Source organism: Simochromis diagramma, unplaced genomic scaffold, assembly GCF_900408965.1.
Source record: "Simochromis diagramma unplaced genomic scaffold, fSimDia1.1 OVJJ01000461.1, whole genome shotgun sequence".
In the NCBI taxonomy this organism is placed as follows: domain Eukaryota; kingdom Metazoa; phylum Chordata; class Actinopteri; order Cichliformes; family Cichlidae; genus Simochromis; species Simochromis diagramma.
In genome coordinates, this window is record NW_024387281.1 from 1 (window position 1) to 55,990 (window position 55,990).

The 55,990-nt window shown below is 42.6% G+C and overlaps 1 protein-coding gene and 1 long non-coding RNA gene across 2 annotated transcripts; one reads left to right on the forward strand and one right to left on the reverse strand.

The window, feature by feature from the left end:
* Positions 1-1,889: 1,889 nt before the first annotated feature.
* On the reverse strand, positions 1,890-2,179 carry LOC120716063. The gene is made up of 2 exons (XR_005691794.1): positions 2,132-2,179; positions 1,890-2,045 (listed from the first exon to the last, which is right to left on the reverse strand). It is a non-coding gene; the product is annotated as an uncharacterized LOC120716063 (long non-coding RNA).
* Positions 2,180-2,950: 771 nt separating this feature from the next.
* LOC120716064 lies at positions 2,951-32,049 on the forward strand. The gene is made up of 6 exons (XM_040003405.1): positions 2,951-3,095; positions 10,547-10,654; positions 11,498-11,824; positions 12,230-12,565; positions 31,428-31,789; positions 31,966-32,049. The coding sequence occupies exons 1-6, from the start codon at positions 2,951-2,953 to the stop codon at positions 32,047-32,049; spliced, it is 1,362 nt and encodes a 453-aa protein (XP_039859339.1).
* The last annotated feature ends 23,941 nt before the right edge of the window (positions 32,050-55,990 follow it).

The following is a 55,990-nucleotide window of genomic DNA, read 5'->3' on the forward strand; positions in this document are numbered from 1 at the left end:
TACCCCCTTTACTCAAAAAGCATCTCTAGACCCAGCAGTCTTAGCTAATTATAGGCCAATCTCCAACCTTCCTTTCATATCAAACATCCTTGAAAGAGTAGTTGTCAAACAGCTAACAGATCATCTGCAGAGCAATGGTTTATTTGAAGAGTTTCAGTCAGGTTTCAGAGCTCATCACAGCACAGAAACAGCTTTAGTGAAGGTTACAAATGATCTTCTTATGGCCTCTGACAGTGGACTCATCTCTGTGCTTGTCCTGCTAGACCTCAGTGCAGCGTTCGATACTGTCGACCATAATATCCTATTAGAGCGATTAGAACATGCTGTAGGTATTACAGGTACTGTGCTGCAGTGGTTTGTATCATATCTATCTAATATACTCCAATTGGTGATAATGGATATGACCTATCCATGGAGTTTTAAGTCTTTTATGACTTAATGACTTTATCACTTTTATGACTTCATGAAAAGCTACATCTGCACTGAGATGTTTTAAGTGACTGAGATCTCTTTACTGGACCGTTCAAGCCTTTCACATATCAAGACAAGATAGTACTAATAGTACTATTTTTAGTGCTATAAACAACCATATATATGTTTTACTGAAATCTGGTTTATGACAAGATGACCGTACATGGGAGGGTGGAAAAAACAAAAACACAAAAAAAAACAAAAAAAAAACAAAAAAAACCCCCAAAAAATCCCAAAAAAACCAAAAAGACAAAAAGGAAGAAGAAAAGCAATAAAACAAAAAGACAAAGCCCCCCACAAAAACACACACACAACCAAAGCAAATGAACACAGGAACAATAACGCAAGGTGTAACAACCACATCTGTGGGCCATAGTTCCCCCCAAACCACCCACCACTTGGTCCCATTTTTGAACTAAGATGACCGCAGTATATCCTTAACATCTTCAACCTTGTAGCCCAAACTCCTGCTTCATGGAAACTCCATACAACCTTAACTTCGGAGTATTAAGTATATATCTCAGTATAAATGAAACCTTCTAGGGATCAGTGAACGTTTATTCAAAATAAAAAAAAAACCAAAGAAAAAAACCAAAGAAACCTAAAAACCAGGTGTTAAAACAGTGACAACAAGTATACCATAAAATAACAGAAATATACTGTGCTTGCCTGCCTTCTCTGAAATCGTCCAATTGCCAGTAAGTCAGCAAAGTCACTTTACTCGCAGCTGACAGTCACTGTGGCCTTTAAGCTTCAGCTTTGTTCCTCAAGCCTTGCATGAACTTATCGGCTTCTGAACCAGACGTAAGCAACTTTTTCTCCCCTGTGGGCAGTATGATGCGCAGTTTAGCCGGGAAGAGGAGCGCAGGTTTAAATCCCCCGCTTATAAAGACATTTCATCTTTAAACTCAGCTCGGTTCTTCACCACCTCAGCGCTGTAGCCGGATCCTATGGCTGTTGTAGCTGAGCTCGCCTTTCTTACAAGCTTTAAGGGTTACCAGGTCTTTTATTTGATACCGGTGAAATCGCAGAATAACCAGCTGTGGTTTAGTCGATTTCGGAACTGGAAGTAGGTTCGCCAGGTAAATCCTGAACCGTGTAGCAGAGCAGACCTAAAACACATCTACTCAGTAAAGTCCCCACATCCCTGTTTCGTCCTTTTAAAAAGGAGTTTTTCTTTCCCACGATTGCCAAAGTGCTTACTTATGTGAGGTCTTATGATTGTTGGGTCTTGTCTGTATGTATTATTATAGGGGCTACGTTACAGTACATAGTTAATTGAGGTGACTGTTGTTGTGATTTGGCGCTGTATAAATAAAATTGAATAGAATTAAATTCCTTTTTTACTCTTGCAGTGTCACAGTCTGGCTGGCAGACCGTGGGGATGTGTGGGGAAGGAGGACCCAGGCGCGGTGCTCAATGTACAAACAGTGAATTTATTTACAGAGTGGTAGAAAGTAACAATAAACCCCAGTGTATTCCCCAGACTCCCGTGTCGTGTCTTCCTCGTGCTCTCTGCTCCCGTGTCAGCACCCCCCGGTGCTCGCTGCTCTCCCAAGCCTTCCACGCTCCTCCTGTGGGAAACAATAGCGGCAGCTGTCAGGACACTCAGTAATGGCAGGCATACACTTTAAGACCAAACCTAGACAGGGTGACTAACGTGGAGTCTCAAGCAATGATCCCGCGTCGGTGGGAGCTCCAAGACTCTCTTAAGTAGCTCCCCCGACGAGGCTTGATCAGCAGCAGGTGTGTGGCTTCGGGTGTGGCCAGTCCCCTTGCAGGGCCACACCCTCCAGGCCTGACGCCGCCTATAAACAAGTGCTCAGCCACCCACACACACACACACATATACACAAGCACAGAGAAGGGGAAGCAACACCAAAATACACAACAATAACACAGGTCCATGACTGCCCAGGGGTCCTGGGTCGCCCAGTCCCAGGACCCTGACATGCAGAGCACTCAAAGCACTTTATACAGGATACATCATACAAGCACTTTTTTCTATGCTGAAGTGTTTTCTATCTAACATTCACACACATTCATACTCCAGTGGATACATCAGAGAGAAACTCAGGATTAGTATCTTGCCCAAGGATATTTGGCATACAGACTGGAGCAGCGAGCCAGCTCTAAACACCAACCTTCCAATTAGCAGATGACCTGGTATACCTCTTGGGAGAGTGGGTTGTCCATCTCCAATCCACATAACCCTGGACAAGATACTGAAAATACTGATCTGAGTGAACCACTGGGGATTGAAGTCAAGTTTGTGATATTATTGTGGTTTCTTATTCTCTCAGGTTACCAAGCCGAGGTGGGAATGGAGTCTGTCCAGCTGCCCTGCAAAACCACTGTTCACCTTTCCGAAGATGCTAAAGTGCAGTGGATAGACAGTCATGTGAATAATGTTCATGTGTATATAAATGGCTTTGACCAACCTGAAGAACAGTATGAGGATTACAGAAATCGAACAAAGATGAATGAGGACCTGCTGAACACTGGAGACCTCAGTCTGACCCTGAAATACCCCACAGAGAGAGACCAAGACACCTACACCTGCATCATCAGTAGTGACGGAAAGATACTGATGGAGAAACACGTAGCGCTGACAATAGTTAAAGGTCAGAGGCCATTCTATTTATACAGGAGATGGTCCCTCACATCATCTCTGCTTAAAACAATATAAGTGTTGGGGTGCCTGGGTCGTAGACCCAGAGTTCTGAGTGTTCATTATTATTGTAGTTTGATTTTGGCCTTTATTTATCATTTAGAGGCTGTGTCCCAATTCAGAGACCGCACGCTTGAAGTACGCATTTTAAGTGTGATTACATCACCGCCACGCGACGACGGCTGTCCCAATCCAAATGCATACTCCAAATGCGCCGTCAATTTCCCCAAATATCAAGCGTGGTCCGGTGCACGCTTCGCGGTCCCATATATCCCACAATTCATAGCGCGGCGGTGGGTGTGGATAATTTTGCAGCAAAATACGGCAGAAGGGAGCGGCCGAAGAGTGAACTGTCAAAAGTAAGTACTGAATATGATGTCACTTATTTATGTGCGAATGTTTAATAACGAAGAACATTCAAACATTACTGTTGGCCACATGTCGGCAAAGTTGTGTGACATTGTTGATGTTTGTACTTTCAGCGTTAACTTGGTTGTAAAGCCTTTACACACACACACACACACACACACACATAAAACACCCAGCACGCCCCTGCGGGCGGTTTATCCTTCAAGCTCGGGTCCTCTACCAGAGGCCTGGGAGCTTGAGGGTCCTGCGCAGTATCTTAGCTGTTCCCAGGACTGCGCTCTTCTGGACAGAGATCTCCGATGTTATTCCCGGGATCTGCTGGAGCCACTCGCCTAGCTTGGGAGTCACCGCACCTAGTGCTCCGATTACCACGGGGACCACCGTTACCTTCACCCTCCACATCCTCTCGAGCTCTTCTCTGAGCCCTTGGTATTTCTCCAGCTTCTCGTGTTCCTTCTTCCTGATATTGCTGTCATTCGGAACCGCTACATCGATCACTACGGCCGTCTTCTTCTGTTTGTCTACCACCACTATGTCCGGTTGGTTAGCCACCACCATTTTGTCCGTCTGTATCTGGAAGTCCCACAGGATCTTAGCTCGGTCATTCTCCACCACCCTTGGGGGCATCTCCCATTTTGACCTCGGGACTTCCAGGTTATACTCGGCACAGATGTTCCTGTACACTATGCCGGCCACTTGGTTATGGCGTTCCATGTATGCCTTGCCTGCTAGCATCTTGCACCCTGCTGTTATGTGCTGGATTGTCTCTGGGGCATCTTTACACAGCCTGCACCTGGGGTCTTGCCTGGTGTGATAGACCCCAGCCTCTATGGCTCTTGTACTCAGAGCTTGTTCTTGTGCTGCCATGATTAGTGCCTCTGTGCTGTCTTTCAGTCCAGCTTTGTCCAGCCACTGGTAGGATTTCTGGATATCAGCCACCTCCTCTATCTGCCGGTGGTACATACCGTGCAGGGGCCTGTCCTTCCATGATGGTTCCTCGTCTCCCTCCTCTTTCTTGGGTTTCTGCTGCCTGAGGTATTCACTGAGCACTCGGTCAGTTGGGGCCATCTTCCCAATGTATTCTTGGATGTTCGTTGTCTCATCCTGGACTGTGGTGCTGACACTCACCAGTCCCCGGCCCCCTTCCTTCCGCTTAGCGTACAGCCTCAGGGTGCTGGACTTGGGGTGAAACCCTCCATGCATGGTAAGGAGCTTTCTTGTCTTTATGTCAGTGGCTTCTATCTCCTCCTTTGGCCAGCCTATTACCCCAGCAGGGTACCTGATCACGGGCAGGGCGTACGTGTTGATGGCCCGGATCTTGTTCTTACCATTCAGCTGACTCCTCAGGACTTGCCTGACCCTCTGCAGGTACTTGGTGGTTGCAGCCTTTCTAGCGGCCTCTTCATGGTTCCCATTTGCCTGCGGGATCCCCAGGTACTTGTAACTGTCCTCTATGTCTGCAATGTTGCCTTCTGGTAGTTCAATCCCCTCAGTTCTGACTACCTTCCCTCTCTTTGTTACCATCCGACTACACTTCTCCAGTCCGAACGACATTCCAATGTCATTGCTGTATAGCCTGGTAGTGTGGATCAGTGAATCGATGTCTCGTTCACTCTTGGCATACAGCTTGATGTCATCCATGTACAGGAGGTGGCTGACAACTGCTCCGTTCCGTAGTCGGTATCCGTAGCCAGTCTTGTTAATGATCTCACTGAGGGGGTTCAGGCCTATGCAGAACAGCAGTGGGGACAGAGCATCTCCTTGGTAGATCCCGCACTTGATGGTGACTTGTGCTATGGGCTTGGAGTTGGCCTCTAGTGTTGTACGCCACATCCCCATTGAGTTCCTGATGAAGGCTCTTAGGGTCCCATTGATCTTGTACAATTCTAGGCATTCCAGTATCCAGCTGTGGGGCATTGAGTCCTAGGCCTTCTTGTAATCAATCCAGGCAGTGCACAGGTTGGTCAGTCTGGTCTTGCAGTCTCGGCTGACTGTTCTGTCTACCAGTAGCTGGTGTTTTGCGCCTCTGGTATTCTTGCCAATTCCTTTCTGTGTCCCGCTCATGTATTGACCCATGTGCCTATTCATCTTAGCCGATATGATGCCTGACAGGAGCTTCCATGTAGTACTGAGGCAGGTTATTGGTCGGTAGTTGGAGGGGACCGGTCCCTTCTTGGGGTCCTTGGGGATCAGGACCGTCCGACCTTCGGTTAGCCATTCCGGGTGTCTCTCGTTAACTAGCAGCTGGTTCATTTGTGCTGCCAGACGCTCGTGGAGTGCAGTCAGCTTCTTTAGCCAGTAGGCGTGAACCATGTCGGGCCCTGGTGCTGTCCAACTCTTCATACTGGAGACCCTTTCTTGGATATCTGCCACTGTGATGGTTACTGGACCCTGTTCAGGGTCTGCCCTCAGATCCACTAGCCACTGAGCATTGCCTTTATGGGTTGCGTCCTTCTCCCATATGCTCTTCCAGTATTGCTCCGTCTCCAGCCTTGGTGGTGCTGTTCTCTTATTGTTCCCTTGCCACTGAGAGTACACCTTTGCTGGTTCTGTGGAGAACAGCTGGTTTATTCTCCTGCCTTCTATCTCTCTGGTGTACCTCCTCAAGCGGCTGGCCAAGGCTGTGAGTCTTTGCTTGGCAGTTTCCAAGGCCTCAGGTATGGACAGCTTGCTGTATTTCTTATGCACCTTCTTTGTCGCACCTTTCTGCAACTCCGTTAGTTGGCTAACCTCCCTCCGTGCTACTTTGATCTTGCCCTCTAGCCTCCTTCTCCATGGAGGGTACTGCCCCTTGTGGCTGTTCAACTTGTAGCCAAGCATCTCACTGATCACTGCTGCCGTATTGTAGATCAGCTTGTTAGTGTCGGTAATCGTGGTTGTAGGTATTGTCCGTAGTACTGCATTAACATCATCTAGCAGACCTTCTGAGGGTACTTCACGTAATCTTGGTAACCGACTACGGGGGATCCAGGTGTCAAGCTTGGCCATTATCCTATTTTTCAGGTCAGTTCCTCTCGCACTCAACGATCCTTCTCCTATCGCACTTGGGGCTATGTACCCAATCTCGGGTGGGGGTGATGATATCTCCCCCCTGACCTGGCGTCCTGACTCCTCCTTGCCGTAGCATTTGTGTTGTACCTCGTCAATCTCTAGCTGTGAGAGCAGTCCCTTCTTTCGAATGTTGGAACACTGAGCTACTAGTTGTTTCGCCGTCATTGTGGATGTTGGGTATCGAAGAATCCATAGGTCCCTCATCCTATTCATGTAGCCCCTTCCGCCGGGGTTACTTGCGTAGTAGCATTCCAACAACGCCCTGTTTTCGTCTCTTGCCCACCGATGCCTTCTTGTCCTTCTTTTGGTATATATATATATATATATATATATATATATATATATATATATATATATATATATATATATCATAATAATCTGACAATACTATAATATTGGCCATATTATATTTACATTACCACAGTGAGATGGCTTTAGTCTCATGAACAACATCAGCTAATTGTTATTTACTAACTAATCTTAAATGACAGTTCAGCACAGAAATGAAGCCCAACAATCATGTTATACAGTCCTGTGGTCTCAGCCTCAGATACTCAACTAATCAAAGTGATGTCATGACAAAAATGAATGACCAACAAAACATTTTTCTCCTTCATTTCTGTCAAACAAAGCTGTATGTAACATGTCTCGCGGTTAGTATCATGGTTGCTAGGCAACCTGAACAGCCCGACAAAGGCTAGACCGTCCCATTTCACAAGCCTCTCACTTCCGCACTTCTTGTACTTATAGTACGCACCGTACGTAGTACGCGTAGTGCGCGTACTTCAAGCGTGCAGACCCTGAATTGGGACACAGCCCTAGTCTTTTGGTTTCTTTGTCAGAGTTGTGCTTTCTGGTTTCTGTTCTGTTCCATAGTTGCTGTATCGCTGTGTCAGTCTATGTCTCTGTTCCCTCTGTTGCAGTGCCTGCCTGTGAGTCCGTGTTATGTTTCCTGTTTTACTTTGAAAGTCCCTGTCTCATGTTAATGTGTCTGGTTGTGCTTCCTTTGTCTCGTAACTCAGGCAACTCAGGCAACTCGCCTGAGTTGCCCCGGCTGTGTTTCCCTCTTGTTACCCATTCCCTGATTGCTCCCTCTGTGTGTATTTAAGCCCTGTGTTTCTCTGTAGTGATGGGCAGATGAAGCTTCATGAAGCACTGAAGCGGTTCATCAATTTTGTTCATCCCAGCGCAAAGCTTCTTGAAGCTTCATTTGCTCTAGCAGGACACCTACTGGACATAAAAATATTAGTTGGCATGAATTTGAAGAGTGTGGCCTTTTGCACACAGCCTGTAAATGTCAACAACAAAACGAGTGTGTAAAACATGTATATTGTAGTGATGGCAGTATACTGTGTATATTTATACTGGCAGTATGGAAAATGATTATTTGGAAATCCTTAAAATGGAAATGATCATTTACTGTGAGGTGAGGTGTGGCTGGGGTGTGGACAGTGGTTGTGCTTTTGTAACGCTGAGGTATGGACAGCTACACACTGAGGCTTTGAGCCTCAGTCCTGCCCACATTTTATTCTGTAAAAACTACATTTTCACTGCTTTTATGACCTTTTTAGTGGGGAGAACATAGCTAGGATTTAATGATTTAACAAATCTTTTAAATCCTTTGTCCTCCACAATGCTAAATGGCTGGGAGTCCTCAATCACCATGCTGACCAGGTCTTCATCTATTTCAGATTGTTCTCCTGAGGAAAGACAATAAAGACAAAGCACAAATATAAATATCACACACGTTACGTCCATCCCTTTAACGTTATCTAGTAATGACTTCATGAACTTCTACACAAATAAAATTTTTATCATCAGAGAAAAAAATTACCAATAATCATCCCACAGATGTAATATTATCTACAGCTACTCTTAGTACCATTGATGTTAAGTTAGACTCTTTTTCTCTAATTGATCTTTCTGAGTTATCTTCAATAATTACTTCCTCCAAACCATCAACGTGTCTTTTAGACCCCATTCCTACAAAACTTCTCAAAGAAGTCCTGCCATTAATTAATTCTTCGATCTTAAATATGATCAACCTATCTCTAATGATCGGCTATGTACCACAGGCCTTCAAGCTGGCTGTAGTTAAACCTTTACTCAAAAAGCCATCTCTAGACCCAGCAGTCTTAGCTAATTATAGGCCAATCTCCAACCTTCCTTTCATATCAAACATCCTTGAAAGAGTAGTTGTCAAACAGCTAACAGATCATCTGCAGAGGAATGGTTTATTTGAAGAGTTTCAGTCAGGTTTCAGAGCTCAGCACAGCACAGAAACAGCTTTAGTGAAGGTTACAAAGGATCTAGTGCAGGTTACAAAGGCTCTCCAAAAGGTAGCGTAGCATTTTGTGGGAGAAACGTTTCGTCAATTATCCAAGTGACGTCTTCAGTGTTAGCTGCCTGCAGGATTCTCCAATGTTATAAATGGTACATTTGCATAATGACAAACCAGCCCACTGAAGGAACAATGGGCCTTAATCTTAATCAGTTCCTTAATCGAAATTATTCAAATTCTCATGACCATTGATCAACAACCACTCATCAAATCTCATTGATCAAAGACCACTGACCAATGGCCATGAGTACCATTCACAGAGAGTTGGAGAATGGCTGCAATTGTAAGTTGGCGAAAGATATATCCTTAAACCCCTCCTCGATTCAGAGATGATCTGTCCCTTTTCACTTAAATGGCCTCCTTGACTCCGCGCTCAAACCAGTGTTCCTCCCTGTTCAAGATGTGTACATCCTCATCCTTGAAAGAGTGTCCACTGGCCTGTAGGTGTAAATAGACTGCAGAGTCCTGGCCTGACGAAGTAGCTCTTCTGTGTTGTGCCATCCGCTTCGCCAGAGGTTATTTGGTTTCCCTGATGTATAAATCCTGGCAATCCTCCTGGCACTTAACAGCGTACACTATGTTACTCTGTTTGTGTCGGGGGACCCAATCCTTGGTGGACCAATTTTTGGCACAGCGTGTTTTGAGGTTTAAAGCAGTTGTCCTCCTCTCTTGGATCGGTGCCCTCCCTGGGCACTGTGTCAGTCGGGATGGTGTTTGCTCTGTATTGTAGCGTTCCAACGACACCCAGTTGGTGCTCCAGTGGATAATGGGAGTCAAACCTTAAATACTGATCCGTATGTGTAGGTTTACGGTACATGTCAGCTTTATATGTCCCCCATTATTGATGGAAATCTTACAGTCTAAGAAGGCTAAACTGCCACTTTTCATATCCTCCCTGGTGAATCTGATGTGTCCACCGAGTTAATGTGATTCGTGAAATGTGGTACGACCTGAGATTTGATTTTCACCCAGGTGTCATCCACATATCTGAACCAATGGCTTGGTGGTGTTCCAGGATAGGATGCCAATGCCCTCGTTTGTACAAATTGGCCACGATGGGTGAAACTGGGGAGTGCATGGCACACGCATGTTTCTGCCTGTAGAACTGACCCTTGTATGTGACGTAGGTTAAATGAAGATCCAAAAGGTCCAAAAGAAAACACTCTTGGTCGATGTTGAGTGGTCCTGTTGCTGAGGTTGGGGTTATCCTGTAATCTCTTACGGACTACCTCCAACGCTTCCGTGATTGGGATGCAAGTGAAGATGGATGTAACGTCGTACGAGACCATGGTTTCATCTGGGAGGGTGCCCGCTCTGACTGGTCATAAAGTGCTAATATAACTCTAAAACATGTGGTAGCAGTAATGGGAAAGTATTTTTCATTAACAGCAGTTTCATGTTCAGAACACCCACTTTCCTTTTTCTCAGCATACAGTGGAAGAATTTATTAAAAGTAAACTGCCATCTCCCAGTCAGCCTTAAAGACATTCATCTGAGTCACTACATTTAGCACCAACTCTACTCACTGCATTGTCAGAGATCAGTAGTATAGATTCAAGTGTGAGGACAGTAATACAGACAAACCAGTATGTTACTAATTCTTTATGTTGATGTTACTTTTTTCTTTTGTTTGTTTTTCACAGAATATACATCCACCGTCTTTCCAATGACTTTACTCGTGCATTGCATGTTTTTCTTCCTTTATGCCATTAAGGACTGTTGTAGATGTGCAACAATAAATAAGAGAGAAGGTATGTGTGTTCTATTACTGTGTGTAACTGTATTCATATTTAAGAAATGTTTATCACAAAGTTCTAGGACTCGAACAATAAAAAGCTAAAACCATACATATTTTAAATTCAAATCATCTCCTTCTCGTCTTCATCACTGCTAGGCCATCTAGAAATACAGAGATTTAAAAGCACTTTAATTAAAAAAAAAAAAAGTCCAGGAGGGGCAGAACCAGAATCTGTCCCTTTGATCTCCAATATGATTGTGATTAATAGAAACTGTTGGCAGGGGTATGAAAATGCGCAGGAAAATCTGACGTGCATGGCAAACTTCACCGACAATATTTAGGGAGGAATAAACACACATCAGCCTTCGGCCATTTTGATGAACGCATACGCCCCCTACAGCGCACTAACTTTATTAACAGTCACACAAATGTAAACCACACATTAAACATAAATGAACCATTTGACTGTCTCCATAATTGAGAGCATTTTCTCTTCTTATGTCAACAGAAACATTCACTGGAGTCTATGGTTGCAATGTAATTTTCACTATTTTCTCGGGAAGGTTTCAAAACTTGGTGAAGTGAGGCTAAAGCATCAACAATTGTTAGAACCAGTCATATTCTCTAAATAATAAAGAAACTTTTAAGCTTGCTTTACTTCAATGAGCAGATGATACACATCATTATCAGAGGAGAGGAGATGATTAGACTGAATTTAAAAACTGTGGGGAAACAAGCAATTCTATTATTATCAGAGTCAGATACAATCACAATAACATCATTTTCTCAGCACAAGAAATTCATACAATCAGCGCTGACTGACTGATTGTTCTGCTCTCACATCTCATGCTTTCAGTGGCAGAGACAGTGGAGGTCACTGAGGGAAAGAATTCTGTCCTGCTCCCCTTTAAATCTAAAGTTCACCTGCCTGAAGATGTCACAGTGGAGTGGAGACGCTCAGGTTCCATAAACTTGCTGGTCCACAAATCCCAGAATGGTCAACACCAGCAAGACCAGATTTATCAAGGCCGGACAGAGATGAATGAAGATGCACTGAGAACTTGTAACCTGAGTCTGACCCTGAAAGACATCCAACTGAATGACCAGGGTGTCTACACCTGTGTCGTCTACAGGAATGATGGAGAAATCCTGACACAAAAAGTAGTGACACTCCGGGTTAAAGGTCAGTGTAAAAGCTGCTTTTCCAGAGTTTAGATCCATCATAAAACAACTACGCATGCATAATGAGAGTGTGACATATGCATAACATACAAAACAAATGTTTTTGTTTGTTTTGTTCAATTCTATTCATTCAAACACAGGGAAAGATGTGTATGGTATTTGAAATTTCTTTAGTGGTTTGGGTGATTAATTCTGAAATTTCTGTACTGAGAACACAGTTAATGTCCTGGTAACATTATTTCAGCCTCTTACTTTGTATAACTAATGTTCCCTTATCAGTGTAAATCTGATGCTCACTCTGAGGACAGAATGATGCATTTACATCCTAGACCACTGATGGGTGACCTTATACTGACTGAAATGTGTCTGTGTCGACACTTCATGACGTACTCTGTTCTCCTCTTAGCTTTCCAGAGAGAGTTAGTGATTGTCACAGAGGACGATGAATCTGTCCTACTGCCTTTTAAAACTGCAGCCCACCTGCCTGAGGACGTCACAGTGGAGTGGAGACGCTCTGACTTCCAAAACACGATGGTCCATGTTTATCAAAATGGCCAAAACCAGCCAGACAAACAGGACAAAGTTTACAGAGGTCACACTGAGATGAAGGAAGATCCACTGAGAACTGGAGACCTCAGTCTGATCCTGAAAAACCTCCTCCTCACTGACAGTATCTACACCTGCACTGTCAGGGAGGACACAGGCATCCTGTTACAGAAAGTAGTGAAACTCCGTGTCATTGGTGAGTACAAAAACTGTTCATTCACAGTCCAATTTTACTGCAAATCACATTAACTTCAAAACGTTGATTATGCAACCTACAGTATGCAGATGAACTCCACTGTCCAAACGGAGCTTGAAGTGTGTTTTACAGGCATTGTAGCTCTGATACTCAATAAAAAAAAAGATATGATAAAGAAGCTGTTTTTGCAGCATCACAGATCAACACACACCCAGTTTGACTGCAAGTCAGATTTAACAGATCAGCAGTCTGAAGGTTAGGTTAGCTCTCAGAGAGGTTTGACTCTCCTTGCTCTACACAAAACCATGCCCTGAAGTTGATATTATGACTAAATAAAGGTGTTGCACCAGTGCAGTGAAGGTTTCATCCAATGTGGGAAAAATAGCTTGTTACTCTATTTAATAAAACTGCACTGAGGATGTAACACTTGTAAAAAAAAAAAAAAAGAAAAGAAAAGAAAAGCTGTGGGATTAAAGTTTGGGTAGCTTCATTGAGTTGGCACATAGCAATTAAAAGAATATCAGTGGAGAAATTTGGAGCAGAAATGTCTCCAGCTTTTTACAGGCAGGTGGTAAAATTTGCAACAAAGACATTTGAGCAGATAGTCCAGTTCATACTGATTTAATAAAAGGACTAGATTTTACAATCCCTGATAATGCATTCCTTCAAATTGAGAAAATTTGACTACTATGATGAAAAGCAGCCCGGAAAGTTTACCAGCAGGACACATCATCAGTTGTGCCTCAACTTCAAAGGTTGTTTTGGTCTTTAATCACAAGCTATTCTGCCATTATCAGTCTCTTTTTATAAATCTGCCTAGATTATAAGGTTCCATCTATCTATCCATCCAGTCATATTGTAAAATATTTTTAAGCAGATAATCCTTTTTTTTCCTCCTCGTCTTTTCCTCATGTTGTGCATTTTCCATTGTTATAACTCTCTGACCTGTCAACCCCATGTGATCTTTGTGTAATGTATGTATGGTCGGAAGGGTAAGATGGCGCTGCCACAGCGGGCAGCCTTAACCCAATTTCCCTCGGGATGAATAAGTATTATTTATCTATCTAGTCTTCCTGCTGCTCAATCTGTGACTTTCTCTTGTTTTGTTCCTCTAGACCAGGGGTCAGCAACCTTTCTGATGACGAGCACCATCTAAAATTTCCTCAGAAGTCAGTGTGCCATATGATTGCATTAGCAATAAATTGAATAACGCTCTATATTAACAGTTACACGCTATATAGAACCACTTCAGAGAATTATATTTGTTAGCAGATGTTGGCAGACATCGGTGAATAGTTAGCTTTTTTGAAACGGAAAAAAAGACACTTTTTATCCATAAAAGCAAATGAACTGTACAACCTAAAATGCAAATGCTATTTATGGTCTTCTCACAACAATGATAAGAAAAATAAACTAAGCTAATATGGCATGTTTGTTAATACAGACATACAAATGTTAATCTGATCTCTGGTCCAGCATTCAGACGGCTACCTGAGGACACTCTTCATGTGAAAGAAAATGTGCTCACAATCTACTGTCAATAAGGCCTCTGCAATTTTCTGAAGACAGTTAAACTTGTCAGGTAGTGATGTACAGCAGGTGAAAATGCAAGCTCCATGAACATGCACAGCTGTGGATTCAAACTGCTTCGATGTTGCATTAACTGATATTAACTCAGCCAGTTAATGCAAGACAAATCTAGCTGCTCATAAAACCTTTCTGGTTTGATCAGAAAATAAAACATTGGTCTATACGCCCGAAAGTCCCAAAAACACATTGCGAATTTTGTCTCGAGTCTATGGATGTATCTGTGTATTTCACAAAGTGCTGATGCTGGGCTGAGCGGAAAGCTCCTGAAGCTTTTGAAGTGTTGGAATGTGGAAGGCTAACAACGTCCCTGTCACCGGTAGCTAATTAGCTAAGATACTGTCATTAAGAAGCAGCACAACTAATGTGTCTATTAAAGCTAATTTGCGATGTGCGCCGGTGGCGCGGCCATTTATTTTTTCTTTTTTTTCTTTTTTTCTTTTTCTTTTTTAAATTCTTTATTTCTAAAATATTACTTCACGAAGGTGATTACAGGCATTAATCAACACAATTTACAAGGGAAAAACAAAGCAAAACAAAAGAGAAAGAAAAAAAGAGTAAAAAAAAAAGAAAAAGAAAAAGAAAAAACAGTCGGGAGTGACCAGTTAGCTAGGTTGGTGGTTTCAAGCTTTGAAAAGAAAATTCGGTTTATGGGTATTGGCATACAGGACCCACTTATCCCAACACAAATGGAACCAACCCACCCTGTCATTGACATGAGCTGTTACTTCCTCCATCCTATAAATCTCTAGCGTAATTTCCCACCATAATGACAAGATCGGTGTATCTGGCAAGGACCATTTCTTAGTTATACTTTTCTTACTTGCAACAAGTAAAGCTCTTAACAGACATGTATCATTTTTAGACCAGTTCTGCGGTATACAACCAAAAAAGATTGTCTTCATGTCCAAAGAGAATGTACAGTCAAAAATGCCTTGTAATGTACCATGAATGTCTTTCCAGTAAGTCCGTAGCGCAGGACAGTCCCACATAATGTGGGTGTGATGTGCTCGTTGGTGTCCACAGTTTCTCCAACACACAGGAGGATTCCCATCATAATGAGCCTTTTGACACGGAGTAATAAAGAACCTTATCAAAGACTTCCATCCGAATTCCCTCCAGCTGTCGGAGGAAGTACTCCTCCATTGCCGTTCCCACATCTGAGTCCATTCATCCCTTGAAATACACATCCCTCCCTCCTTTTCCCATAACATCTTCACATAATCAGTTGAGTGGGGAAGCTTATTTATAAGAAAATTATACCAAAAGGAAATGAGTCTTGTATCGACATCCCCACTGTACGCCTGTCTAAACAAAGTTACCAGTTCCGCATTAGTGTTTGACATCATACCGATTGTTGTCTTTATATAATGTCTTATTTGCAGGTATCGATAAAAATCCTGTTTTTCTAGATTGTATTTCTGTTTCAGTGTGTCAAAACTAATGAAGTTCCCAACCTTAATCAAACTATCTTTATTTTTTCTTTTAATGCGCCTTCTCAGATTAATTCACTGTGTGTTGTCAGGGCTGGACTGGGACAAAAAATTGGCCAGGGCATTTTGAGTAGAGATCGGCCCACCAGGTATTAAAGCCATAAAGCCTTTGAAAGGAAGAATAAAAGAGCATTTCTGTGTGCCCCCCTGTCCCTGTTAATGCCCTACCTGCCCCCCTGGCAAAACTTTGCTATACCCGCCCCTGCACAGTTACCAGCTGTCAGTTACATAGACAAGGATCCTGGTGTTATTTGTCTCTCAGGAACAGTTTATAACTTCACTTCAACTCATTCATGTCACCTAAAAGGTAAACCTGTTTCTCCATCACCTGCTCAGCTCTGATGATTCAGTAAGGGCATCACCTGGTTTCATCTTCATGTTTCCCTCTCACCACATATCCAAACCAATATCATGACCAGCAGCTTTTGCAGCTGTGGCTCCAGCAAACATCAGCTGATACTAGAAATTAATATTAAATAAACTCTAACAACAGCTGATCAAGCTTAAAGGTGCTGCTGTTGTTTAGCGTGACCTCTGCCTGTTTCCTCTTTCTGGCGCAAAATAGGCAATAAACAAACAAGAGAGAAAAGCTGATCAGCTGATCATTGATCAGTTTCATGATTGAAGTACAACAGGAGAGGGAGGGGGGAGAATGAGAGAAGAGGCAGCTGTGCAGCGTAAAGATGCAGATAAACTCCAGCTTTGTGTCTTTTTCCATTCTAGCTGAAGTCCTGGACAAACTGTGTTCCTTTTCAGCTCAATACGAAATACGTAATATTTTCTCAGAATATGGGACGATCGGCATGTCTACTAACTAACCTTATGAATAAAATAAAGTTTACAATCAGTAACATCATAGCACCCACCCAGCTGTATAGAAACGCTGTCATGCTAGCTAGTACACAGTACGAGTTATTGTAACTGACGGAAAAGGTTAGCACAACGAAAATAAACTACACCTAAACTTGGTTTATATCTGACTAGGGATGGGTATTGATAAGATTTTCACGATTCCGATTCAATTTTCGATTCTGTTTAACCGCGCCCCACTCTTTGGGAAGGTCTGAGTTAACCCATCGCATGCCAGCTGTGGCACATGTGGCTAGGGTTTCCGACCCCTGCTCTAGACTGTACATATGTCTTGAATTTGCTGTTTATGACTGCTGTTCGACTATATATATATGTATATATATATAAATAAATTCCCTCTGGTATTCTTGCCCATCCCTTTCTGTGCCCCGCTCATGTATTGACCCATGAGCTTTTTCATCTTAGCCCCTATGATGCCTGACAGGAGCTTCTACGTGGTGCTTGGAAGTTGTTGGAGGTAGTTGGAGGGGACCGGCCCCTTCTGGGGGTCCTTGAGGATCAGGACCGTCCGGCCTTCGGTTAGGCATTCCAGGTGTCTCTCGTCAACTAGCAGCTGGTTCATTTGTGCTGCCAGGCACTTGTGGAGTGCAGTCAGCTTCTTCAGCCAGTAGGCATGAACCATGTCAGGGCTAGTGCTGTCCAACTCTTCATATTGGAGACCCTTTCTTGGATATCTGCCACTGTGATGGTTACTGGACCCTGTTCGGGGAAGTCGCTGTGGTCTGCCCTCAGATCCACTAGCCACTGAGCATTGCCGTTATGGGTTGCATCCTTTTCCCATATGCTCTTCCAGTATAGCCTTGGTGGTGCTGTTCTCATATTGTTCCCCTGCCACTGAGAGTACACCTTGGCTGGTTCCGTGGAGAACAGCTGGTTTATTCTCTTGCCTTCTATCTCTCTGGTGTACCCCCTCAAGCGGCTGGCGAAGGCTGTGAGTCTTTGCTTGGCAGTTTCCAAGGCCTCAGGTATGGACAGCTTCCTGTACTTCTTAGGCACCTTCCTCATCGCGCCTTTCTGCAACTCCAATAGTTGGCTAACCTCCCTCCGTGCTACCTTGATCTTAGCCTCTAGCCTCCTTCTCCATGGAGGGTACTACCCCTTGTTGCTGTTCAACTTGTAGCCAAGCATCTCACTGATCACTGCTGCCATATTGTAGATCAGCTTGTTAGTGTCTGTAATCGTGGCTGTAGGTATCGTCCGTAGTGCTGCATTAACATCCTCTGGCAGACCTTCTGAGGGTACTTCACGTAATCTTGGTAACCGGCTACGGGGGGACCATGATCCTATCTTCAGGTCAGTTCCTCTCGCACTCAACGATCCTTCTCCTATCGAGAAGGACATAAATGCTACGGCTCCCCCTTGTTTCGGAATGGTACTGCTAGCTTCTCCCCAGCTTTTATAAATGTTACCTCGTTCTTAAGTGGGCAGGTGCTCTTATTATGACTGATCCCGCTGCTGATCGACTCCGCTACGGCTTTCAGGACTTGGTCATGTCGCCATCGGTATCGCCCTTGGACCAGGGCTTTTGGGCAGCAACTTAAAATGTGCTCCAGGGTTCCTCTCTTCTGACAGAGAAGACAGCCTGGTGTCTCCACCTTCCCCCAAGTGAAGAGATTCGATGGACTTGGTAGCACATCATATACTGCCCGAATCCGGAATTTTATCCGCTGGGGTTCTGCTTCCCACAGTTCATTCCATGTGACCTTGCGCTCTACAGCTTGCTCCCATCTTGTCCAAGCCCCCTGCTGCCTCAATTGCACGATTTTGCTGGATTGCTTCTCCTCGACTCCTGCTTGCACCTCCTCAAGGATCAGCAACCGCTTCTCCTTCCCCTGTGCCTTGTTGTAGTTCGGTGTTCTACTGCTACCGAAGCCCGCTCTTCCCTGAGACACTGTACCCACTATCACCCTTTGCTGCAGCCTTGATACTGCAATGTCTACATCCTCAGCAGCCCTCCACTTCCGCCCGGTCCTAACCTAACCCAGCCAGGGCAACCCGGGGGTCACTGGACTCCCGGAGCTTCAGTTTGTTGTTATGACCATACAGAGCGATGCTGCTCAGGCTTCATGGCAGACCCAACCACCTGCTCAGAAACCTGCTGATCCTCATCTCGAATCCTTCCACTGTTGAGATGGGAACTTCATAGACTAAGAGGGGCCATAAACTCCGGAGTAGAATTCCATGCTGATAAATCCAGGCTTTAAACTTGCCAGGAAGACCAGATTTATCCACTGATGAGAGCCAGGTCTCCAGGTCTTCGTTGGTCGCTTGTATAGAGGCTGCATCTTTCAGGCTGCAGTTAAATACCTTACCTAGACTCTTCATGGGCGCCTCAGTAAGTGATGGTATTTTGCTGGTGCCTAGTGAAAACAAATATTTCTCAGTGACCTTTCCTTTCTTCAGCACAAGCGACCTCGACTTGGTAGGCTTGAACCTCATGCGTGCCCAAGAAATCATCTCATCAAGACCCTTCAGTATCCACCTACACCCTGGAACAGTTGTAGTTGTCACTGTCAGGTCATCCATGAAAGCTCTGATGGGTGGCTGTCTGACTCCAGACTTGGTGAGTGGCCCTTACACTGGACTTCTGAAGATTTGACCAACATGTTCATAGCAAGAGCAAAAAGGATGGGCGAGATTGTGCATCCAGTGATGATCCCCTTCTCAAGCTTCTGCCAGTCGGAAGTTGTTGTTCCAGAAGAGACTCTCAGGTGGAAGTCGGCATAGTAATCCAGGATAAGATTCATGAACTTTTCTGGGATGTAATACCGGTTCAATGCCTGTTCTACCAGATTGTGGGGTATAGATCTGTAGGCATTTGCGAGATCAAGCCATAGTACTGCCAGGTCCCCTCTATTCTCCCTCGCTTCCCTAATGAGCTGTGTGACCACGCCCGTGTGCTCCAGGCACCCTGGAACCTTCGGGATCCCTCCTTTCTGGACTGAGGTATCGATGTAAGAGTTTTTCAGAAGATACTCTGTCAGTCGCTTAGCGACGATGCTAAAGAAAATCTTCCCTTCAACCCTCAGCAAAGAGATGGTTCGGAACTGCTCGATGTTCTTGGACTTCTCCTCCTTTGGAATCCACACCCCCTCCGCTCGTCTCCACTGGTTTGCTACCTTACCCCTCCTCCAGATCACCCTCATGATTCTCCAGAGTCTAGTGCGTAGCCTCGGGCAGTTCTTATAAACTTTGTAAGGTACTCCACTGGGCCCCGGAGCATAGCTTGCTTTTGCTCTCTTTACCGCCTCCTGGATCTCCTTCCAGCTGGGCTCCTCCCCATCGAATTCCTGCTCTGGTGCAGATGGGTTGATCAGGGCTTGACAAGGACCAAGATCTTGCTCTCTACTTTCATCACTGTAGGTCTCCTTGAGGTAGTGGTCGACCTCTGCTTTGGAGCGGACAAGATGCCCACTGCACTTTTCTCCTAGCAGCTGTTTTGTAAACCCAAAGGGATTTGCTAGGAAGGCGGCTCGCCTCCTGGTCCTCTCCCTCCTTCTCCTCCTGTGCCACTCGGCTCTCCTTAAGGTCATTAACCTCTTGCTAATTATGCTGTGTAATTCTGCAAGGGGTCCCAGTAGTTGCTTGCAGGATGGTATCAACATCTTCGTCGAACTGGAGCCACTCCTTCTCCTTGCTAGCTTGAGTTCATTTCACCCGACGATGTTCTGATGACTTGTGAGCTTCGGGGACCTGCATCACCTGGAGGCTCTGGGCACTGTGGGGTGACTCCGGGCTTGGTTCCTCCTTCGTCTCACCAGGTGTGCTTCCTGCGCGCTGTGATGCCAACACCTTCTGCTCACACTTCATTTTGGCCCGGTGGATCCGCAGGCCACGTCGGTTCTTGCATATCTTCCCGCATATGCATTCTGCGGTCGTTGTCATATTGCCATTGCCAAGAGTCGTATTTCTTTGATCCATCCTGTGGGATTCTCTTCCATCCCCCCTCTCGGGAATCCCTGAGGGTATCTCTCTCTCTATATATATACAGTGGGGCAAAAAAGTATTTAGTCAGCCACCGATTGTGCAAGTTCCCCCACTTAAAATGATGACAGAGGTCAGTAATTTGCACCAGAGGTACACTTCAACTGTGAGAGACAGAATGTGAAAAAAAAATCCATGAATTCACATGGTAGGATTTGTAAAGAATTTATTCGTAAATTAGGGTGGAAAATAAGTATTTGGTCACCTCAAACATGGAAAATCTCTGGCTCTCACAGACCTGTAACGTCTTCTGTAAGACGCTTTTCTGTCCCCCACTCGTTACCTGTATGAATGGCACCTGTTTGAACTCATCATCTGTATAAAAGACACCTGTCCACAGCCTCAAACAGTCAGACTCCAAACTCCGCCATGGCCAAGACCAAAGAGCTTTCGAAGGACACCAGGAAAAGTATTGTAGACCTGCACCAGACTGGGAAGAGTGAATCTACAATAGGCAAGCAGCTTGGTGTGAAAAAATCAACTGTGGGAGCAATCATCAGAAAATGGAAGACATACAAGACCACTGATAATCTCCCTCGATCTGGGGCTCCACGCAAGATCTCATCCCGTGGGGTCAAAATGATCATGAGAACGGTGAGCAAAGATCCCAGAACCACACGGGGGGACCTGGTGAATGGCCTGCAGAGAGCTGGGACCAAAGTAACAAAGGTCACCATCAGTAACACACTACAACGGCAGGGAATCAAATCCCGCAGTGCCAGACGTGTTCCGCTGCTGAAGCCAGTGCATGTCCAGGCCCGTCTGAAGTTTGCCAGAGAGCACATGGATGATACAGCAGAGGATTGGGAGAATGTCATGTGGTCAGATGAAACCAAAGTAGAACTTTTTGGTATAAACTCAACTCGTCGTGTTTGGAGGAAGAAGAATACTGAGTTGCATCCCAAGAACACCATACCTACTGTGAAGCATGGGGGTGGAAACATCATGCTATGGGGCTGTTTTTCTGCCAAGGGGACAGGACGACTGATCCGTGTTAAGGACAGAATGAATGGGGCCATGTATCGTGAGATTTTGAGCCAAAACCTCCTCCCATCAGTGAGAACTTTGAAGATGAAACGAAGCTGAGTCTTCCAACATGACAATGATCCAAAACACACCGCCCGGGCAACAAAGGAGTGGCTCCGTAAGAAGCATTTGAAAGTCCTGGAGTGGCCTAGCCAGTCTCCAGACCTCAACCCCATAGAAAATCTGTGGCGGGAGTTGAAAGTCCGTGTTGCTCGGCGACAGCCCCAAAACATCACTGCTCTCGAGAAGATCTGCATGGAGGAATGGGCCAAAATACCAGCTACTGTGTGTGCAAACCTGGTAAAGACCTATAGTAAACGTTTGACCTCTGTTATTGCCAACAAAGGTTATGTTACAAAGTATTGAGTTGTATTTTTGTTATTGACCAAATACTTATTTTCCACCCTGATTTACGAATAAATTCTTTACAAATCCTACCATGTGGATTCATGGATTTTTTTTTCACATTCTGTCTCTCACAGTTGAAGTGTACCTCTGGTGCAAATTACTGACCTCTGTCATCATTTTAGGTGGGGGAACTTGCACAATCGGTGGCTGACTAAATACTTTTTTGCCCCACTGTATATATATATATATATATATATCATCTGGATAGCGTAGTGTTTAGACTACACGCCTATGTCCGATTGGTTAGCCACCACCATTTTGGATCTTAGCTCGGTCGTTCTCCATCACTCTTGGGGGCATCTCAAATTTTGACCTCGGGACTTCCAGGTTATACGCGGCACAGATGTTCTTCTACACTATGCCTCATGTATGCCTTGCCTGCTAGCATCTTGCACCCTGCTGTTATGTGCTGGATTGTCTCTGGGGCATCTTTACACAGCCTGTTCTTGCCTGGTGTGATAGACCCCGGCCTCTATCAATCTTGTGCTCAGTGCTTGTTCCTGTGCTGCCATGATTAGTGCCTCCATGCTGTTCAGCTTTGTCCAGCCACTGGTAGGATTTCTGGGTATCAGCCACCTCCGCTATCTGCCGGTGGTACATATCATGCAGGGGCCTGTCCTTCCATGATGGTTCCTCGCCATCATCGTAAAAATGTATGTGTATATATATATCTATATATATATATTTTACTCGTGCACTCCTGTATAATGATAATAACGGGATAGTTTATTGTCTCAGTCCAGCTACCAACCACAACCACATTCAGTTCCTATTACAAACATAAGCTCTTCACAGTAAAACATGTAAAATTGAACCATATATTGTTAAGGTACGGAGTCTATTTGCTCAGTGTTTGTGTTTATTAATATTCCTTTATTTAGTTTGTTCTTTCTTAGTTCTTCGTTCTAATCCTGTGCCATACATTAGTGTTTTGAGTTTTTCTTCCCCTTTGTCTTGTCAGGTCTAATTAGGTCCAGCTGTGTCTCCCTCCTGCCGTTTTCTCATTTCCCTCTGTGTGTATATTATAGTGAGTGATTGTTAAAGCTGGGTATCGTCACTGATTTCTAGAATCGATTCGATTCCGATTCACAATGTCCCAAATCGATTCGATACACGATTCGATTCAATTTGATTTGATTCAATTTGATTTGAATCTGGGAAATTTTGACAGTCAGAAATATTATAATTCAGATCAGTACATTTACATATTTTTGTATCTATAAAAAGGAAGCTGACACACGCAAGACTTTATCAAAGGTGTAAGCATCACAGCAGATGCCTTTGTGTCAATGTAGCTGAAGATAAAACACAGAAAAACATGATGGTGGTTTTCCTGGCCTGGGATTTTATAAAAATATTCTGCAGTACATCAAAAAACGAAACAAAACCATTAATCAACATATGAACGTTACCTCTGACGTTACAGCGGTTTTATTACGGCTAAGCGTTTTGCATTTTGCATAATTTAAAAAAGGTTCAAATTTGTTCGGTATTGAACGGAAGAAAGGTTTTCTTATCGGAAGTATGTAAAAGAAAAAAAAAACAGCGGCCGATAGCCTGTAAACAACGGTAGACTTGCGTGAAACAAGCAAGCGAATAATGCAGAAAACAGATCTTTAGACGGGAAACTGTTCTTGAAGTACAGAAAGAGAGAGCGAGAGAGAGAGTTGTGCATGAAGTGTAATTTTATTGTGGTGGAAGCAAAACAGGAAAAGTCAGAGGAAATTCATGACGATGTTTATGTGAAGCGTAGTTTGGATCTTCTTTTGCTGCTGGTTCGGTCAATATTGTTTGGAGAGACATCAAACTAACAGCTTTAGAATCAGCGCAAAAAGGGCGTGAACACAAAGCGCGGACCCGCCGAAACATCAGAATCAGCGAGCTGTCGGCTTTCAGCCCCGACCGTGTCCTTGCCGTCAGGTGAGAAAGGCGACATCTCACAGATTCTGATCCGCGGGTCCGCGCTGTGTGTTTATGTCTATGTGCAGAATCCTTGTTCCTGCTCTCATTTACTGTTTTAGCTGTTTGGTGGTTGTTGAAATTTAAAGAGTTTTCACCTGAGATTCTGGCATTTCGGACAAAATAAATTTATATTAAAAAATTGATTCAGGATTTTAATGATTCACATTATCCAAGCCAGAATCGATTTTAATCGATAAATCGATTATAAAAACCCACCCCTAGTGATTGTCTTTGTTCCTCATTGGATTGTCTGCATGTTCCACTGCTTTGCTTCCTCTTGTCATCCTCTGCGTTTCCCCTGCATTTCCTCTGTTTCATGTCCAGAATTGGGCAGTAACGCGTTATCCGATTACTTTTTTCAGGTAAAAAGTAAGATTACTATTGCAAACAAAATAATTAGATTAGTGTTACTTTCCCATAAGCACGTTGCATTACGGTGTTATTAAACCATGATTTTTATTTGCGAGAGTGTCTCACGACAATGACATAAGCGAGTGCGACGTTCGTGACAACTGCTGTGTGCAGATTTTTTTTAAAGGGAAAAAAACCCTCAACTTCCGAGGAAGCACCGAGTACGCAGCTACGGGAATGTGAAATTCACAGAGAAACTCCCGGATCCTTCCACTGACATGACCGCTGTAGCACACCTGCACCATGGCAAACCTTCTCCTGCCACATTCCTGCTAAACAGGTGAAAATAGAGCTACAAGACCGCTGAGTCTTTGATTTAATTAATTTTCTGCTGTGTTTTACTTGCATCTATTTGAAAGAATGAGTGTAAAAACAAATAAATTTTATTTTATATGCTGGAATGTGCAAAAATGGGTTTAAATGTTAAACAAATTTCTTTCAATCAGAGAATGTTGAATAAAACTTAATTTTTGCTTGATGCATAAAGTTAAAAGATTTAAACTAATAAAAATGTAAATTGACTGTATTTGTATAGCGTTTTACTAGTCCCTAAGGACCCGTTTTACACATTTAGCCATCCACCCGTTCACACAGAAATTCACACACTGGTGATGGTAAGCTACATTGTAGCCAAAGCCACCCTGGGGTGCACTGACAGAGGCGCCACCGGGCCCTCTGACCACCAACAGTAGGCAACAGGTGAAGTGCCTTGCCCAAGGACACAACGACTGAGACTGTCTGAGCCGCGTCTCGAACTGGCAACCTTCAGATTAGAGGACAAACTGCCAAATCTTGAGTTACGATTGCCTTAAACAAGAAAACAAGTTTTAAAAGGAGACTTTTTCATTTGATTACATTTCATAAGATGGATTATGTAGAATTGGGCTAAAAGATGTATTCCATTATTACCGATTCAGGTTGTAAATCATTTTTTAAAAGTAACTAGGTAATTAAGTAAATAATAGATTTCGATCGTGGCTCAAAGAGTTGGCAGTTTGTCTTGTAATCGGAAGGTTGCTGGTTCGAGCCCCAGCTCGGACAGTCTCGGTCGTTGTGTCCTTGGGCAAGACACTTCACTGATGATTGCCAGAGGGGCCGATGGCGCAATAATGCAGCCTCGCTTCTGTCAGTCTTCCCCAGGGCAGCTGTGGCTACAACTGTAGCTGCCTCCACCAGTGTGTGAGTGTGAGAGTGAATGAATAGTGGAATTGTACAGCGCTTTGAGGGCCCCGAAAAGCGCTATATAAATGCAATCCATTATTATTATTATTAATTGTTATTGAAAATTAGTAATCAGTAAAGTAACGGGATTAATTTGGGTGGAAGTAATCAGTAATTAGTTACTGATTACTTTTTAAAGTAACTTAATCAACACTATTAATTCCCAGTTTCAGGTTTTAGTTATGTTCCCTTTGTTCCTCATGTTCTTATGTGTAGCGAGATGCAGACCATAGAACCAAAACACCATGAAACACAGACAAGCCAAGTAAGAGCACAGACCGACACCCACTATATATTCACAAACAAGGAGACAAGTTAATGACACACAGGTGGGAAGAACAGTTGATTCTAATACACAAGACGACCTGAGGATACAAGCTGAACACAGTGACAACAGATACAGACCTTCAAAGTAAAACAGGAAATCCACAACACAAACTCTGGGACACAAACAGGGCACAAGGGGAGGACACAGAATATCAAAATCAGAATAAACTAGAACAGAAGACAATATTCATAGTAAACACAAAATGCTGGGTCAACGACCCAGCACCATGGTAGATTAATTGAAATAAATCAACCAGCTAAAAGTAAAAAAAAAAACAGGAAAAAAACAACAATGAGTTACTTTAATGAATAAATCAATAGGCTAACGCATAATGCATTTTGTTTGTTTATAAACAACCTATATTGAAATCTGTCATGTTGATATTTGTAAATAAAAAAACAAAATCAAACAGTAAATTTATTATCCATTTATGCATTTATCCATCCATCCATCGTCTTCCGCTTATCCGAGGGTGGGTCGCGGGGGCAGCAACCCAAGCAGAGAAGGCCAGACTTCCCTCTCCCCAGCCACCTTCTTCAGCTTATCCGGGAGAACACCAAGGCGTACCCAGGCCAGCCGATAGAGATAATCTCTCCAGCTTGTCCTGGGTCTCTCCCGGGGCCTCCTCCCTGTGGGACATGCCTGGAAAACTTCGCCCAAGGGCCATTCTTGTCAGAGGCCCGAAGCACCTCAACTGACACCTACTTGGTAGGTGCTCTACTCTGAGCCCCTACCAAATGGCCGAATTTCTCACCCTATCTCAAAGGGAGAGGCCGGCCACCCTTCGGAGGAAACCTATTTGCGCTCCCTTCTCCCATCACTCGTGAACAAGACCCCAAGATACTTAAACTCCTCCACTTGGGGCAGGGTCTCGTCCCTGACCCGGAGTGGGCACTCAAACCTTTTCCGGCTGAGGACCATGGCCTCAGGTTTGGAGATGCTGATTCTCATTCCCACCACTTCACACTGGGCTGCAAACCATTCCAAGGCGAGCTGGAGGCCAGCACCTTATGAGGTCATCAACTGTTTAGGAGGGAGATGGTGAGGGGAAAGAAACTGTTCCTGTGTCGGGTGGTTCTGGTCTGCAGGCTTCTATACAGTCTGCCAGAGGGCAGCAGGTCAAAAGGTTTATGTCAAGGGTGTGAGGGGTCTGTGATGATTTTCCCTGCCTGTTTCCTGGTTCTTGAGAGGTGCAGGTCCTGGGTGGAGGGCAGGGGTGTACTGATGATCTTCTCTGCTGCATGCACAGTACACTGTAGTCTGCTCTTGTACTGTTTAGTGGCTTAAACCATACCAGACTGTAATTCAATTCAATTCAATTTTATTTATATATCACCAAATCACAACAAAAGTTGCCTAAAGGCGCTTCATAGGTACAGAGAAAAACCCAACTATCATATGACCCCCTATGAGCAGCACTTTGGTGACAGTGGGAAGGAAAAACTCCCTTTTAACAGGAAGAAACCTCTTGCAGAACCAGGCTCATGGAGGGGCGGGGCCATCTGCTGTGATTGGTTGGGGTGAGAAAAGGAAAACAGGATAAAGACATGCTGTGGAAGAGAGACAGAGATTAACCCTTTAAGACCTATGTTACGTCCCCTGGTTAGTCTAGGGGATTGAAGGGATGAACATAAATGTGGATAGAGAAGGAGGAGCCAAGATACTAATTTTAGAAGGTTTATTTAATGGTTTATTTAATGGTGATGATTAACTGGATAACTGGAAAATAACTCAAAATGTTAGAAATATTCCAGTGTTAGAAAATCAGCACTGCTCAGTGTTAGCCATTGTTAGTCTTCAAAACTGACTAGGTTACTTTTAAACATATAACACTGTCAAAAGTGTTAATTTAACACCTCAACAGTGTTGTGTTTAACACTCAGAGGTGTGGACCCATATAGACACTCTCCAGTGTTAATTTAACACTGGAGATTTTGCTGTGTAGACTCTACACTCTGACTTTGTTTTGTCAATAAGATTGAAATGGTTCCAGACTTTGCTTCTTTTCTTGGTGTCACTCATTTTCTTTTTTTTTCTTTTTTTTGCCTGTCCCGTTTGGCTCTTTTGCCATCAGAATTGTTGTCTAAAGGCAAAGAAAGATGCCCAACGGATTTACTTTACCAAATTGACCATCCCAGCCTTGCCATAATGGTCCATTTGATTCACCTTTTATTGTTTATTTTATTTTCACTTACTGAATATGGGACAGACTTTACTGGGGGAAAGAAGGGGAGAAAGAAAGAGGGAAAGAGAAACAGCTGAGAAGAGGGACGGGGGAGAAGGGCAAAAACCAAAAACCAACAGAGTGAGCAGAAAAAGAAAAAAAAAGAAGAGAAAAAAAAATGCATATATCAGTCACCTCGATCACCTGTTGAGAAAGAAAAAAGAAAACAAGCAGAAGAGAACAAGAGTAATAGAATAAACAACATCACAATGATATATGGGAATATGACAGTAAATACTAAATATTAAACATTATTGTGCAGCACATAAGATCAACAGAACACAGTGTGCTTTGAGGTAGGAGCCAAAAAGGGTGTAGTTTGTGGGTGTGATCACCCGTGTGTACACCTGTGAGCATGGACGCGCTTGTTTTTTGTTTTTTAAAAGGTTCCTTCATGTAATGATCTGCTAGAGGGTGTGGGGGGGCCACAGCCCCGTCCCCCAGGGCATGAAGCAGGTATGGAGGAGATCAAAACTCCAGACATCCAGAGGCCCCCAGAGCACAAGAGACCAAGGAACCACTCATTTTCTTTACTGTACCTTTACAATGTGACGGTGTTGTCTGTTGTTGTTGCTTCTGGCTGTCTTTCTTTCCCTCTCCCTCCTGCTCTTGTTGTGTGCTACTGCTGAGTGTAACTGCCGTCCCCGCCCCCTCAGCTCAGTGCTGAGCGGGGGGGGGGGCGCAAACGCAAGGCTCTGTTTGTGCGTCTCTACTCAGCGCAAACACAAGGCTGACGTGCAGCGTAAAGCGAAAAAAAGTGAGAGAGAGGGCAAGAGAAAGAAAAAAAAACCCACGGCTCCCAATAAGGAGCCGGCTCGCATCGTTCACTTCACAGAACCGGCTCTAAAAGCCATTTCGTTTGCGACCGACCCATCACTACTGGACTGGAAACAAGCCATCCTTAAAATATTACAACATTCCTGGTCCTTAGTGTTAGAATGAAAAACAATTGTGTTGTTTAAATGAGGTACTGCACTTGTGACAGAACAATAAATATATTTTATTTCGGTTATATAAGTAATGTAAGTACAAAACACAGTTCAGTATAATTAAATCTGGGACTTTGTTTCATTGTAACATCATAACAGTGATGGCAATATAATTGTTGTTCAGCAGAACAGTGTCCAGTATGTTGGCTGTTATACTTTGTTGTGTTTGAAAATAAAAGTTGGGCTGATTTTAACATCATTACAGAAAGTGTTGTTAATTATTTTTAATCATATTCAGGTTACCACAAATTGTTTTTTTCATTTAGTTGAACTTTTAATTTTTGTCAGTAGGTAAACAATTAGTATTGTACAGTCAGATATATCAAGTTATTCTTAATACTGCATACTTGCAAGAAATAAGTTGTCCTAAAAGTTTACATCGTTTTTTGAGTTCTGGGAACTAAAGAGGCTGTACAGTGTACTCAAAATGGCTAAGTTGCCATAGCTTAATCATCTTAAGTAAAATGTTACTCAATTTTTTTGAGGCAATGAGTTTACATAGTTTTTTTGAGTCCTATGAACTAATTAGATTTTACAGTGTATATACATCACACACAGTTTCGATCAAAACAGCTCTGCTTAGTTTCACTTTCTGTCTGCACACTTCCTATTCTCTGCACAAAGCCACCATATGCCCGGGCACCCAGGCTCCAGGACAGGGCTATCCCGGGAAAGGTGAACTGTTCCCTCGATGGTCTTTTCATATAGAGGTATTCTAATTACATTTATTAATAACATAATTTATGTGCATCTGTCATAGATATCCAGAGAAAGGACCCATTCCAAAGTTCAAATGCTGAACTTCACAGTTGGACAAATTGTGGACTTAGTTTGGACACTGTACAGATGTCCAGAATTACTCTTGGACTACCAGATGCAATATAGGCATGATTTAAGTGGGGACAAATTTGTTTAAAGATACTTCTAATACTACAGTATTAAACTTTTTGTTTTCAGCATTTACATATATGTTTCTGTCATCTTATAATTAGTTTATCTTACTAAGCCTTTAACCCTTTAAAGCTGGTTGGAGCGGGCACGCTCCGTTTTGCTTAACTATTTTTAAATCCCGGTAGCACTGCAACCACATAAGCTAGCACAATATTTTTGCATATGTAACAGGAGGACTTGTACTTACATCTTATGCCATCAGCTTGCCGTAGGTCATGGTTTCCTTCCACATATGGCTTTGCAAAAATTGCATAAAAAGCACTTGCAGCAACAAAAACATAATATTTCAAAAACACGCTTTGCCGATCCGATCAGCTGTTCATAACACTTCCTATGCTGGAATAGACTTCAGTGCGAACTATGGCATGTCTGCCATTATGCCATTTTGCGGAAATTTAGTTTTTTTTTGTCTACACTGTATATAGTGAAGAAACATATGGAAATGTTGTTAGCCCATACTGGTGATTTTAAAAGTTTTATTTTAAAAGTTTTAGTTTTTTTTTATTTAAAAATTTTAAAAGTTATATTTGAGTTTTGACTTTCTGTCATTTCTGGGATGCTTAGACGTCAAAATGCACTGCTGGAAAAAGTTTATTTGGCTGCATATGCTGTTTTTTTTGCAAATTTGCATTATAAAATTTATTTTTGTATTTCAATAATAAAACTATGAAGACACTCAAAATAAATTTCCTGTGGTAGGAAACTATTTTGTGCAACTTTTTTGTATTTACACTTTTGAGGGATAAGCCTCTTAAATTTCTCTAACTAGAAATATATGTTAAAAAAACAAAAACGATTTTCTTTTTTTTTTTTTAGTTTATTGCACTCTTTTGCAATTTATGTAATTACTATACACTTAATGCATACATATTATTAAAATTTGGGCTATAATGGTTGTATTGATGTATAGCAACTTGAAATGCTCCGAAAATGGCACTACAGTATGTAAAAATATAATATAAGCTCTGGCGGACTTGCTTCTATGGTAGGTCTTAAAGGGTTAAGCACTGACCTAATTTAGCCTTTAAACCAGGGGTAGGCAACTCCAGGCCTCAAGGGCTGGTGTCCTGCAGGATTTAGATGTGTGCTTGATACAACACAGCTGATTTAAATGGCTAAATGACCTCCTCAACATGTCTTGAAGTTCTCCAGAGGGCTGGTAATGAAATAATTATTTGATTCAGGTGTGCTGACCCAGGGTGAGATCTAAAACCTACAGGACACCAGCCCTCGAGGCCTGGAGTTGCCTACCCTTGCTAAAAATGCTAACCATCACCGGTAACGGGTTAGGGTTTAAAGGGTTAAATTACATAACATATCACTGTACATTTCTTTGCTTGAAGTTTAGAATGATGTATAACCTTATACTGATATCTGTCTGTTTATGAACCTCATGTTCTCTTCTCAGGTTTTAGATCTGGGACAGTGATGGTAACAGAGGAGGATGAATCTGTCCTACTGCCTATTAAAACTACAGCCCACCTGCCTGAGGATGCCACAGTGGAGTGGAGACGCTCTGACTTCCAAAACACGATGGTCCATGTTTATCAGAATGGCCAAAACCAGCCAGACAAGCAGGACAAAGTTTACAGAGGTCACACTGAGATGAAGGAAGATCCACTGAGAACTGGAGACCTCAGCCTGATCCTGAAAAACCTCTATCTCACTGACAGTATCTACACCTGCACTGTCAGGGAGGACACAGGCATCCTGTTACAGAAAGTAGTGAAACTCCGTGTCATTGGTGAGTACAAAAACTGTTCATCCACAGTGCAATTTTACTGCAAATCAAACTAACTTCTAAATGTTGATTATGTGGCCTACAACATGTAGATGAACTCCACTGTCCAAACAGAGTTTTGGTGTTTCAGAAGTATAGATGGAGTAGAGCAGTGGTGAGAGTGCACAACCCTGTTGTGCTCCCATGTTGATGGTGATGTTGTCAGAGACACACCTGCCCACCCTCACCACCCAAGTCTGCCAGTGCCAAGACCAGTGCCAAGTGCAGACAGACGGCTGTTGAGTCCTAGATCCCTCAGCTTTGTGAACACTCTACTGGGCACTACTATGTTGAACGTTGAACTGTAATCAACAAACAGCAATCTCACATAGTTACCCTGTTTCTTGTCCACGGGAGAGTGAGAGTTGTGTGCAGGAGATAGGAGATGCTGTCCTCTGTGGATCTTCTTTGTTAGTAGGCAAACTGGAGTGGGTCTGTGGTGTTTGGAATGTAGGAGATGATGTTCTTCAAAAGCCTCTCGAACACGTTCATTACTACCGAAGTCAGTGCAGCTGGCCGGTACTCATTCAGGCAAGAGGGCACAGGGACGATGGTGGATTTTTTGATTCATTAACTACACTCACTTGTGGAATACCTCAGCGCTCTATTCTGGACCCTGTCTTATTCTCCTTATACATGCTCCCATTAGGCTCCATTTTTCAGAAACACCAGATCTCTTACCACTCTTATGCAGATGATACACACTTCTACCTTTCTCTAAATCCAGGTGGTGATAGTACACTGCAGAAAGTCTCAGAGTGTCTTAGCGACATACATTGTTGGATGTCTCTGAACTTTCTCAAACTAAATCATGACAAAACTGACATTATAATCCTTGGTAAGCAGGACTCTATTAGTCTCATAAGAAACAATTTGGGCCCATTATCAGCTAATGTACATCCCCATGTAAAAAATCTTGGTTTCAGTTTTGATTCCTCTATCAAGCTGGACAAGCAAATAAATTCAGTTGTCCGTGGCAGTTTTTTCCAACTCAGAAGCATTTCTAAACTCAAAAATATCCTGTCATCTAAAGACCTGGAAACTGTTATCCCTGCTTTCATATCGTCACGTCTTGACTATTGTAACTCTCTCTATTTAGGTATTTGTCACTCAAGCAACTTGTTCAAAGTGCAGCCGCAAGGCTCCTGACGGGTACTAGAAAGAGAGAGAATTTCACCCCGGTACTCGCATCTCTACATTGGCTACCAGTTAAACATAGAATCGATTTTAAGGTTTTACTATTTGCTTTTAAAGCTCTCCATGGTTTGGCCCCAGGTTAAATTTCAGATCTTCTTAGCCTGCACTTACCCACTCGATCTCTGTGCTCCTCCAGTCAGATGGTTCTATCAGTTCCACGCTCCCAGCTCAAATCTAGAGGTGACAGGGCTTTCTCCATTGCCGCCCCAAGACTCTGGAATAGTCTTCCCCCTTCATAAAATCCTCTTCATCCTTGGAAGTTTTTAAATCGAATCTCAAGACCTACCTATTTTCCAAGGCTTTTGGATCTCTTTGATATCCTTTTTATTCTATCTATTTGGTCTCTTATCTTATTGGATGATGTTGTATGTGCATATACGTTATGTTCACATATGTGTGCTTGTGCGTGAATGTGTACAGTTTTGTATATGTATGTGCATATTTGCATGTACATTAGTTCTTCTTTTGCTCTCAACGAAGGCGGTCGCACTTTTCTCCTCTCCTCCTCACCCTTATCTTCCCTGCTTAGCCTCTATGTCCTTGTCTTGTCTTGTGTGCATTACTTTCCCTGGAATAGCCTCCCACTGTCGTTCTCTAAAACCTAAAAGAGAATTATGGATTTGATCAACTGGTCTCTGACTGCTATTGACACCCTTTTCTCAACGAGAAGTCGGGGCTCGGGAGAGCCTGAGTGCCCTGGAGGGACTTTCCCTGCCGGTTACACGATGGACGGGTGGCAGAACTGGAGGACCGTGTGCCTGGCGGGACTGTCGATCGAGGACGCTGAAGATATCTACCTATTCGGAACCATGATAACAGGGTTCATGCTGATCGGCGTTGGCTTAGCCCTGGTTTATCAGAGAAATAAGAGAGCGGAACCGGCTGTTCAAACCCCCACAAGGCTGCCCGCTGGATTCGAAGCGACGGGACGAGGCGCGACCTCTCACAACGAACGTAATATGGTCAACACCTTGGAGACGCTTACAGCTGCTGTGAAGGCTCAAAACAACACCATTGAGCGTATGAGGGGAAACATCAGAGAAAGGCCTGCTCAAAATGACACCCTTGAGCGACAGTTGGAAAACATCGCGGAACGGATCACTGCAGTTGTGAGGTCTCAGAATCAAAAGACTGACAACACCATGGAACAGAAGCTTGATACCATCATGGGGAGGCTCGCGGCTCTCCAACGGGAGATCGAGGGACCAGTGTCAGAGCGCTAAATTCGAGCTGCTCACAAAGGAGAAATCAACAATATTCAACATTTGGACACCACGGCGCCAGCTGCTAGGCCCAAGGCTGGAGCCGACCAAAACAACTCCCTGATAACGACTGTGTGATGACTATTCTTCCCGTCCCATGAAGGCCACCTGGGTTGGCTGGCAGACTGTTTACTTAGCCTGATAGAGCGAAGGACACTGTCTCCGCTGAACTCTGGACACGCACACACATACACTTACACTGATAGGCACTCACTCATCCCCCCTCCCTTCCAAACGCCTTTGATGCTTGTTTCCTGCGGGGGAAGACAGCGGGTCTGCGCACCGCGCTGAAATGATAGCATGGTGTAGGACGACTGCTGTGTTCCTTCGGATTACCCCCCACCCCCCTTTCCATCCCCTGTGGCTAGTCATGTGCTCTAATGTTGTCCTGTGGACATTAATGTGCTCTCTGTGCAGAGGAGTTTTTTTGTTTCCTGTTCTCATGCTGTCCTCCCATAGGTTGCCCAGCGTGTGAAGAGGTCTCTTTTTTTCCTCTTGTACTTTTCCCATTGTTGTGTAATTTTTTTCAGTGTTATTCTCTGCACCGCTGCCGATCTCCGACTGTATTCCCATGTGATGTCTTTGTTGTGTGTGTAAGTCGGGGGGGGGGGGTCCTATTCCTCTGTGGGGCAACCTGCATATGGCCAATAAAGCATTCATTCATTCATTCATTCATTCATTCACATTATATGCTATATACTCTTACATGTCTTACAATTCTTTTTTTAAAATGTTTTCTTCATACTTTAATTCTTTCATTATATTATCCCTCTGTTCAACACTTTGGCTGACACTTGATGTCTTTTAAATGTGCTATATAAATAAAGATGACTTGACTTGACTTGATTGATCATATTCATCCAGAGGGAAATTGGGTTAAGGCTGCCAGCCATGCCAGCGTCATCTTACCCTTCCGACCATACATAAATTACACGTTTGGAAGACAGGTCAAAGAGGTATAATAATGGAAAATACACAACATGAGGAAAGACGGGCATAAAAATGAACTCCCCCCAGACTGAGCTCTAACAGGGAGATCAGCTTGAGCACAGAAAAAAAAACACCTCAGCGCATGCATAAAGCACATGACTATCAATACACCATAGAAACACAAGACAAGCAACAGTGGCAGGTAAAGGGTAATAGAGAGCCGGTGTAGACAGCGCATCTGGTCCTGCAGCATGTCTGCGCTGGTCCAGTCGACTGCCATCTTCCTCGGGAGGGCACAAGCATCGAAGGCGTTTGGAAAGGGAGGGGGGATGAGTGTGTATCAGTGTATGTGTGTGTGTCCAGAGTTCAGCTGAGATAGTGTCCTTCACCCTGCCAGGCTAAGTAAACAGTCTTCCAGCCAACCCAGGTGGCCTTGCATGGAATGGGAAGGAACAGTCTAAACACAGTCGTTATCAGGGAGTTTTTGTTCAGCTGCAGCAGCCCACAGCTGGCACCGAAGGGATAGCCGCATTATGATGGTGATTTTTCTTTTATGCGAACAACTCATGAGAATTTCAAAGCTGTTCTTTAACACTCCGACACTGGTCTCTCAATCTCCCTTTGGAGAGCCACGATCTTCTTAATGATGTTATCAAACTTGCGCTCCGTGGTCATGTCATTCTTGTGATTCTGAGACCTCACGATCGCAGTGAGCTGCTCCAAGATGTGATCCAACTTTCACTCAGAGGTGTTATTCTGAGTGAATTTCTCCTTGATGTAATCCAATGTACGCTCAGAGGTGTTATTCTGAGAATTCACAGCAGCCGTAACCTTCTCCAAGCTCTTAACCATGCTGCACTCAGTGGGCCCATTCTGAGAAGTCGCGCCTCGTGCCATCGTTTGAATCCCAGCGGGCAGCCTTGTGGGGGTTTGAGCAGCCGGTTCCGCTTTCTTAATTCTCCGATAAGTCAGGCAGGGAAAGTCCCTCAAGGGCACTCGGCCTCTCAAGAGTCCACACTTCTCGTTAAGAAAAGGGTGTCAATAGCATTCAGAGACCAGTTGATCAAATCCATAATTCTCTTTTAGGTTTTAGAAACAGACTGTGAGAGAGTGTTCCAGGGAAAACTAATACAAAAAAACCACGAGACTAGACAAGGACATAAGAGCTAAGCAGGGAAGATAAGGGAGAGGAGAGGAGAAAAAGTGTGTCTGCCTCCTCCGAGAGCCAAAGAAGATATTGACAATAGGACATTGGTGTATGACAGCAATATAGATCCTGATTGAAATTTCTTTAAAAGTAAGATAAATGAATGCAATTATTATACAAATGACCAATTTAAAAAGAAAATAAAGGTAGAAAATGGTATAACAATTGTTCACTTTAATAGTAGAAGCCTATATGCAAACTTTCAATCCATCAAAGAATACATAACACACTTTAAGCAGCCATTCAAGGTAATAGCCTTATCGGAGACCTGCATAACTCCTGAAAAAGAAGAAGACTTTCAAATAAATGGATATGAATTCCTTCATTTAGACAGGATCAACAAAAAAGGAGGTGGGGTGGCACTTTACATTGATAAAAACCTAAAGTACAAAATAGTGGGAAGAATGACGACTGTTATTGATGGAGTGATGGAATGTTTAACAGTGGAGATAAATTTGGAAAAAAGGAAAAACCTAATTGTCAGTTGTATATATAGAACACCAGGAACAAAGATCGAGATATTTAAGGATAGTATGGAGAACCTATTTACAAATCTCAATCAGAAAGGAATGTTTATTTGTGGGGACTTTAATATTGACTTGTTGAATCCAAATCATAATAAGAGTACAAAAGAATTTACTGATTCCATGTATAGCATGGGTTTATTTCCACTGATAACAAGACCAACTAGAATAACATCTCACTGTGCAACTCTATTGGATAATATATTTACAAATATAATGGAAGAAAATATAGAAAGTGGGTTATTAATCAATAATATTTACCAGACCATTTACCGGTCTTTATATCTTATAATTGCCATTATAAGGTCAACAGCGATGAACACAAGATTATTTACAAAAGAATAAGAACAGAGAAGACATTAAACTGTCTTAGAAATGAACTTTTACAGCATGATTGGAATATTGTATATGATAATAAAGAAGTTAATAAAGCTTATGAAGCATTTTTAAGAACATTTAACTCATTACTTGAGAAAAACTGTCCAGTAATTGAAATTAATAGGAAACACAACTATGCCGGAAGACCATGGATGACTAAAGGACTACAAAATGCCAGCAAAAACAGAATACCCTGTATCGAGAATTCATAAAAAAGAGAACCATAGAAACTGAAAGAAGGTATAAAACCTGTAAAAATAAATTAACAAATATAATAAGAACCTGTAAAAGAGAATATTTTAATAAAAGGTTAGAACAGAATAAAGATAATACAAGAGGTATATGGAATGTATTAAACAGTATCATCAAAAATGAATAAAGAAAAATGATTATCCGGGGTACTTTATAGAAGGGACAAGAAGCTGTTAAGGTTCAAAAATTGAGGAAGGAGAGTAAAAACAACCATGGTCCAGAAGAGCTTGATCAAACAATTGATTTTAATGAAATACACGCATGGGAAGATCACTCCGTACGCAGACAGCAATTGATCTTCGACTAATCAAAGCATAAGCAGATATTTTATACCATCAGGGTTTGAATTTAATGACGCCCCCTCATGCGTCATCAGATACAATACATGCATACGTCAACTCAAAACCACAATGACTTTTAACACAGTTTAAAAGAACATTGTCTCCGTCTTCATGGCAGATGTTTCCTGTCAACCTTTTGACTTCCACTTCTCGTCTGGAACACCAGACACACATCCTGCAAGAAACTGTTCCTCTTTCGCAGTTGCGAGCAAACATGACTAACCTCTCACCTATAAATGCGTCTATCTACTGTGTATGTGTGTGTGTGTGTGTATGTGTCGACCTTACATGCTCTCTCATCTCACCCGTTGCACTTCTGACCTTTTACCATAACAGAGGCTCATCCTTATGTGTAATAACCTAACTGAAACTATATGTACTATGTTGAATAAATGTTTTAATCAGGAACCTCCACTAAAAGCTTAATCAAAGAATATAAAAGTATAAAAGACAATTTTAATAACCTGCAGTTAGACTCTGCTTTCGGTTTCACTTCTGTAAAAGGCACACTCTGCAAACCTGCAATTTCCTGTCAGCCTGCAACTTAGTCTTTCTGAAAGACACACACTGTTTAAACATCTGAATGCAGTATCAATGCTGTAAATTATATTATTAATGCAATGGTAATGATGATGATTATTAACAATAGCAGCAAAGTAATTTCCCTGATCTCCACAAAGCATTAACAAAATGAATGACGTAGTAAATGGTTTTAATGAATTCTTCATAAATATAGGGCCAAAACTGGCAGAGGAAATAAAGGTTGATGGAATAGAAAGGGACACTGGTGAAGATATTGAAATGAATAGAAGCTCAATGTTTTTTAGAGCAGTGGAAGAGAAATAGATTTATGATATTGCTAGAGGACTTAAAAACAAAACCAGTACCGATTGGAATGATATTGATATGGTAACAGTAAAGACAGTTATTGATGGTATTGTAAAACCATTAAAATATATATTCAACTTGTCTTTTCAAAAAGGGGTTTTTCCACAAAAAATGAAAGTTGCTAAAGTTATTCCAGTTTACAAAACAGGTGAAAAGTATCATTTTACAAATTATAGACCAGTGTCAATACTCTCCCAGTTCTCTAAGATATTGGAAAAACTTTTCATAGAAAGATTTGTGGAAAAACATGAATTACTGACAGATAGTCAGCAAGGCTGGACTGGGACAAAAAATCGGCCCGGGCATTTTGACTAGAGACCGGCCCACCAGGATAAAGATTGAAAATGTGACGTCATTCAGGGGTAAAACCGCAAAGGATTCTGGGAACTTGTGGCAAGAGGTACTAGCGCACGCAGGCGTTCAATTGAACTCAGTTACACAGCGATAAAAAGAAGCCCAAAAAATGCCAAGAAGCTGTTGTATTATTAACTGCAATAGCCGGTCGCATGACAGCCACGGGAAGCCGACGGGTAAAGAGATCGTTTTTTTTTTTATCGGATTACGTAGTTGAAGAGACATTTTTTAAGCCATGTTTCCGAAGTAAGAGCCGACGGATGGTCTGGATATACCAAATATAACGTCTCAGAACACTCCAGCTCACATCTTAGTCTGCTCCAAGCATTCCCACAAAGGTCAGAGTTTTGTAGTAGTTAATACGTCATTTTCATAACATAATTGGTGATATAGGTTACAAGCAAGTCTGGCGCTGAACAGAAATTGTCGCGCTATGCTCCTTTGTTTATTGTGCATAAATAATGAATTGTCCTGACACAATATTGTGTTTCGCTTCTGTTATTACCATGGTACATTGACAAAAACATATACTTTTATTCACAGGATAAAACAGTTGTTTTGTATCACTAATTGTCCAGTGCGATTACAACATACAATATTATTGTCACTGCTACATTTCTGTAATGCTACCAGAAATTATTTCCACTACTAATTAATTACCGTTGAGCTCAAAGGTCCTATTAATAAACGGTTAACGAATGTGTATTTATGACGACGATGCGTGAGACTGGTAAACTTACCTTTGTTCGTACGATGGTCTTTCGTTCTACACGGTGCATTTCAAGGTCCTGTACCCATCCGTCAGTAAACTGTACCTGGGCTTGTTGCAGTGACCTGAAGTTACTAAACTTCATGAGTGTATGCACTCACTCCAAGAACCGTATAATTATAAATCTGAGCGTGGTGAAAGTTGGGCAGCACGCTGACGTCTTTTGTCTACTCTGTGTGCTCGTAAGGGTCTGACCCTTTCACTCCTTTGATTTTTTCCTCTTATCTTTTCTTTGTCTTTTCGTCGAGTCTGTCTTTGTACGGACCGGCATTGTTCTCCTTTTGTTTTGTACATTCCTTTTTTGTGCGGCAAAGAAAAAACAAGAAGGTATTGGAACCGGAGAATGAACGTTTTGCGGTGCTACAAATGCTTGCATTTGATGCGGTTTGATGTGGATTGTTTTGCCACTAGTTCCCGGCATGCAATGCGCGAAAATCACGTGATTGCTAAACAAGGGGGAGGGTGCATCCGGCCTCCTCGGCTGTAATTGGTCCAGCCCAGAGTCGATCATGACCAATTGGCCAATCCAACACCTTTCATTATTTAATATACCCTTCCTAAAAAAAAAAAAAAAATCCATCGGCCCATAAAAACAAAAAATCGCCAGCGGCCCACCGGGCAAGTGCCCGGTATGCCCGATGGCCAGTCCAGCTATGATAGTCAGTATGGGTTCAGAAACAACAGATCAACAACTTTCGCATTGATAGACTTAATGGAAGAGATAACACAATGTATGGATATTAAGAGGTACACACTCGGAGTTTTCTTAGATCTAAAGAAGGCGTTTGATACTGTTAATCATGATTGACCTATAATTAGCTAAGACTGCTGGGTCTAGAGATGGCTTTTTGAGTAAAGTTATAACTACAGCCACCTTGAAGGCCTGTGGTACATAGCCGATCATTAGAGATAGGTTGATCATATTTAAGGTCGAAGAATTAATTAATGGAGGACTTTTTGAGCAGTTTTCCTCCAACCATCAAGCCTGGCTACAGTGCTGAAGAGAAACCTGGGGTTGTTCTTATTTTCTTCAATCAGTGATGAATAGTAAGATGTTCTGGCTTTGCGGAGGGCTTTCTTATAAAGCAGCAAACTATTTCTCCTGGCTAAATGATGATCCTCTAAATTTGTGACACGCCATTTCCTCTCCAGCTTACGAGTCATCTGCTTTAGGGTACGTGTTTGAGAATTATACCACGGAGTCAGGTACTTCTGATTAGAGACCTTAGTTTTCACAGTCCGGAGCTACAGTATCCAGAGTCGTACGTAGTGAGGAGGTGAAATTATTAACAAGATAATCGACCTCTGTTGGAGTAGCGTTCAGATAGCTGCTCTGCTCTATGTTGGTACAGGGCATTGGAGATGATAACAGTGGGTGGATTATATTCTTAAACTTACTTACGTTACAGCACTTTCAGAAAGACATCTACTGTGATAAAGTCTACTCTCCACTGTTGTGTAATCAATTATTGTAAATGTAAATGTTATCAGGAAATGATCAGACAGGAGAGGGTTTTCAGGAAACACTGTTAAATGTTCAGTTTCGATGCCATATGTTAAAACAAGATCTAGAGTGTGATTAAAGTGGTGGGTGGGTTCTTTTACATTTTGAGAGAAACCAATTGAGTCTAATAACAGATTAAATGCCATGTTGAGGCTGTCATTTTTAGCATCTACATGGATGTTAAAATCACCCACAATAATTATTTTATCTGAGCTGAGCACTAAATCAGATAAAAATTCTGAGAAATCAGACAGAAACTCTGTGTAAGGCCCAGGTGGACGATAGATGATAACAAGTAAGACTGGTTTCTGAGTTTCACAGCTGGGGTGGACAATGTTAAGCATCAGGCTTTCAAATGAATTAAAAGTCTGTCTTGGTCTTTCATTAATTAATAGGCTGGTGTGAAAAATTGCTGCCACACCGCCCCCTCGGCCTGTGCTTCGAGATTTCTGGTAGTTAGAATGACTCGGGGGTGTTGATTCATTTAAACTAACATAATCATCCTGCTGCAACCAGGTTTCTGTAAGGCAGAGTAAATCAATTTGTTGATCAATTATTAAGTCATGTACTAACAGAGACTTGGAGGAGAGAGACCTAATATTTAATAATCCACATTTCACTGCTTTACTCTTTGGTTCAGATGTGGATACTGTATTGTTCTTTCTTTGTGATTTTTTATGTTTAAGTTTTTTATTGCTGGATTTTAGTTTGTTTTTTGTCTTTTTGGGAGCTGACACAGTCTCTATGGAGATGGGTTTTTGGGGGGGTAGCAGGAGGAGAGAAGCTGCAGAGAGGCGTGAAAGACTGCGGCTCTGCTTCCTGGTCCCAACTCTGGATAGAAGCTCACTAGCCTCTCCAGTCGATTGGTATTATTGAGCGAGACCTCGTACATTGTCAGTGGCCACAGTAGTCTGGGTAACAACCCACACTGGGAGTGCCAGAGCTTCAGTTTTCCTGGGAGTGCAGTTTATTAATCTGCCTGAAGTCATTAGCCATGTTCTGCTGAAGTTGTTCAAGTTACCAGGTGTCCTTGAGGTCTGCGTCCATCCTAGGCTCTTGATCAACTTATCTAAGACTTTAGGGATTGGTTCTCCGCTGATAAGGAATTGCTCAACTGTCACTTTTCCTTTCATGATGGAGAAACTAAGAAATTTACTTGGCTCAAACTCCATTTTTGCCCATTTAATGTTTTCCTGGAGCTTCTGTAGCAATCACCTGGTACATGGTTTTGTTGTTGTAATGATGGTCATGTTGTCCATGTAGGGTCCTGCTTCGCGACCTTCTTAACCTTGCTCTATGTGGGTGGACTTGTGTTCATTTGGTGTTCAGGTGCTTGGATATGGGGTGTGTCACTCAGAATGGTAATTGGTTCATGTCTCCAACCCTGACAGTTTTCCTCAGATGTTCTTTGAAGTCTTTCATGAGCATTTTGAGGCCCCCACTACTCTCTTCGATGAAAAGGCCCTTAACAAAGCTGTGTGGGTTGCTGGAGAAAAGGGTTCTTGTCCGTTCTTTCTTCTTACATTGTCGTCTGAGATGCTCTGCTCTTCACAGTTTATTACACTGTTGCTTTATTTCCTCATACAGGGCAGTAAGTCGCTCCCTTTCTTTCTCATAGGCTCTCCTCCACTGTATCCTCGCTTGTTTTCTCTCTTTAACTAATCTGTCGATTCCTCACTGTCTGCTGGACTTCAATAGGTTTAGAGGGCCTTCCTTCTATCTCTGAGTCTTGTTCTTTACCCCAAACCTCTCAGCACCATAGCTGTAAAAAATGCTTCCCAGGTTCTCCAACCTCCTTTCAAAGGGACCCTCTTTTTGATCTATTATAAGAACCAGTTCCGAGTCGATGGTTTCTCACTTTCTTTTCTCACTGGATCTAGGCCACAGAATCTGAGCTTTCCTATCTTTCATCTTCCTTTCTGTTGCTGGTAGTGGCTGGCTAGACTGAATGTTGGAAGATTCTGCTGGCTGTTTCTGGATGGGCTCTGTGATGGAACATGATGTTAACTGTGGCCGGCTTAAATCTATACAGAAGTGTGTTGCTAGCTGTTGGTGGCTAAATCCATGCTAGATGCTGATGTGAACTGGCTGGGCCCTGAATTATGGCCTGATATTGGGTGTGGCTGGCTAGGCTCTAGACTGGGAACTGCTACTGGCTGGTTTTGACTGAGCTCCAATCTGATATTAAAACGATATCAATGGAGCAATTTAGAGAAGAAATGTCTCCAGCTTTTTACAGGCAGTTTGTAAAATGTGCGACAAAGACTTTTGAGCAGATAGTCAAGTTCATACATGCACACTGGCACAAACTTCTCTCCAAGTCTTCCTGCAGCTGAGATATGTCTTTCTGTACATATCTCTTCTATTGCTGTTTATCACTGCTGTCTCACTATTTATATATATATATATATTTTACTCGTGCACTCCTGTATGATGATAATAAAGGGATAGTTTATTGTCTCAGTCCAGTTACCAACCACAACCAAATTCATTTCCTCTTACAATCATGAGCTCTTCACAGTAAAACATGCTTGTAAAATTGAACCATATATTGTCATGGTACAGAGTCTAGTGACTCCGTGTTTATGTTTGTGTTTATTAATATTCATTTATTTTGTTAGTTCTTTTGGTAATTTGTTAATTATTTCCCGTGTTTAGGTGTTCTCTGTGTCTCCCTTGTGTTCCTGGTGTTACATCTGTGTCTAGTGTCTTGTGTCCTGACTTATATGTTCGTGTATTTCCTCTTTACTTTGACAGTCCCGTGCCATGCATCAGTGTTTTGCTTTCCCTTTGTCTCGTCAGGTCTAATTAGGTCCAGCTGTGTCTCCCTCCTGCCATTTCCTTGTTTCCCTCTGTGTGTATTTATCGCGGGTGTTTGCCTTTGTTCCTCACCGGATTGTCTGCATGTTCCCCTTCGTTACCTCTGCTTGTCATCCTCTGCCTTTTCCTTGCTTTTCCTCTATATTTCATGTGCAGAGATGTAATATGTCAGAGTAATCCAATTACTATTTTCAAGTAACAAGTGTCATAAAATAAATATATTGTTAGTGCTTATTTAGTGCTTATTGTTACTTGTTTTTAATGTAGTCTAAAAGGGCCGTCTCTGAGTAGAGTCTGAGCCAAGAGTACTGACAGGAAACTGCATGTTTTGGAGAGAATATGAGGTGCAGACACACGCAGTGAAACTAAGTTCAGATGAGGGGTGACAGGTTCCCCTGGCAACAGACCTCAGAAAGGGGAAGTTATTGCAAGCTGCACAGGAAGTAAGACACAAAGAAAAGAGGAACTTGTACCATATAAGGAGCTGTTTGTATTGAAACTGTGTGACGTGTGAAGTACCAAAATAACACCATATGAGACACATGTTGAGCTTCTAATGTTAGAGATTCTGCAACTGGCTTTGGGCTGTGCAGGGCTCTCTCTTCCGGAAGATAACTAAATAAAGAATTATAAATGTTTTGACCACTCTGAGTCGGGTTTTCTCTGTCCTATCATGGGGATCAAAGAACCGGGTCTAATACAAATAGAGTAAGGGAATACTATTGCAAAAAAAAGTAATTAGATTAATGTTACTTTCCTTTAAGCATGCTTCGTTACTGCGATTTTATTTGCGAGAGTGTCTTATGACAATGACATAACCGTGTGCGACATTCGTGACAACAGCTGTGTGCAGATCAACAATGGATAATATATTAAGTATGGGAGAGAGTATGACAATGCAGCGTTTAAAGCGTGGAAGTACTGACCTTACTTTCAGTTTGATTCCGTAAAAAATGACAAAAATATTAGCATCCGCTGTTCAAGGCGTAGGAAGAAAATGTCTTTTTACAGCGAAAAAAACCCTCAACTTCCAAGCAAGCACCGAGCACTTTTTCCAGATGCCCCAAACAATCGGAATGAGACTTCATCGGAGAATATGACTTTGCCCCAGTCCTCAGCAGTCCATTCACCATACTTTCTCCAGAAGATCAATCTGTCCCTTATGTTTTTTTGGAGAGAAGTGGCTACTTTGCTGCCCTTCTTGACACCAGGCCATCCTCCAAAAGTCTTCATCTCACTGTGCGTGCAGATGCGCTCACACCTGCCTGCTGCGATTCCTGGGGAAGCTCTGGACTGGTGGCACTCCGATCCTGCAGCTGAATCATCTTTAGGAGACGATCCTGGTGCTTGCTGGACTTTCTTGGATGCCCTGAAGCCTTCTTAACAAGAATTGACCCTCTTTCCTTAAAGTTCTTGACGATCCTGTAAATTGTTGATTGAGGTGCAATTTTAGTTGCCACAATATCCTTGCCTGTGAAGCCATTTTTATGCAACACGGTAATTCCGTTGTGCAAGACAAGGGGTTTAAACTATGATGAACGTGCGTGAGCCACGCTATGATATCTCGTTGCGCGTCCACTTCAGTGACAAGATCGTACCCAGGCATTTATGAGCAGGAAAAGATTAAAGTTATGGCTGAACTGAGCCAGGCATCTTCTGTTGCTCTAACTACAAATGGGTGGACCTCCAGGGTGACGGAAAGCCATGCGACCGTGACCGCTCGTTATATCACAGCGGAGTGGTAGATACAAAGCCCTGTACTGCCCTGTAGATTACATTAGATTAGACGAAACTTTATTTATCCCTTGGGTGGGTTCTTCCGGGAAATTCAGTTTTCAGTAGCACAGCACTGACAGAAGTTGCAGAATGTGAGCAGAAATGTACCATATAAACACATATATAAATACAGAGAATACAAAAGTGATAAATAGAATAAATAGGAATAAGAATACAAGGGAATGGCACATTTAAAGTATTGTGAGTCTATTACACCGTTGGATATTAACAAAAACTATTGCACAGTGAAAAGGCACTACAGGGTACTTGTTCCCCCTTCCTTTGTCCCCATTTCCCCTCCCTCTCCCCTCCAGCGAGGAGTTAAACAGTTTGTTGGCGTGTGGGGAAAAGGACCTTTTAAGTTTGCTGGTCCTTGACATTGGGAGAAGCAACCTGTCACTGAACAGACTCCTCTGGTTGTTTATGGCCGTGTGCAGAGGATGCCCGGCATGGTCCTGTTGAGAAATCGATCAATGTAGAGCAGTGAGACAAACCACGGAGGCCCCAGAGAAGTGCAATCAAACGATGAGTTTATTAACAGCCAGGAGAAACATCAGCATGTGTCTTCTGACAAAAATACATGTTGTGGATACTTATAAAGCAGTGGGGTACACGCCCCCCCATGGCGTCAATCAGATTAAAATAGGGTCCAGACATTAGTCACAGTTAATGGTACATCTTTAATAGCTATAAACAGACATAGAACTTCTCTTTTCTATAACACCTTCCATACAAGGTAATAAACTTCAAGCCCCAGGGTCTCTGGGGCTAATTATTGACTCTGGTCATCTGTTGCCAAGTAGAGTAAAATATAGTGAGACACCAAATGAGTTAAGGCCTCAGGCCTGACACATTCCTAGATTATATGTGTTATATGTACTGTAAGCATGCATTGCAGTTATCCTTCTATGTTCTAGTTTCCCTCAGCATGTATCACCTGGACAGTCACACCAGTGAAGCTTAAGACCCTTAATGACCCGAACATCAACTCAAAATAAGCACAGATATGCAATGTGTACGAAATACTCCTGGCCGTACCTGTAATAAAAGTTAACATAATAAAAGGATCCTCAAATGAACATCTTCAATAAACAACTTTAATGCAGTATCAATACTGTGAGAAATATTATTAGATGAAATAATGCTGTAAAGAATGTTATTAATGCAATTATAATGATGCAGATTATATGGCAGCAATAAAAGAATTTCTGTATCTCCACAGTCCATAATGTCCATATTGCACCTTAATTTGTTTTTATATAAGTGCGTTGAAGTAAATGGCGAGTAAATGTCTTTTTTTTTCTATTTTTGCTGATCCAAAAATTGATCCAATCAGTTACTTAAAACCGTGATCCGATCCGAACCGTGAGATACCCAGCATAATGGCAACAGAACATCACCGAGACTGTAAGACCAGACTGACCAACCTGTGCACTGCCTGGATTGATTACAAGAAGGCCTAGGACTCAATGCCCCACAGCTGGATACTGGAATGCCTAGAATTGTACAAGATCAATGGGACCCTAAAGAGCCTTCATCAGGAACTCAATGGGGATGTGGCGTACAACACTAGAGGCCAACTCCAAGCCCATAGCACAAGTCACCATCAAGTGCGGGATCTACCAAGGAGATGCTCTATCCCCACTGCTGTTCTGCATAGGCCTGAACCCCCTCAGTGAGATCATTAACAAGACTGGCTACGGATACTGACTATGGAATAGAGCAGTTGTCAGCCACCTCCTGTACATGGATGACATCAAGCTGTATACCAAGAGTGAACGAGACATCGATTCACTGATCCACACTACCAGGATATACAGCAATGACATCGAGACGTCATACGGGCTGGAGAAGTGTAGTCGGATGATAACAAAGAGAGGAAAGGTAGTCAGAACTGAGGGGATTGAACTACCAGAAGGCAACATTGCAGACATAGAGGACAGTTACAAGTACCTGGGGATCCCGCAGGCGAATGGGAACTATGAAGAGGCCGCTAGGAAAGCTGCAACCACCAAGTACCTGCAGAGGGTCAGGCAAGTCCTGAGGAGTCAGCTGAATGGTAAGAACAAGATCCGGGCCATCAACACGTACGCCCTGCCCGTGATCAGGTACCCTGCTGGGGTAATAGGCTGGCCAAAGGAGGAGATAGAAGCCACTGACGTAAAGACAAGAAAGCTCCTTACCATGCATGGAGGGTTTCACCCCAAGTCCAGCACCCTGAGGCTGTACGCTAAGCGGAAGGAAGGGGGCCGGGGACTGGTGAGTGTCAGCACCACAGTCCAGGATGAGACAACGAACATCCAAGAATACATTGGGAAGATGGCCCCAACTGACCGAGTGCTCAGTGAATACCTCAGGCAGCAGAAACCCAAGAAAGAGGAGGGAGACGAGGAACCATCATGGAAGGACAGGCCCCTGCACGGTATGTACCACCGGCAGATAGAGGAGGTGGCTGATATCCAGAAATCCTACCAGTGGCTGGACAAAGCTGGACTGAAAGACAGCACAGAGGCACTAATCATGGCAGCACAAGAACAAGCTCTGAGTACAAGATCCATAGAGGCTGGGGTCTATCACACCAGGCAAGACCCCAGGTGCAGGCTGTGTAAAGATGCCCCAGAGACAATCCAGCACATAACAGCAGGGTGCAAGATGCTAGCAGGCAGGGCATACATGGAATATATATTCAGGTGCGCTTTGTAGTCCAGAAAATACGGTACTTTCATTTCACATGCCCATCATTCCTACTCCCGTCTGGATTATCTCCTAGTCAGCAGCTCACTGCTGAGTAACATCTCAGACACTGAGATTCACCCTATAACTGTCAGCAATCATGGTCCTGTATCTTTAACACTAATACACAAGAATAATACTACCCCAAGTAAAAACTGGAGATTTAATACATCACTACTCAAAGATGAAGAGTTTATCAAATACTTTAAAAAAGAATGGACTCTATATTTAGGCTATAATGACATTTCTGGAACATCAGCATCTGTCCTCTGGGAAGCAGGGGAATTTGTGATGAGAGGTAAAATGATTTCTTTCTCATCACATAAGAAGAAAGAAGAAAACAAGAATATTCAGGAATTAGAGAAAGACTTAAAATCCTTAGAAAAAGCCTTTGTGTCCCACCAAGATCAAGAAATATTGAACAAAATACACTAAACAAAACAATAATTAAATGAAATTTTTAGTAAAAAGACTAAATTCTTAGTACAAAGAGTTTGCCTCCAAAATTTTGGACACGGTAACAAATCCAGACAATTTCTAGCTAACCAGTTAAAATCAATAAAGAAAAAACAACCAAATGTGCTGTTAAAGATTTATCTGGGAACACAATATATGACCTTAAAAAAATAAACAAAATTTTTAGGGATTTCCATGAAACCCTATATACACCACAAATAAACCCATCTAAAAATGAAATTGATCAATTTCTCGACAATGTAACTCTTCTAAAACTATTAGATACCCAAGCAATGGCACTGGATTCGCCACTGACGCTAGGTGAACTCCAGGAAGCCCTGATAAGTTTTGCCCAATAATAAGGCTCCAGGTCCAGATGGCTTTCGAGTTTTACAAAGAATTCTGGATGATTCTGGCACCAATTTTTCACAGAATGTTGCAGGAAATCAAAGAAAATCAAGACTACTACCAAATATGAACTCTGCAACCATTAGTCTCTTACTAAATCCAGGGAAAGACCCTGTATATCCTTCAAGCTATCGTCCAATATCCCTCATTAATGTAGACCTTAAAATAATGTGCAAAGTTCTCTCAAAGAGATTAGAGAAAATAACCCCCTTTTTAATTCATCCTGACCAAACTGGTTTCATAAAAGGTAGGCACTCATCAACAAATACATGTAGACTACCTAATTTATTAGACTACTCATGCGGTAAAAATATTGAAACCATACTATTGTCTTTTGATGTAGAAAAGGCATTTGACAGAGTTAACTGGTAATTTCTACTTGCAACTTTACACAAATTTGGTTTTGGAAACTCTGGTTAAAAATATTATATAATTCTTCAACAGCTTGTATCAGAACAAATGACCAAACATCCAACTTCTATCTCCTAAGGCAGGCTGGAAACATTAAATATTTAGGTATCAATATCTCTCCTGAACTTGCAGAATTAACTAAATTAAACCACATCCCTATTTTTAAGACAGTAGAAGGCAAACTGGCTAGATGGAAATATCTAACCATATCACTCATGGGAAGGGTTGCCGCTATAAAAAATTATGGTTTTGCCAAAAATAAACTATTTATTTTCAATGATCCCAAGTAAGCCATCACAAGATTGGCACTGTCACTTGGTGTTTGCTCACTCTGTGGTAGAGTATCACTTCCTGTTCCTGCTCAAACACAGTGGTGTTTTGGTATCGATCCGATACCAAGTAAATTCGGGCCAGTATCGCCGATACCAATACCGATACGATACTTTTCAATAAATAAGGTGGATGCCTCATTGAATTGCTAAATCACAATTAATTTTCATGACCTTAAGTGTTTTTTGTGATGTTTCCTTTGGTATTATTAATTAGTTAAAACCCAGGACAGAACTAGAAGAAATAATTTATTTATAATTAAATAAAAAATGTTTTATTATTTTGGCGGCTCGTGGTCTGCGATGCTGCTGCAAGTGAGATGGATTCACCTTCACTGCATCTACAATGATACCTTTGCACTGCTTCTGCTGTTGTTGTTTTTTGTGTTGATGTGTACAGCTGGCAGCAGGAGGGCTGTAGCCATTGAATGTAGGCTACTGTTACAGCAACCGTGTGATCACTGTAAGGGTGGACAGCGCGCGGCTCGGGGTGAGCCGGTGGCTTTCGCGCCAGCGGGACCTTCCAAGCTGGAGACGGGAGGTCGAGGTGCGTTGGGGTCCTGCCACGCCTGAAGGCGGCATGCTGTTCACTTCGGCACGCAAGCTGCATGGTTCTGAGTGCTGGCCGTCTGCCCAGCTGCCTGTGAGCCCTGCTGCGCCGCCGCTGCTTGCCATATGGGTGGCCATCAGGCTTGCTCCGGGGCTTCCGCTGGAGGCGTGGGCAACCGCCAGAGTGGACACTTCCCCATCGCTGGGCTGGGGTATGGGGCACCGATGGTCCGGGCCGATTCCCTTTCCTGCTCGCGAGGTGAGGTGAGGGGGGTATGTGGCAGGGCATGTTCTGCGATGCCGCTGCAGGTTTGGTGGTGGTGATGTGTACGGCTGCCAGTGGGAGAGCTGAAGCCGTTGAATGTACTGTTACAGCAACCGTGTGATTATTGTAAGAATCTTTAACATTAATACACAAGAATAATACGATCGTGGCTCAAGAGTTAGGAGTTCGTCTTGTAATCGGAAGGTTGCTGGTTCGAGCCCCAGCTTGGACAGTCTCGGTCGTTGTGTCCTCGGGCAAGACACTTCACCCGTTGCCTACTGGTGGTGGTCAGAGGGCCCGGTGGCGCCAGTGTCCGGCAGCCTCGCCTCTGTCAGTGCCATCACCAGTGTGTGAATGTGTGTGTGAATGGGTGGATGACTGTGTAATGCGTAGAGCGCTTTGGGGTCCTTTGGGACTAGGAAAGCGCTATACAAGTACAGACCATTTACCATAAATGATGCTGCGAAGTATGAAAATGCCATCGGGTGGTGATCTTTTTTTTTTTTAATCTTAAGTGCACGCAAACCAGTAAACAAATTAAAACAAATACTGTTGATAAACTATAATACAAAAAAAAATCACAATTAATATTCTCAACAACAAAAACAAATAAAATTATATAATTAATATGTAAAGAACTTAACAACCCCCAAAGTGTCTAAGTCACGTGACGTGTCAGTGCAACACAGAAACATAAAAGTGGGGGAGAGGCAGCAAAGTGCTCTCCGCTGACAGAGGAGCAATGAATCCAGCGACCTGGTTGTTTCGTTTTTGCTGAAACCACAGCATAGCAAACAAGCAGAACTCAAAGTAAAGAATCGATCTCACCAGGCTAGTCCGATCCGATACCGATGCCGACTTGGGATCGATACTATCGATATTTGGATCGATCCGCCCACCACTATTAAATGGCCTGTATTTATATAGCGCTTTACTAGTCCCTAAGGACCCCAAAGAGCTTTACATATCCAGTCATCCACCCATTCACACACACATTCACACACTGGTGATGGCAAGCTACATTGTAGCCACAGCCACCCTGGGGCGCACTGACAGAGGCGCACTGACTATTACACGCCTCTCTGCAGCTTCTCTCCTCCTGCTACCCCCCCAAAAAAACCCATTTCCATGGAGACTGTGTCAGCTCCCAAAAAGACAAAAAACAAACTAAAAACCAGCAATAAAAAACTTAAACATAAAAAATCACAAAGAAAGAACAATACAGTATCCACATCTGAACCAAAGAGTAAAGCAGTGAAATGTGGATTATTAAATATTAGGTCTCTCTCCTCCAAGTCTCTGTTAGTACATGACTTAATAATTGATCAACAAATTGATTTACTCTGCCTTACAGAAACCTGGTTGCAGCAGGATGATTATGTTAGTTTAAATGAATCAACACCCCCGAGTCATTTATATTTGTACAGTTAGTGAGGGACGACTTCTCACAGTTTCAGTGTAGTAGGGAAGTGTTTCTTTCTGTGAGCCTGTCTGCTGCATAGAGCCGACTGGGGAACCTGTGTCTGCCAGACCCTGGCACAAAGCCCCGCCCCAACTTCCAACTCTGCGCATGCGCCATGCATGCTCAATCATCCAGGTAAGTAGATCCCAAAAGGTTGATTCTGTTCATCTGGACGTAGTGTCTTCAGTGGGAGAAACGTTTCGCAACGCATCCAAGTGACTCATTTAGTTTCAGCTGACTGCAGGTTTTCGCATTCTTATAAACAGTACATTTGCACAATAACTGAAACCAGCCCACTGAATGAACAATGGGCTGGGAGGTTAGTTCCTTGATCATTAATATGCAAATTGTCATGACCATTGATCAACAACCACTGATCAAAATCCATTGATCAGTGGTTGTTGATTAATGGTCATGAAAAACAAGATGCTTTGTAAAACGTCTGAAGCAGCTATAAAGTAAAGTAAAAACATGACAAACTGTTACACTTTATATTCAGTCACTAAATCAGATTTAGATTTAATTAACCGTGATTTATAATATTTATTAAACTAAAACGTAGATACTTAAATTATAACTAAAATCAAATCAAAACATGTTGCCAAAATACACATTGATGTACTGACCTTTGACCCTGAGTGTCACTAATTTCTGCCTCAGGATTTTTCCATCCTTGTAGACGGTGCAGGTGTAGACACCTCGATCATTAATGTTGGGGTTTTTCAGAGTTAGACTGAGGTCTCCAGTTTCCAACAGGTCTGCCTTCATTTCTGTCCGGCAAAGATAATCCTGGTCCTGCTGGTCTGGCTGGTTTCCTCTCTGATACACTTGGACCACCATATGTTTAGAGCCTGAGCATCTCCACTCCACTGTGACGTCTTCAGGCAGGTGAACTTTGGTGTTAAAGGGCAGCAGGACAGATTCCTCTCCCTCAGTCACCTCCACTGTCGCTACATTGACATCTAACGAGAGAGCAGAAGACAGCATATGTGCAAGTAGACATTAGAGAGTGTGATCCTCTGTCATCTCTTCTGTTGTGTAACCAGCAGCTCTTCACTCCCCTTTTCAGTGTTTCTCTGACTTGGAGCTGATATAGTTGTGTGCTGATCTCTAAGGCTGTGCAAACAGCTGCTTTGCTTTCTGTTGGTTTATTTAGTCTGACACATTTATTCCAACAACACTGCTAACACTTAAAACAGGAGCAGGGGATTTGTAGTTGTTCTGTTGTTTTCAGGCAGAGTAGAGCAGCAGCAGCCACAATCTCACTTTTGAACTGCGTGGATCAAACTCACCTGTTGTTTTTAAACTGACTTTTAATCAGGCACCTGGAGTTAAAGTGAATTGTTAAACTCACCACTGACACAGAGTGTCACTGCTTTCTGTAACAGAATGTTTCCATCCTTGTTGTAGACAGTGCAGGTGTAGACTCCACTGTCAGTGGGGTGGAGGTTTTTCAGGGTCAGACTAAGGTCTCCAGTTGTCAGTGGATCTTCGTTCATCTTGGTGTGGCCTCTGTAAACTTCGTCCTGTTGGCATAGCTGGTTTTGGCCGTTCTGATACACATGGACCATCGTGTTTTGGAAGTCAGAGCGTCTCCACTCCACTGTGGTGTCCTCAGGCAGGTGGGCTGCAGTTTTAAAATGTAGCGAGACAGATTTATCATCCTCTGTGACCTCCACTGTCTCAAACCTAAAACCTGAGAGGAGAAGATGAGGTTTATAATTAGACAGATCTCAGTCTGAGGCTATACATCATTCTACAGTTGAAGCAAAGAAATGTACAGTGATTATGCAATCTAAGGCTTAGTAAGATGAACTAATTATAAGATGACGAAACAACACACGTAATTGCTGAAGACAACAATTTTAATACTGTAGTATTAGAAGTGTCTTTAAACAAATTGGGTCCCACTAAGATCATGCCTATATACCATGCCTGGTGGTCCATTACTAATCTGGGACATCCGTAAAGTGTCCAAACTGTCCACAATTTTTCCAACTGTGAAGTTCAACATTTAAACTTTGGAATGGGTCCTTTCTCTGGATGCAGGTAATTTATGTGATTAATAAATGTAATTTTTTTTATGTACAAACATCAGTATTGTTTTTATGAACATGACACATTTCAATATAGGTTATTTATAATCTAAGAAAATGTATTAAGTGTTAGCCTATTGATTTATTCAGTACATGTGTGGTTTGTTTTTTTGTTTTTTGTTTTTGTTTGTTATTTTTACATTTTCCTGGTTTTCTTTAGCTGGTTGATTTATTTCAATTAATTAATGTATCTGTTTGTAAACAGGTTAAAACTTTCATTAAATAAAATGTGTTGAGTAATACACATTTAAATCATGTTAAAGTTAAAATGATAATATTTAAATTATTTAGAAAAAATCTGCAATTGCTTTTAAAAGGAATATGTGTTTAATAAGGTTAAAAGAGCATTTGCATTATCTGTGTCACATCTGGTGAAGCAGATGGTGTGGAGTGAAGAGAGATTGGACCCAAATGTAGACTCAGTGATGCAAGATGATGTTATCCTCAAAACAACCATTTTAGCTGGACATTCACTGTGCGATTTTTTTCAGTCGCATTATTCAGCTCATGCTCAAACTGTGCAGTCGTGGCCAAAAGTGTTGAGAGTTACATAAATATTGGAAGTTAGGCTTAGTTAAGTTAAGTTGCTGCTTAAGGTTTTATAATAGCAATTTGCAAATACCGTAAATCCCGGACTACAGAGCGCACCTGATGAAAAGCCGCACGCTCTAATCCTAGAAAGAAAATCAATTTTGCAATTGTACAGGCCGCACCGGATTTTAAGCCATATGCGTTTCACTTTTAATATGAGATATCTACACAGAAATATTACACATCAGGATTTTTAACGTTTAATTTAATCCGTAAAGTAACATAAACATGGTAATATAAACTTTATGGTAACATACAAAAATACATACTGCAACTGCTTTTTTTCCTCGAACAGCGCCTCTAACACAGCTACCTTTAAGTATACATACGTATCGGTATCACAAACACCAAGATGACGTGTCTTATAGTAATTTTAGTTGGGTGTGGTGTAACGGAGTAACAAGTGGCACAGCACAGTATAGGGAAGAAAGACGGAGAGGAAGGGAAGAAGAAAAACGTCTACGGTTGAAACAGCACGGTTGAAAATGATGTAAGCCGGCGTGAACAGTCTATGCGCAACACATCAGAGGATTCATTAACCATTTTCCGGGACTCTAGGTGCGGGCGAGTATCAATGAGCACGTCTAAATATTTCAGGGCCACGAATGCAACACCATTTGCCCTCATGACAAAAAATATGCATTACCCGCACATCAGTATAAGCCGCTAGTGGTGCAATGGACCAAAGA

Excerpts from the sequence above, each read along its gene's own strand:
- LOC120716064 (XM_040003405.1), top strand. The coding sequence starts at position 2,951 with ATGAATGAGGACCTGCTGAACACTGGAGACCTCAGTCTGACCCTGAAA. Across the intron at positions 10,655-11,497 it reads AACAATAAATAAGAGAGAAG|TGGCAGAGACAGTGGAGGTC; the intron begins GTATGTGTGTTC and ends TCATGCTTTCAG. Across the intron at positions 12,566-31,427 it reads AGTGAAACTCCGTGTCATTG|GTTTTAGATCTGGGACAGTG; the intron begins GTGAGTACAAAA and ends TTCTCTTCTCAG.